The 59246-nt window shown below is 34.9% G+C and overlaps 3 protein-coding genes across 3 annotated transcripts; 2 read left to right on the top strand and 1 right to left on the bottom strand.

Annotated features, from left to right (window-relative positions):
- The first annotated feature begins 6862 nt into the window (after positions 1–6862).
- Positions 6863–9459, top strand: LOC129000483 (cAMP and cAMP-inhibited cGMP 3',5'-cyclic phosphodiesterase 10A-like). Its single transcript, XM_054427444.1, has one exon. It carries the CDS (start codon positions 6863–6865, stop codon positions 9197–9199), a length of 2337 nt encoding a protein of 778 aa, XP_054283419.1. The 3' UTR covers positions 9200–9459.
- A 449-nt stretch (positions 9460–9908) lies between these two features.
- Positions 9909–29549, bottom strand: LOC128999778 (ubiquitin-like-conjugating enzyme ATG3). The gene is made up of 7 exons (XM_054426451.1): positions 29302–29549; positions 27124–27312; positions 19856–19993; positions 17671–17787; positions 16377–16520; positions 14627–14754; positions 9909–14112 (listed from the first exon to the last, which is right to left on the bottom strand). Exons 1-7 carry the CDS (start codon positions 29371–29373, stop codon positions 13962–13964), a joined length of 939 nt encoding a protein of 312 aa, XP_054282426.1. The 5' UTR covers positions 29374–29549; the 3' UTR covers positions 9909–13961.
- A 4173-nt stretch (positions 29550–33722) lies between these two features.
- Positions 33723–52042, top strand: LOC128999753 (TATA box-binding protein-like 1). The gene is made up of 5 exons (XM_054426415.1): positions 33723–33898; positions 39302–39626; positions 44330–44580; positions 45909–46003; positions 47129–52042. Exons 2-5 carry the CDS (start codon positions 39309–39311, stop codon positions 47320–47322), a joined length of 858 nt encoding a protein of 285 aa, XP_054282390.1. The 5' UTR covers positions 33723–33898; positions 39302–39308; the 3' UTR covers positions 47323–52042.
- The last annotated feature ends 7204 nt before the right edge of the window (positions 52043–59246 follow it).

The raw sequence follows: 59246 nt of genomic DNA, 5'->3' as shown, positions 1-59246 counted from the left end.
ATAAGTTCAGTTTCGCTGAGTCAACAGTGCCGGAAGGTCAAAAGTATAATCTGTTAAAAACAGCGATAGTCCTCTCGACGCATGACTTCAATAATTTCGTGTTTTGGTGTACCTAAAGTTGTGCTAAAATTTTGAAAATTGGCACAGAGCTTCTTGGTTAGTCCTACTCGATGACTGTTTTGTTGGAACTTTAAACTATTTACCTATCTAATTAATACAAATTGATATGTATGGTGAAATAGTTTTAAATCGTGATTTCTAGCATGAAAAAGTTAGCATGCGAGATTTTTTTTTGTTTTTGGGTTAAGGAGGTTTTGTCTGCGGCAAAGTTGTAGCCAAAAGTGTGATGCGTAAAATATATTTTTTTGATTTTTTTACAATCAGTGGTTCAATAGATAACTTGGGTTGAAGAGGACGGCAAATGTAACATTTCGCAACGCATGGAAAGAACTACATCGTACGATGCGACTGCTGAGTGGACTTTTAATTAACAGTTCTAAGAACAAGAAAAAGATGAATATACAGATCACCAGTACATTCATATTATTTATAAAACATCTTTCTGTATTACCAGCTTACATTTTTCACTTATAAGAATACATCATAAACAGGGTGTTAAAAATAAGCGGGGAGATACTTTACCTAGTAATTCCTTGGGTCAAAATAAACAGAAAATGAAGGATAACATTTTTTCCAAAATCGTTTCGTTAACCAGATATCCGCCATTTTGTATTTTTTACAAACAAATATTTATCTTTACACTTTTCCAACCGATGTTTATGAAACTTGGTATGTATCCAACTTGGTATGTAGGTAGGAGAGACCCATGTTATAAAAAAAGATTCATCTCGATTCACCCTAAAATTTCAAAATTTAACACTTAACTACAATATAATATACTTTACTACACCACAATATTTACGTATCACCATAAATCTTTAATAAAATAAAACGTTCACATTTTTAAAATCCAAAGTAAATCAATATAATCATATAATCAATATAAAAAAGTGCACTAGTACTTACTAGTGTCCAATAACAATTTGATGGATTTAACCAAAACCTTTTCTATTTAACTTATTTTCAGCTGTTAAATTTCAAACGATACGTTTTAGCTACATCATTAACATTATTATCATCATCATCGTTTGAGTTTAGGTTTGCGGCAATGTATTTTTATAATTAAAACTTTTAATTTGATACCTACCAAACTTGACCTCTGCTGCTATTAATTGACTGTATGGACTATTAATTAACAGCTGTGTCTAAGGATTACGTCGGCCTTAGTCACTAACAGGACAACAAGATCGCTCCACTCATCACACACTCAACTCCATTCATACTTGGCTTAAAATGCATACATTTGTATGGTCGCCATTTCAAAAACAGGTAAAATAGTATTAAAATTATATATGAATTTTGTCTTAGTCTTTGTGGTCCATCCCCCTTAAGGGATTAAACAGTGATAATAGCTTAAGACAGTAGATATTTATGGCTATTATATTATTGATATACCAAGTCTCACTACTTTATCTATATTGTTAAAAAAATATAGCCAATCCAGGACTTTTCAACCATACTGTATAACGCCAACACGAAATTTGTCCGTTGAACTCCTCCGAATTTCTTAGGTGATTTTGACCATTCATGTCTCTAGAAAGAGCGTGTCACGTACATTTGCAAACCAACCTTACATTTTTAAATCCCTTGGGCTCAGCCCCAGCGGCTCATGTTATGAACCCATGTTATGCCTATGAAGAACATATTGATTTATTTATATTAGGATCAGCCCAGTTAATTGCTGTTATGCAATTCAAGGAAATAATGTAGGTTACATTATTAACATGTTACTGATTTGTTTCAAATACTATATTTACTATTTTTATTTGGGTTTGCAGGATAATTTAATCCATTTTACCAAACAATAAAATTAATGGACAAAGTACTATATTTCATGAGCTATCATTGAAAGGACCGATTGAAGTCCTCATCAACCAAAATAATGCCTACTAAAGCAATTAAAATTGAGACGAACATGTAATGCACGAAATCAGGTGGTTCTTAAGTATGTGAAAAAATGTATCGCTATTCAAAAACAGACGGAAAACTTGTAACCATATTCTTGACAACGGGTGTAACCATGTAACATGGCTACATTATCAATGACAAACGTGGACAACCTTATACGAGTGTGAGTACGTCCGAAAACGGAGTAAGTCCGAAAACAACTCTAAAAAACAATAAGCAATAAATTGCAAGAACCGTTGCTTATGTCATTGGGTACGGTATACACGTATCCACTGACGTGTATACTCAATGCTTATATCGAACTGTTATATGTACATCGTGAGTTGTTCCATTAGTTGTTTCATTTAGTTGTGTGTCCATTAGTATAGTAGTTTAGTTGACTCTTTTAAAGTCGGCGGAAATTGTGACTGTTATTACCCTTGAAATAATGTTTGTGAAGTACTTTGCAATCCTATCAATGCTTATAGGCCTAGAATCATACGATTACAATTTTCTGGTTAGAATATGTCGCATAGAGTGGTGACTAATGTATCTTTTTGGTTTGCTTGTAAAACAGGATCAACAGAGATTTTCCATCGACTTAAACAATACGATACTCCCAAATTGTTCATTGCAATAACAAAATATCACACAGTTTGATGAATATTTGTGTGTAAACCACATACAGTACACCTTTATTCTATCTATTTTACCTTTTATTTTTCCAAGACTTTATAGAAAATCACGCATTACGTGATCAGTGAAGAAAAGGCTGTATCCCATGTGTTTTATAGGTAAAGAAGACAAGGGCGCTCCTAGACATATATTTGGGGGGGGGTCACCAGGGGCCTGGGGGGTATGGAATACCCCCCAAAAAGGAGGGGGTCCTGGGGTTCCCCCCGGGAAAAACGTATAAATAAATAAATATAGGCTATACAGGGTGAAGGAGGCCACCATTGGAATATCGGAAACGGTAAGAATTAGAGAAAACCTAAAATGGAGGACATTCCTTCATTTTTTTTGGCAGTTTAAAATATGATTTTAGTCGTTTGAAATTCAGCCACCATTTTCCAAAATGGCGGCCAAATTTGAAATTTCTTACCGAGCACCCATATTTTATCATGTTTTCGGACATAATAGGCAATTTTAAAACTTTTTTATCCTTGACATTTTTTCGATAAACCCACTCGTTTAGGAGTTACAGCCTATGGAAAAATGACTTCCGGTGTACTTATTAAATCATGTAGCTCCTAAACAAGTAAGTTTAAAGCAAAAATACGAGGAGTAAAAAAGTCTTACAATTGCATCCACATTCCAAAAAGACCATAAAATTAATTAAAAATATAAATTATATTATTTAAAAAAATGGCGGCAAACTTGAAAAGTGGAAAACTTTTTATTTTATAGTCTTTAAGGAATGAAGATGCAATTCTAAGACTAATATACTTTTTGCAATTTTGCTCTAAACTTACTCGTTTAGGAGCTACATGATGTAAAATGTACACCGGAAGTCATTTTTGGCAAGACAAGAAACAGTTGGCAAGACGCATTAATAGATAAGCTATGTACCAAATATGATAATTTTAGCTCTATTCTAATTATGACAAAACACGAAGTAACTAAAAGCAAGTTTTGTTGGTGTAGTAAGCGTTGCAGGAGGTCTACTTTACACTGAATCGACGTTCACTTTTATTGCTTTTGATCTTCCGGCACTGTTGACTCAGCGAAACTGAACTTGTATTTTACCGTATTTCGTTATATTAAAACTGCTGTTGCATTAGGTCAAATTCCCAATAAGTCAATTGCTTTAACATAGACCACGTTTTTAGCTCGGACTGTACTATTTGACTTACTGGGACTTTTGATCTACAGACACTGCAAACATTGTAGTTTTTGACCTAGCGGCACAGGTATAACTTATTTGATCTTCCGGGACTGTTGATTTTCAGCAACATTCCCGCTCTGAGAAGTGTAGCTTAATTATTAATGATAGCATTGGTTATTTATTTTAATTAAACTCTTAAGTAAAGATAGCCACACACGTACAATATAAGGAATTTTGAATATAAAATTTAGAAATATCATTGAACCATGCATTGATAAAATTACCAACTAAGTAGTATTTGTATGTTCAGCTCAACAATTTCACCACATATTAAGATATTGCAGGTAATAATGTGGATCGAAATAATGTTAACCGATTTTGATACAATTTGTGTAAACGTTTATTCTAACGATGATTGGACCATGGGACCAGTGTTTTATGGAGGGTTCTATGGGCTAAAATTTAATTTTTCCTTATCTTTACCCCCAAAACATTAAGATTTGCAATTTCTTTCAAAACCATTTTAGAGAGCTTGAAAACCAAATAATTTATTATGTTGAAGCGTTGTTGTACGTCTAATGGTTACGGGAGAAATTCTAAGAAAATGTAAACATAAAATTTCCTTGTTATAATTATGGGGAAAAGGTAAAATAATGTAGTTTGTTTGTTTAAGGATATATTTTATAAAATATAACAAAGTCTTTAATTCACTGAGCTATTTACATTTTAATAAAAAAAACACACACTTCAGTACCTTCCCTGTAGCAGCTAATCACTATACTCATTAAAACTTAAGCCCACTCTACTACGAGCTATATAGCCAATTGTGTGTTGGTTTTGTAAATTACATGTTTAATTGATTGGCTGTTTTGATACCAATAAATATATTTTGAGCAAATTTATAGATATATGTTGAGCCAAATTATAATAACAAAAATATTTAAAGTAAATTTTGTATATTAAGGAAAACCAATTGGAAGAAAAATAATATGCCAAAAAACCAATAAAATAACAAAAGCTCAATTTCTTAAAAAGTAATAACTCAACATTGATCATTTATTGCTGTTAACCCTAAACATACCGGCGAGATGCGTAGACTTTTGGTTACATTATGTAAAAAAGTCATTTTGAAACTACAGTAGCCTAATATGGTTTTCTTTGTTTTAAAATTTTCATCGACTGTGTTCTGTGAGTGTAAAAAATGACAATAGGTGATGACTACAGGTGAGAAAGTTTATGCAAGTACCACTTTAACGTAATTTTATATATATTTATCTCAATTTCATTTTATTGATTTTTTTACAGCAGAGTCATAACGCTTTCCCCGTTAAATGTTCATGGTTTGTTGTAAAAAACGGTTGTGTTGTGTAAATTATAGCGGAACGAGCGGAGTTCTAAATACTACAATGAACGGCTGAAGCGATTGGCACGAAATTTAGCGCAGTCGAAGTACCTATAAATAGGAGGTATAAATCTGAATTGGTACGAAATCGGACTACAAGGCTTTTCTCTGAGTGAATTTAAAATTTTAAAAATTGTACACGGGCCTTATAGGTATGGGATTGTTGGTCGCCATGACATTATTATGCAAAATGCAAGATAACAAAAAAGTTGTAAACAAAAGATTTGTAACATATGTTATCGATAAATAATCTTAAATCACATTACCTACTTACAGATCAAAAGGGAATAACAACCGGATTGTAACCTTTGAGCATAGATTACTACAAAATGCTACCAATTAGGCTAATGCACCATTTACTTCAGATACTCCACATATTCCATTTATGTGGACCAAATAACTTGTACTTGCGATAGATACTGCAAGTAGATATCTCATTTATGAGAAACAGATCCAGCATTGACTGATTACTAAGGACCCGACCCATCAAAGTATTGTTGTAATATGCTTGCTCCGCTCAATAATGCAAGCAGACAACTGCATTGTACACCTAGTATTGTTTTAATCACCAAACACAAATTTTTACTGAGCAAGGCTTGGTAACGTGTTCTAGTTAAAAAAAATGTGTCAGCTGATTTGATTTTTCCTGCAGCTGTAGAATGAATCAGAATCTCATACAATAAGTGTTTGATGATTATGGTAATATTCCTTTTCTCCTATATTCTTTCAATTTTCCAAGCTTTCCAGTTCAGTATGTCATTCCTTTTAAAACAATTGTTGGAGTCCTTGTTGGAGTGACATAACATGTTTACGGTAGTTGTTAAACAAATTACAAAGTTTCAACCAACTGTACATTTTGATGATATTAATATCAATAATAATCATCACAATAATAATATCAATATCAATCTTAGAAACAGTTTTATGAGCTCTTTAAGAATTAAATCATGTCTTATCAGTTGTAAAACTTGGATCAGAACTGGAGAAAGCTTCCAACAAACTTGTCTGAACAAAAACTTGGTGGAAAATACTCGCTTCTTTTATAGAAACTCCAGTACAGTTATCATAAAAACTCTCGTTCAATGAAAACATTTCTTCTGTAAAGTAGGGATGACAAACTTTTTGAATTAAAAGTTCCAGCAATCTCGTGGAGGAGTGTTCCATGTTCGATATCAAGTAAGATCTGTCAAGGATCAATTTGTAAATGATCAAAAATCAAAATAGAATATTTCTACTCGTAATATTAATAAACACTGTTTATAGGATTCTGTTGTGATGTGTGTTTATTTATACTCTTATCAGATTGGTTTACAAACCTGTTGATCACTCACACTTCTGTCAGTTTTGCTGAGTACCCAGGTTTGCTGCAACAGGGCTGTAGAATGACAAATCCTCTAGCTAGATAATAACAACATGTGGTTTAAGTGTAAAAACAGCTGATTATAGTTGGAACCATCCTCATAACATAACTTCAAAAGTTGTTAAATAAACAAATGATTTTAATAATTTGTTGAATATCAATTTTTTAACTGAAAATCGATAGAATATTTTTAGAATACTTTTGATTTAGATTTAAATTTAGTTTAGAGACTTTTAAATAACTATTTAATTATCTATCAGCTAGAATTATGGAAAGTGCAAGAGAAAAGAGCAATAATAACATGTATGGTAATACAAATGAGGGGAGCATTGACTTTCGAGAGGAAGAAGATTTGCTGGAGCCTCAATGTTACCCGGATGCAACACTTTTCAAAACCAGCCTTGAAGGTCTTTCCCAAGATGAGGAAGATTTCAAGAAACACTTGACGAGTAACAAAGCAACTCTTAGAGCGCTTGCTCCGTACCTCCAAATACTTCACAAGGATCAAAAAAAAAAGATGGAATCAGTCAAGAAAACTCCAAAAAATGAAGGAATGGTGCCTATAAAGTCAAAAGAGCAGGTTATTACTGTCGTGCCAGATGTAACACAAAATCCAGAACTTGTCTCTTCCATTGTTGAAACAGGAGAAACATTGAGGAACCTCATAAATGCAAGGAATGTTTCTGTTTATTTAGCAGATCAAGCAAAAAATGAGATTTATTATTGTCCCAAGGAGCTTTGTGTGGAAAAGCACGACATTTTGAAGATTGAAGAAGGCACAACATTAGCTGCATATGCTGCTTTTAAAAGGGAACTTATAGTGTCAAAAAATTTGCTTTCAGATTCTAGATTTCCCCTAGGCTTAAGTGTTCCGTATCCCCTAGCCAAATTTGGCTTGGGAGTGCCTATAAAAACACCCAATGACGATTTAATCGCTGTTTACGAATTGAACCGTGATGGATTCTCAATTCCTTTTGAGAAGAAAGATGAACAAATGATCCTCGCTGTGACTGGGTGGATGGGAGCAGGCATTCTTCAGAAAGCCATCTACGATAATCTGGAAAGACAATATGAGACGACATATTGCTTGCAACAACTGAGTTTTCATTATCACTGTGATCGTGTTGACAAAGAGAGTGCGTTCTCAGATATTGTTGTCTTTGCTCGAGAAACCATTGATGCGGAACATTGCATTTTCTATTTGATAGTTAAAATGACTAAAGACTACTGTGTGGTAGAAGAATACGAACAGGGATCAGAAGAGATGAAAATTATGGTGAAAAAATATACCAATAAAGTTGTTAAAAACCAAGATTCGTATCTTTACAAAGTTTTAATGGAAAAGGAGATTTTCAATGTTGTTGGTAATAAAATTCACGAGATGGAGTCCTCTGTCAAATCAATGTTGTGTGTTCCAATCCTTTGTACCTGCAAAGAAGTACTTGGAGCAATACGGTTGATCAATAAGCGTTCTGCGGAAAACTTCAACAAAGATGATGAAAAAACTTTGATGACTTTTTCTAGTTTCTTTTCCATCCAATATCACCACAACAAAGCTCACAATAATGCTAAAAAAGCTGAAATACAAAACAATATAGTGAAAGATATGTTAAACTACCACATTAAACCGTGCACACACGATCAAGAGGCCTTTAAAAAGAAAAGAACTCCAGTACCTTTACCAGAAAACTTTTTCACTTTTGCCTGGTATCCAGCGCCAGATGATATGCCACGTTTGGCTGAAATTACGATTAGTATGTTTCATGAAGTTCTTGGTGACTCTTTCATGTTACAAAATAATGTGCCAAAATTTATTCTAACTGTTCAGAAGTGCTACAGGCCCAATCCATATCACAATTTCCTACACGCCTTTGTTGTTACTCACACTATGGCCAATATAATTTCTCGCTATCACTTCAACTTCAACGGTCTGGAACGGAAGGGCCTGATGGTGGCAGCTTTGTGCCACGACCTTGACCACCGAGGATATACAAACAACTTTGTACAGTTGACCAAACACTATCTGTCTAGCTTGTATGCTTCCTCGCCTCTTGAAAACCACCATTTCACAGTGGCCAAGATGATTATACAAAAATGTGCGATGTTCTCCTACCTCAAGCCTGAGATCTATGACACACTTCTGACTAGCATCTACAAATACATTATTGCGACTGATTTATCTCTTTACTTCCAGTGTAGGATGGAGCTGATGAGAATCGCTGATGAGAAATCATTCACTTTCAAAGATCCCAGCCATAGACAACTCGTGATGAGCTTGATCATGACCCTTTGTGATCTTTCAGGCCAAACCAAGCCGATGCCGATCAGTAGAAAAATTACAGAAGACGTTTATGAAGAATTCTTCCAGCAGGGAGATATGGAAAAGAAAATGGGATATGTGCCAATACCAACTATGGATCGTGACAAGAAAGATATGCTTTTTGAAAATCAAGTACAGTTCTTGAGTTTTGCGGTTATTCCTTGCATTGAGACGATATCAAGAATCTTCAACATGTTAAGTCCTATGCTCGAAGACACTAAGGGTCTATTGCACCAGTGGAAAAAATTGGTTCAGGCAAAGAAACAACATGATCTTCAGGAATAATACAGACAGTAAAAAAGTACAGATACAGTACTTTACTTCATTTCAGGCAATTTTTCAAAGAATAGACATTTTATTAAATTTCAGATTCAATAAAAATTGTTGCCTTTATTTTTTATACCACTTATGGTGCAATAGAGAACCTTTTTATACAGCTTTAATCAATGCAATAAGAGTAGGTCTACTGTGTTGTATCTATAAGACATTACCGGTAGGCCATTTATGAAAGCTAAGGTGTTGTTCAAAGTGCACATACGTAATGTCCCAGCTATTACAAATAAACATTCAGTTTACATTTATTCCGAATCTGAAACTTAGCTTGACTGATAAGTTTGCATAATATAAAAATATCCACTATTTTTTACATTCAGTATTGAACAATCATTTATTTATCTATTCTTCTCTACAATTGATTTTAGCTACTGAATAAAATATAACTGAAAATAGATGATAATGTGCTAGAAACTGCAGGTGACCTGACTATTTTTAAAATCCTGTTTCAATTAACCTTGCATATCACACTGACTAAATGTTCATTTCGGATTTTGATATGTTTCAAGGACCTATCTAAGTTGAAATAATACGATTGATGAAATGACTAACTTTTTGTATTAAAATATTAATGTACCACAACAAAACATCTTTTGGAAGTAACTAAATTTACATCAAGTGCTTAAGTATATAAGTCAGTTATTTGTAAGGTTATCTCATCAGAAAATTTAGGAAAAGTTTAGTGGGTTCGGAAGAAACATTTTTCAAGCGGCAGTTTAACTAAATATATTTCATTCAAACAGTGGCACCTCAAAGATCACAACTTTATCACAAACAAGCAAAAAAAACAACAAACTGTACAAGTGATGACTATTGTAAAACTGAATGAGGAAACAATTGTGCAACAAAATAGCTCACTATACCAAACACGTTTACATCGTAACATAAACTATTTAATACCGTAATCACACTGAGCTTTGATTCATGGATGGTTAATGACAAATTTATGTAGGTAATTTTATAAAATTTTTGCAGACATTTCCCATTACTATTGTTAAAACGTGTTTTGCAATCTGACCCTGGATGTCAGGAAAAGTTGTTTTTGTCATACTACAGAAAAAACGGCTATTTTTGAATATTTGCGTGGCGGGCTAAAGAATCTCTCTTTCCCCCAATGGAGATAAATAATCAGCTGGAGTCACATTTTTATATGTTTAACATTCTTCTGCTGATTTTGCCATTGAAATTAGTCCTTACAAATATGGTACTGTGTAATTATAAACATTTGATTGTGTTATTATTATTGTGTTGGCGGAATCATATATACAGGGTGTCCCGGAACGCTCTACCAATATTTTAGGGCATTGTTCCTGGGTAATAAACATATCAAAATATCATATTTAAATTGTCCGGAAGTCCTTAGTTACTCACATTTGTTGTTTTAACTTATTAATTTTTTTTCTGAAAAGTGCTTCAACATACAAAATTAAAACTTTGCACAGACATTTATAAAAACTAGAGAAAACTACAAAAAAATTATGACAATTTTCCAAATTCATAAAACAAAATGGCGGCCATTTATAATTTTGTTTTTTAAATAACTCGAAAACTGTTGATTTTACAACAATTTTACAAGAATAACTTTTTTAAGGCAATTGAATTACAAATCGATTGACACCTTAATCTTTAAGATTGGACAAATATTAACCGAGATATGGCAGCTTAAATGATACGTAACAGCTGGAAGTTAGTTGCAGTGCATGAAGAGGCATGCGGTCACGTAAGAGCTGTTTGTAATAGCAACACAAGAAGGTAATCATTTGTCAGCTGACTATTTAAGGTACCGGTAAAAAATTACAAAAATTACGTTCTATGAATTATTTGGCTTAAACAACAATGTAGTATGATGTATAATATAGTTCATCACATGGTCAAAAGCCTCTTTTCAACCCATGCTCATTTCACAACATTGGCTTCATCTTGGTTGTGAACTAGAGCTCAGCACAAAAAGAGTCACTTTGGGCCCTAGTGACGAAATTAACTATTTTGTCATACTGCAGAGGAAACAGTTGTTTTCAATACATGTATTGTGGGGATATAGTACATTTCATAACAAGAATAAAGGTGGGTCATTACATATTTGAGACCCATGTTTGAAGTGTGAGATTTATCGATAACTATAAATGGTTGAGAATATGTATAGACCCACTTTCACTCGTGTTTTGAAAGGTACTTTGCGCTACACCACAAAGACTACTTATATTCTTCATTAAAATATACAGGTTCAATCCAATTAGGAACATGACAAAGCTCATAGCATTTTTAGGTAATGTTTTCTTTACAGTTGACAAAACAACAACAAATCTTTATTTGCTTACGTCGACAAAATCCAAAAAAGATAGTAAACATTACTTTAGCATAGTAAACATTCTTTTGCTGTAGTAAACAATGTAATGATGCATTTTCGCAGATGTTAAACATGTAACAAAAACAGGTTATTTCACAGTAGTGTAGCGAAAAGTTAATTATTTAATCCTTAGGGGTATTTCTTCTATCCTAAATCATTTTACAGTCTCTACTTCAATTATAATATACTATTTTACTTATTTTGATTGAAAATGTCTGCAATAATTTGTTAAATGCCATTCACTATTAAAAACATTAAAATCAAACTGATAACACACAAGACTCAACATTTAAGACACCTCAATAATTGATACATTTGATTAATCTTTCAACATCCTTTCTGGAAACGTAGTTAAGTTTACCAACAATAAAATAACTCATTATAAGATTCCCAATTTCATCCAGATACAATATTTGAATGGGTTTTTTATTTCCACCAAATGTGGCTAAATCAATGTTAGTGTTGAATCTACAGCATGGTAAGTACTTTGTAAAACGATGTAATAGATCCAACTGCACACACTTTTTTAATTTACTAGAATTGTTGTCAAATTTCTGTGACAAATAAAAACTTCTTAGTTTGCGTTAGGCCTACAATCAATACCTAAGCAAAATGAGAAAATGAGAAAATTGTAAATATATATTCAGAAAAATCTTAAAAACAACACTAAAAGTCCCACAAATAATTAAACTACACTGTAAATATCAAGACCAACATTTCCCTTATTTCATTACGGAATTTTCAATCTCGCAATATGTAACAATTTGCAAAGGCATACACTGCTTTGTGTTGCAAGCAATTATATTATTGAGTATGTATTGTCAAGCAAATAATAAAAAATAGCATTGATTTTAACTATTATTGAAAGACTGTATGACTATTTTAATGTTGTATATACTAATAATAATGACGTAGATAATTATTATCATTAAAACACTAGTGCAATATTTGAAATAAAATAATAATTACTAATATTGTAAGATAAAAGATAGTAAAATAACATTTAAAAAAGTTACAAAATACTGAATATATTTGATAAAAATAAATAAACTAAACGTTGGCTATTTATCAAGCAGTCTAATTCTGGTGGGTAGATTATGTGGATATTAGAGCTCTAAGCAGGAAATGTCTCATTGTTTAATTAAATTCTGATATCTTAAGATCATGTAGTCCAGGCAAAAAGACCAAATAGAGGACAAAATTCATGTATAAGCCAAATTTGGTACATATGTAGGGGAAGGGCCCTTAAACAACATGAATTGTTTCCTCTATTCGGTCTTAATTGTGTGGACTAATAAGAAATCTCTTTAAGTGAATAATTTACTGAGGCAAATGATATTAGTAATAAAAAATTGACATTGACGAGCACTTGTCTATTAGCTTTGTTTCAAATAGTGTTATGGCCATCTGCACATCAGATTTGCATAGGAAGAATAAGTAAATAAATAAGATACAGCCAAATGTAATTTTAAAAATTACTAGGTTTAGTTGACAGTTGAATAATTTGCTGTTAAAATTCTCGAATTTATAACAAAAGTGTTACTTTCTGCAATGCATTATGACTAAACAACAAGAATTTGGTTACTGTAACAACAGACTTTGAAGGTTTTCGAGCAAAACTTGATCTGATTAGCGTAGTTAGCAGTATCATAAAACTTGTTCTTCCTCACATTAAATTGGCAGCGGCACACACAAGACACAATTAGTTCTTTTTACATTGGTTTATGTACACCGATTTCACAACTCTTAAAGAAGCCAATTGATTAGTTGAGCTAAAATAGATAGTGACAAAAATGCAAAAATATAATTAGTTCATACAATAGTAATAGAATATAGGGTGGGGCATAATTTATGTATGCTAGTGACTCCTTGGGTCAAAATAATACAAATGGTGTTCTCCTTTCTTTTAGCATCTATCTCAACGCTTTAGCTTAAACCCTTAAAAGGATGTATTTTTGTAAAAAAAAACATAGACAGACAGACCTTAAAAGAAACAATATAGGACATATGTTTACATAAACCTTTTTGCTTATTTTGACCCAAGGAATCGCCACAAAAACAATGTCCCGCCTTTATTGAACACCCTGTATACTGACAGCAATTACAAAGTCTTGTTCGATGTGTACCACTCTTTTAAGTACAATTACAACTCAAATAAATAAGCAGAATTCCCTACTACAGAATTACCTGCTGATGCAAACTGAAAATTCTTTAAAAAATGTTTACATACAGTTTACTTAAAAGCGTTTTTACGCAAGATAACAAAAGGTAAAGCTAGAATTAAAGAGTATTGGTTACTTTGATTCTTAGACTAATGGAATGCACACATAGTGCTTCAGCATATAAAAATACCAAAAGTTTGATAGATCACATGGTAAAATTCTTAGTGTGGTCATAATCAATGGTGGGTATGACTGATTGGACAAACTTGAGGAAAATAATGAGATACATGTGAACGCCCAGTTCACCTCCTCCTTCCAACACTGTCTGGATTATTTTCTTCATCACTTCAGCATGTCTGGAATAAAAAAAAATTGTTAAGAATATTGGAATGTGTAGATAGTTTACCAGATTTGATTCACAAAGCTGTGTTCACACGAGGCCTTTAGGCAGGTGTGTTACAAGGCAGTTACCTGCCTCTAGTGTATTTCAGGTTACCTAAGGCCCTGCCTACTGGCCTCATGTGAAAAACAAGAGAAAGTATATTTTCTTCAGACAATCTTGTATTTGGATAATTAATTAGGATCTTTATGTAAACTAATAACTAATGAATCATTCATGATAAGATACTTTATCAAAAATTTAAAAATTTTTAGTAAATGTTGTGTTTACAAATTATTGTTTGTTTCTGGTATACGTTTCTTCGAAACTAGAGAAAACCATAATCACTATGCCCAGACAACTGCACTTGATTTGACAAGCATAATCTTCTTTTGGTGATCGTAGCACTGGACCGGAACTGAAAGTGTTAGTGTTTGAATGTGTTTGATGTGTTTACATGTGTTGTTTGACTGAATTTGTTTGATGAGTACCTGCAGGGATGTACAGATGCCATGGGAGGTCCAGGCAGGTGGGGGTGAGACTCCATAGTTACTGTTTTCTTGGCATAGTCTTGACTGACGTCCTCGTACATCTGCTCTACCTTCAGTGGCTTGCGGTTCTGCAAACAACGTAATCATGCATTTCAACCCTTCAAAGCTCAGGCAGTCACTCTCTGCAGACGGGGCCACTAGTATAAACCATTGATGGCTGCCAATGTGGTTTCGTTTGATGGGTGTTTTCCAAACGGAGAAGGCCACTAGATTCATTAAAACATTGGTGACCACTAAAAGCAAACATATGCTTATGGCCACCTTACCTCTACTAAGCTAGTCAAGTGACCTAGAGCCGGCCGGGTCTGAGAGGGCACCTCCAGTCATGGCTGGCAGTGGTGAGAAAGGTTGGGTGCGCAATTAAAATGTTTGATGAAAATAAAGGTCCAAAAGTAAAAAAAAATTTAAATGGAAGGCAGATAAAATTTTGCGAAACACACACTTTTAGCTTTCAAGTTTTTCAATGAAACATCCAACAGCAATTTCATGTTCTGAATTAACAACTAGCATCGTCTATGACACCACAACACAAAGATGTGCTCACTCGACTTGAAAAGAAACGACTGTCAGTCATCAGTGACAGTTTAATGGCCGCCACTACTGGTACTGGCCCTGTCTCAAGGGGGCTTAACAACAAAACTTTCATACAGGGAGGAAAAGGTCCCGGGACGGTAAAATATTTCAGTAATAAAGGTAGAGCTTTTAAACTTGAAACACAGCTAATGGACATTAACACATTATTCAGTGATGCGCCACCTCCTCAGGGGGACAGTCACTCGGAGTCAGAAGAAAATCTTAAATGTAAGCATATATTATGCACTCCAAATTAAAGAAAGCCCAGCTTTTCACCTTGTCAACATCAAGTGTAACACCATAAGATCTAGTCCAATGGCAATAACTAATAGAATTATACAGAGATTTGTGATAGTTTCCTTTTGTCTACTGGCAAGACCCAAGCATGTCACAACCATGATTCTAGTTAACACGTTCAGTGCGGCATAACTTCAAACAGGCGCTCGATAATGGCGGCGAGGCCCGGGCGAAGCCCCGCAGCGCAACTGAATCGGTGAACGCAATTGGCATTCAAATATTTCAGTCTGACGAATAAAAAAAGAGCAGCGGTGATTGTGCTGTGTTAGCCCGAGAGTGGACGTAGTTCACTGAAACACCCAAAGGTAGCAGCACTGCCTGGATTCGTAGCCAGTGTCTTTGTAAAGTGGCTTGAAAAGAGAAAATTGCCGGAACCGGGACAAAAGTATTGCTAGACAGGATTTTACGGGAAATTTTAGTACCAACCTACACCAGACTAAAGCTTAAATAATCTAAGCTACAGGCTGGCAACGATTATAACGTTCCCCGGCAATGGCTGAGCTCACACTAAACTAATGTGGAGAGAGTGGCATGACGTCAGCTTTAGCTGATGTCCACCACCAGTGCTAGTGTCGGACATCATCTATTGATGATGCCTGCACTTAACGTGTTAAAACAATCAAAGTGGGTTGAGAAGAAATCTTTCTCTTAGAATTACAACAGATGGTTCTTTATTACTGTGAATTGCTTCTTCACAGTGGCTATAAGACATTTCAGTACAGTAGAAGCATTGACTATCCTTTGTCCTACCTTTGTGAGGTTTTACGAAGCTGCCCTCTACTACTTCTGACACAAAAAGAAAATTATTTTCTAAACATACCTCGTCGTAGCCGAAGAGCCACAACCGAGGCGTCTGGTAGTACTTGTCATAGGTTATGTGAAGGTCGTACGTTCTAGTTCTCACTATTTCTCCGTCTTCGCAATCTCTGTTTTTCAGTTTTTCCTTGCGAACATCGTATGTTGCCTGTAAATCAAAATTCATTTAGCAACTGGCAATAATGAATATTTTAACATGAAAGTTTATGATTCTATATCTTTAAATTGTAATTGTCATCAAATCAAAGTATTAATAATATATAATTTCAACAATGATCTTACTGAAGTAAAAATTACACTCAATGATTTACTAGATGTTACACCATTAATAGTTAGGCCTAAGTAGTAAATCTATAATGCAAGTGTTTGGTTTTAGACATATAGAAAACTGTTACAATACATTAAATTACTGTAAAACTTCACCTATAACTAGGGATGGACGGGATTGAATTTTTAGTTCGAGACGGGACGGGACGGGATTTTTATTTCCTTCCCGATTTTCGGGACGGGACGGGATTTTTTTCTATGCATAAAAAGAAAGTCTTGAATATTGCAGTTACCAAAAAAGACATACGAAATCAATTTTTACCGTTTGTGGCACAGATCTATAAAAACCAAAAAATGGGTAACAATTTACAGGTACCTATAGAAACTTGTGACTCGCGGTCACGGTGCGATCGTCAAAATGACCGCGGTCACGATGTGATCGTCGGTGGACTCCGCGGTCACATCTTGATCGTCGGTATGACTCCGCGGTCACAGGGCGATCGTCGGTATGACTCCGCAGTCACGGGGTGATCGTCGGTATTACTCGCGGTTACGGCATGATCGTCTGTATGATCCTTTTGACTCCAAACAAAATGTCACAACCCTAATTTCTGTACAACTATGGTTCAAAAGTAGTTGCAGCTAGCTTGTTGACAAGCTAATGGGAGTAAGTATGTGTCAGATTGCTGATACCGTTTATTCATTTATGGCTAATTAACTAGGCCTAATTACAATTATAACTAGCAGTATAAATATTAAGTTTAAATTATTACATTGTGGTTTGGACGTTTTTACTACTGGTAGGAAATGCAGAATAGTATGACCAGGGAGAAAAGACTAGGGGAGTGATAAAAGAAGAGATGATTCAAAAGTGCGAAAAGAGATATGGGTAGAGTGTATGGAAGTAAAAAAAATACTAAATGTATACAGGACACTTGTAAACAACTTTTGGGCAACTCCAGTAAAGTTAAAGCGACAGACATTCATTGACTTTCATACCCTTCTTGAGTAGGTAAGTTAAAGAAACTCACTTCGTCTTGCATTTCCAACATGCCACTTTCCTCAAAATTTTCCATATCTATTGCTTCTTCGTCGTCATCATCTTCATCGTCGTTCTCCACTGCATTGGGCCTCTTGAGTGGTGAATCCTACACAACAATAACATAGATAAGTTTGCATTAATGTTGTCTCGTTACTCATATACTCTAAGGGTGGATGAAGATCGTTGTGGGGACTATGTCGCCTTCTTCATATCCATGTCAAAAATATAATACCCCCGCCGCAGCAAACCTGCCGTCTAAGCGAATTTCCATTTGGCTGAATTAATTTTCAATCGATCTATTTAAATAACATTAGGTTTAACGAGTACCTAGGTTTGCTGCTACAAGGAAACTAATAAAGTGTGTGTTTTAAGTAAAATAATTATTGCTTAGTAGAAAATGAATATATTTGCCAAGTTTGATCAAAAGATATCCATAAACAAGCAAACTACAACATTTTACAATATTCTCCATAAGAATAACATGGGAATTTTAAATTTACAATTTTTTTAGTTTTCTCCGTAACTAATAACCGTACAAAAACACTTTGATATACTGAATTGTTTGTTTTTTTAAGCTCTTTAAGAAGGTTTAGAGAAAAATTGGGAAATTTCGTGTTTTGAGGGTCAAAAGTGAGAAAAACCAATTTTTACCCCATAAAACCCCCCATAAAAACCTGTTCCCATGGTCCGATCATGCTGGATCGCGAACTCATTCAAGTTTATCCTGCCTTACACCTTCAAACCAAATTTCATCAAAATCGGATAAAAATTACTCAAGTTATCGTGTTCACGGACACATATATATATAAATCTATATATATATATATATATATATATATATATATATATACATATATAAAAATTTTAACGAATGGTGTTTTTGTCCTCTGGGGACATCAAAATGAAAAAGTAAATCGGTCCCAGGCCTAAGTCTTACCATGAGACCTACGGTAATAGCTACTTCCCTATAGGGAAATTCGCTAAAATGTTACTATTATTGAGGTCGTAAAAAGATTAAGTAACACACACAAAAATTTACACATAATAATTGGTTATTCAACTACTACGTGGCCACAGACAGATACACACTGCATGGTTGACATGTCCGGACTGCAGTTTGGTTGGAAGGAGTGTTGCCAACCTATGTTATTACAGTTGTAGATTGAACATAGTGTAGAAATAATCCATTTGATTTCAAACTAATTTGGTTGTTTGGAACGTCTCTTGGGTCTTTCTTTGGGCTTTGTAGATTTCATATTCCTTCACGACATCCATGTAGCGGCCTTTGTTACAGTAATGCTGAGGTTTCATGTTGGTGTTGATATCGGAAAAATTACGATTGGTATTAATAAGATGTGCTGTGAAATATGATTTTTGTATTGTTATGGTTCTTGCTGCAGGGTTCCTGCATAGACAAAGTATACAAGTCACAAGACAAAATTAAGTTTAATTACCTCTTATTCATATGTGGTGACTTGAGACTACACCAAAATGAAAATAAAACAACAATAACAAACTGCATTGAGATAGATCAAATATTAACCTTAAAACCTTAAAAGTTAAACACAGAGGCACCAGTTTATTTAGGAGTGGATAACCTATTATTTTTAATACTTTACTTACTGGGAGAGCGAGCTGGTCTAGTGGTTAGAGCACGGGACTTCGGATAATGGGGTCCCGGGTTCAAACCCCGCCAAATCACCAATGGATTTTATCTAAGTGATATTGCCGTAACCCCTAGGTCTAGCCTGAAGTAATGTTAAAAACAATTCAGGGCTCGTGCCTAGCGTCTTAGGAAAAAAAAAATACTTTACTTAAATAAATTTATTTGAAAAGGATTACCTACCTAAAAAATATATATTTCAAAAGAAATAAAAATTAAAGATATAAGAATGTTCAAAAATCTCTGCACAGGCTTAACATGGCCATGGGTAAAACAGTTTAGGCCTACAACATAAGAGTAGAAGCATTGTCGCCCCCAAATATTTTGTCAGGTAGGAATACTTTAATTTTCATCACAATATAATTTTTAATTTGGATTACTGAGGAGTTTTTGACAGTAAAATATTTGTTTAAGGATTACCTACTTCATAAATAAAAAAAAACATTTTAACTACCAAGTAGATAACTTTGTTGCTTATGCAGTTGAAGATAAGACAGAGGCTATTACTTACGGTGACATCTTCAATGGTCATCTCGGAGACTTTGTCGTCGAGACCGGAGGACGTAGGGTCCATGCCGTGAGTATCCACCCAACCTCCATCCGCATCCTCCGTCTCAATGAGACGTTCCTGTTCATCACAGTACTCCATCTGTTGACCAGCAGTTAGATTAGGTTCAATCGTTGAAGTTTGCTTAGCCTTAGGCTACACAATACAGGAAAGGGAATGGACAGAAATGTTTCCGATGCCCTTTATGTTATCAAATAGAAGATGCTACACAATAAAGGACACAACATGTGGCGAAACAACACACCACGCCACAACAATTGTAGAATCTGGTTCTATTGAACTTTGTGTCGTGTCTCTTCCTCTAGCGCTAGGCTAAACTACGTAGGATAGGACACGGAAAAGAACTTTCTGGTTAGATGCAATGCATGCTCAGTCGGAAATTGTTACTGGCCGTTTCCTTTCACATGTCCCATCTCTTGTAGAACAAGCGCCACAATTAGTTAGTATTGTTCCCTTTCATTCCCTGTCTAGTGTAGCCAAACCTTAACAAGTAGACATCCCATGTACACAGATCAGCTGTGTAGATATTTTTTATTGAAAAAAAAATAGTTGAATCAAGGCAAGGCCACACTAAAAATAACAGGCCGTAATGCTCGTCAAGCATGACGTCAAGATAGAAGACGGGAATGACGTAGGTATTTATTTATTTATTTTCCAATGAAAGATTAAAACAAGCAGCTGATCACAAACGGCAAACATTACGTCATTGCCGTCATCTATCAAGGCCACACTGAAAAAACAGGCCGTAATGCTCCTCAGGCATGACATCACCATAGGCGACAGCAATGACGTACAATGCTATTTTTTTAGTTATATTTTTGTTTTCCAAGTAAAGATTAAAACAAGCAGCTGATCACAAATGGCAAGCATTACGTAATTGCCATCGCCTATGATGGTGTCATGCCAGAGGAGCATTAGGGCCTGTTTATTTAGCGTGGCCTTAGTTGAATGAACCACTGGCAGAGAGGGCCAATCTCAAAAATCCTATTGTTGTTTAGTATTTCTATTGTTGTTTAGTATTTATTTTATTTATTAGTTGTTGTGATATAAAATTTACTAGTTGACAATAAGTTAGGGCCCTTTCACATAAGGCCACTGGTGTCTGCCACTACAGTAGTTGCTACCACCGGTTACCGGCTGGGAAACTACAATTTATGGTACAGGCAACTGACAAGCCACTCCACCATTAGCCACAGAACAACTAGTTGAGAAAATGCTGATGAGCAATGGACATCCCCTTCTTCTCGTGTTATTAATCAAGAAAAGAAGGGGAAGACGGCGGCTTGCCATGTTCATAATATTCCTCCAGGAAGGACATTTGCCTTTATTACACATTGTTTGACAAACTGTGTGCAGACAAAATAAGTTTTTAAACTATTTTTGGATGTCAAAAAAGGCATTTGATGAACTTTTAAGTTATAAAAACCGTTATGATGATTGTTATAACAGTGTTTTAAGTTAAAAAAATGAACAGTTTAATACAAAACCACTCCACAACTAGCACAAGTGTGTTTTCTCTGCCCGTGAACTGACTGTTTACCCCAAAATAGTTGATGAGCGCGGTTCAGTAGTGGCGGCCACTAGCGGCTTCGTCTGGAGTCTCCCATTTAATTCAATGCCCAGGGACGAGTTACGCCACTGCGGTTGCCCCCTAGGAGTTGTGCCAGGAGACACTGTTTGGCCACTGTGGCGGGCAACTGCAGTGGCCGCATCTGAAGACCCCTATTTAAAACAATGTTAAGCTGCGGCCGGTAACCAGTGGCCTTGTGTGAAAGGGCCCTTAAGCTTGGTCAAAAAGTTGGCATGTTGGACGAAATAAAGAATTCACATCAGCGTACTATGCTGGATTTATTCAACTAGGTACAAGGCTGATAAAGACAAGCTTAACAAATTTTCTTGCGTGTTTAATACAAAATAATATATAATTAAAACACTCCACTTCATAGTAAAGGCAAAATGTCTGATAGTCATCTACAACTGATAACACTGAAAACCGCCACCATAGATTCTAATGATAGCAGCCGCAAAAACCTACGCATTAAGACTTAACAATATTGTTTCCATCTGCAAAGATTATTTTGATACATACCAGAAATGAATAATATAGGCTAATAAATAAGATAAGGGTAATGATATTAGAATATAAAATCTTAACGTAATGAATAGCCTACCGGTACATCTGCCCTTGTTTTTTAAGGTTTGACTAAATTACACCATAGACAAATAGAATAAATATAGACTGTCAGCTGTGCTGCGATTAGAATAAGTTCTGGCGCAAACCGCTAGGATTGTCATGTTGTTACGGAGTACACCGCTGCAGCGTCTGCTGATAGCATACGGTGAGGAGCCGACGACGGCAGCGAATCGAAAAACAAACGACACATCGCAGAACCTTCCTTTGACAGTCTATATTTTATTCTATTTGTCTATGATTACACATAGAAGAAACACTGATTACACCATTGGTCGATTACAAATCAGTCCCAAATTGTCAAAGAAATTATACAAAGGGGATCATACTCTGAGATTATATAACTTTCTCTAAACGTATGTCTAAGGAACTCATGTAAACTTATGAAGAAGAAACCAGAGATTTTAATCTACACACCGGTAAATAGTTATTAGCACAGACAATATAATACTTTAATGCAGACGGTCAGCTGGATCTGCGCTAGGCGCTGTTTCATGATGCGGCTGTATTGCCGCGCCACTGTAGCGGAAGACGCGAAGCGTTTCCTCCTCGAGTGGCGCCGTGGGATTCTATTTGAATTTGAATGAACTCAACTAGTGAATGAACTTTTAATGAGATATTTCTCGAAACCTATTTAAGATATCTTTATGAAACTTGGTATACAGTTTTAATACGTCATAATGTATTTAAGGAAAAATAATCATAAAAAAATATGATCCTGTTTCAAAATTGCTGTGTTTTAGCGAATTTCCCATACATAGAATAAGCTATTACCGTAGTACTTATCGTAAGACCTGGACCTGGGACCGATTTATTTTTCGTTTTGAGGTCCCTTAAGTCAAAAATCACCAACCGTTCAAATTCATATAAAGTGAGTAAATAAAGTCTTGAAATAGATCTGTATTTTTTAAACCGAGAGCCATTAAAATATGGCCTCACTACTTTGTAAATAAAATTACGGACGATCATATTTTAATCGCTAAAGACACTCTCGCCAATCCAGTGAACACATAAAAATGACTTGGATTTTGATAGGTACTCTCGTTTTCTTGGAGAATATTGCGTAAAATGCCATCGTGAGTGTTACAGACAGACAGTAGACAGACAGACAGACAGACATAAATAGAGATAAGACTTGTTTCAGCTTCTTTAATGTATAAAACGTAAAAATACCCTAAAAATATATAATTCTGAGCAATGTACAGACAAAACTCTAATTTTATGTATATAGAAGATTAATCATCTATGAAATAACGAACAGCTGTTCAGATCAAGATTATTTTTTCTAGCTGTCACTGATATGTTTACAAATATGATGTTTACAAATACCGCAACCATTTTCGATCACGTTTTGAAAGCAAATCCCAACCAAGTGAGATTAAAAACGTGTTACTTACATAACGGATTTAATTAATCGCAAGTGCAATGTAAATGAAATTAAATAACTAGGCATCATCCAGGTCAGGAATCAGAGATTCTTTGTGTATAAAACTGTTCTTGAGTTTTGGTAACCAGAAAGAAGACCTTGAATCAGTGTTGTATACGGCTGGGAAACTTAAATTTATTAATGATCGTCACCAATAGCTTAGAAACAAGATTTCCAGTCATTGACGGCGCTTCAATGGCGGTTGTGTAAAGTGTTAAGTAAAAAATCACCACTGCAGTGGTGAATGATGTTTACGGATGATGCTAAACTCGCTTTTCCAATGTGTCACTTTCTGTTCCTACCATTGACTATATGTACAGGGTTAGTAAAAAGTCTGGAGACTCCCTGTTAATTTTTAAACGGCCCATACTAGAAAAACCAAACTCGGCACACCTTTATGGCATGTTATGAAGTACTTTTTGGGCATAACCACTACTTGGTGTACATCCTAAAAATGGGGGATTTTGGGGGAAACTCAGGAATTTCAAAAGGTAAGACCCATCAATTGACCCATCATTTTGAAGGTCCTGGTAAGAGAAAACTAACAACGCAAATTAAAGGTCTCTATCTTAATCCAGTTCAAAATGGCAGCCATTTGAAATTCTCAGAAGTTAAATTTAACTTACAGTTTTTCAAGTCTGGAGACCCCCTGTAAATTTTGTAACGGCTCAAACTACGAAAGATAAACTCTACACACCTTTATGGCATGTTATGAAGTACTTTTTGAGCCTAATTGCTACTAGGTGTACATCCCCAAAATGGGGGATTTTGGGGGAAATCAAAAATTTCAAATGTTAAGCCCCATCGAGTGACCCCTCATTTTGAAGGTCGTGATAAAAGAAAACTAACAACGCAAACTAGAGGTCTCTATCTCAATTCAGTGAAAATGGAAGCTGGTTGAAATCTTGAAATCAGAATAACTTAGAATTTTATATTCAATTGGCTGCCATATTTTACTGTGTTAAGATATAGACCTCTAGTTTGCGTTATTAGTTTTATTTTATCACGACCTTCAAAATGAGGCGTCACTCGATGGGGCTTAGCATTTGAAATTTTTTTATTTTTCCCCAAAATCCCCCATTTTCGGGATGTACATCAAGTAGCAACTACGAATTTTATGGAGAATATTGTAAAATGTTGTAGTTTGCTTGTTTATGGATATATTTTGATCAAACTTGGTAAATTTATTTATTTTGTACTAAGTAATTGATATTTTACAAAAAAATACACTTTTTTACCCTCCCTGTAGCAGCAAGCCTATGTACTCATAAAACCTAATATTAATTCAATACATTTAATTGAAAATCAATTCAGGCAACTGGAAATTCACTTAGTCGGCAGGTTTGCTGCGGTGGGGGTATTATTTTTTTGGAAACTGTGATGAATAAAATGCTAGATCAAAGCTAATGCGGTTGTAACTAAATGTGATATTAGGAGTAGTGAAATACGTGCCTTGGATCTGCCCTTCCTATATGAAGCCATTCAATGATTAAGCTATGTGAGCTTAAACATATGCTGTTGACAAAAGGTAACTCTCTCGCCCCAGATTGGAGTTACAAAAATTCATAAAATGCACCTATTCCATCAGTGGTAGTTATCAAATGTCGACGTAAATGTAAACTTACGACTGTCCGTACCATATTGATCAGTGGTCATCACCTGTCAACCTATCATCAGAATGTTTATCCTTTGTACTGTGTTTAGGTCATATTTTAACTTGATTTTAAACATATGCTATGATTCTTTGTTTTGTTTACATATACGTCGTTATTTTATTTGCATGTAGTTATAGTATTTGCATGTACTGTATTCTTATTATTGTTACTTTTAATATTCGTTTTATTTATAGGCTATTTAGTCATATTGAGCAATTCACAACTTGTAATCCAACTGTAAAATTTGTGTGAATCCGTTGGCAAATATATAAATAAGTAAATAAATACAAAGGCCACAAAAAATTGATACGTTAACAACGTAAAGCTTTAAAAATTCATGATGGTTTGTTAAAAAAAATCTTTCACTTAATGTTTTATCTTTTTCATAGTAAAAACTAACATTTTGGAGTCCATACAGAATGACACAATGACAGACAAACAGACAGACATACAGAAATTGAGAAGACTCGTTTCGGCTTTCTTAGGCTATGAAATGTAAAATTAACCAAACACTGCATGATTCTACGCAATCTACAGACAAAACTGTAATTTTATTTATATAGATTATCAAAAATGTAAATTGTTTGGTCTTAAATCTTCCGAATTCCTATTTGTGGAAACAACGCATCTTGGAAAGTTTGGCTAAAATAAGTTAAGCCATTTTGAGTGATTTTTTTTGTTTGTTTTGTGTCTATGGAAGTTTGTATTGAAGCCGATCCCAACAAGCTTCGCTTCGCTCCTCTCTATTACAGTACTACAGACTGAATAAAATTTATTGCTAAAACTTTTATTGCTGAAATGGGGTAGAATAAGGTAGAAGATAGTCAGGTTTGCCCCTTTTACAACTAAAAATTATAATATTTCAGCTATTTTTTATTTGATCTTTTTGAACTTGGTATCGTTTGATAGATAGTTAAAAATGCTAAAGGATAATTAAAATAATAGAAAATTAAAATTGTACTTGAAATATTTTCAAAAAAAACCAGCCATTTTTGAGTAATTTAAGCTTAAATGTTTTAATGGCCATCATTTTGAAATTGTAGGTTGAATCTAGATGAACTTTTTTTCTAACACGGGTCTTTTCTACCTTAACATGCATACCAAGTTTCATAAAAATCAGTAAAAAACATTAAAATATAAAAAAGTGTATGTCAAAAATACAAAATGGCGGATATTTGGGTAACGAAGCGATTTTGGAAAAAAACTATTCTTGATTTTCTCTTTATTTTTACCCAAGGAATCACTAAGTAAAATATGTCCCCCACCTTTTTTGAACACCATGTTTAATTAATTGCTAAACTTCGTCGCAATTGTGATTAAAATAATCACATAATGAAAAATAAATGCTGTCTGCAGGCAGATGGTAGTCGTAGGGAGTACGGTATCGGTGGACCGCGCGAGTTGTGGATGAGGAATGATAGACGAGAATTTGGCGTTGAGTTGAACTGCTAGTGCTGCAATTAATTGCAAGCCAGCGACCGCCGACGCCGACCATGCCGGCGACTGGCGAGGCGAGCGCGAGACTGCATGTTTCCTCGATTCTCCGCTAGAGGCAGGATGTGACGGGGCCCTACGCATCGCGCAGTGAGACGTCTGGGTTAAAGTATTATATTGTCTGTGGTTATTAGTGTAGAATGAGTAGTGCAGGTTTGTTACTTACAAACATTCTGCAAATTATGAATATAAAATAATTTGTTGCTTGCAAGAAGAAGAGGTGGAAGTAAGTCTATGTAACTACGCCCCCTCGTTTTGCAAAGCGACAAATTAATTAAAATCCTAACGAGTGGCATCTAGATGTAGCTTTCATGCTCGTAGCAGTAGGCAAACCTAAGGATATAACTGTGTTATAATAAGGTAATAAATTAAAATTAATTTGAAATTTTGCTATATAGGATGCAGCTATTATTAATACTAGACCTACAACAAATGTTTTACAAACCTGTTTGCATCGTCGGGTGCACGGCACATTCCTAGTGATTAGGAATTGTTTGTTCTTGGGCAGATATGGCTTTGTCTTAGCCTCGTCTCCGCTCGCCCACTGCCACGTGGGACAGTGATGTACCAAGTGATCTCCTGCTGCTACAAACTCCTCGGGTGTGATCACTCCTGTCTCTCGGAACTTTGATTCCTGCAGAATACAAGATGTTTACAATTAGAGCCATTTTATGGACATGGAAGGTGTTAGTAACCAAAAACATTCAAACCAGAAGGTGCAGTATGGTATTGTAAAAAACTGAATGAAAGCTATAGGCCTACTTATAACCTAGGCTGTAAAATATTCCGAGCTAAGGCTTTTGCCTACAATAATTTTGTAAGTATAAACATAACATGAAACGTCAGAATCAATTAGGAGCTCAGCTTATTGCTAAAATAAAACCATAGACAAATTTCCAATATTGCAGAATAATGGTTTTGAAATCAACACCAATCCTTGCCTTGAATAAACTGTTTCTTTTTTATACAGGTTCACTTTTTAACTGTGTATATTTTCATGAACTTTAATTATGTATTGTGTATTATGATGTGTCGGCACAACTTTCTCATAGTTAACAGAAACCTTTCATAGATAAAATTGATTTTCGGTTCTTGATACCAGTACCATTGTTACCTAACTAAGAAGTACTTTGATTTACTCATTCTTTGAAAAATACTGTTAAGCTGTGTCTACATAAAGCCAGTTGGCAGGCAGGTTACATGCCTCCAAGGTAACTTGAAATACACTAGAGGCAGGTAATCCTAATGGCTTCCTATCAGCAGTCTTCCCTAAAGCCGCGTTCATACGAGGCCAGTAGAGCAGGCAGGTTACTTGGCTTTAATGTATTTACAGAAAGTAAATAAAAGATACGTCTTAACACTTAAAACAAATGGTTACGCTTTTGTCCTTAGATAAAATCCATTGGTGATTTGGCAGGATTTGAACCTGGGACCCCAGGAACCAAAGTCCCACGCTCTAACCACTAGACCAACTCGCTTCCTGCAGTTTGAATATTAAATTGCTAAAAGTTTACAGCGAACGTCACTGAAATAAGACTTTTACGTCTGTGCTGCTCATTTCTATTTATAAAGCTATTAAGTTAACCTCATTTGTTTAGTGGTCAACTGGTCGATCAAAACCATCATTGACAAAAAAAAAATTATGATAGCTCTGGGGGAAGAATTTTTATTTGTATCACCCTATGCACTTCACCAGCTTGTGTGGCGTCTTCAGAGGTTTTCTTAAATTATCTTCTTATCACTAAAACACTTTAGTCCATACGGTTAAGACTAGGCAATGTATTCGAGGACTAAACTTTAACTTATACATGGTCCCCTAAGCGATATTCTCAGGCAAATGCTACAGACACACAACTCACCTACGGTAGGACCTAAGTTAGTATAACCTACTTCAAAAGAGAATTGGGGTACACTTCCATATCTGTTGGCACAAACAACCGCATGAAAGTATTGATCAATATATCGTCTGGTTAACTTAGTTGGGTAAGGTAAACCTAACCAAACGATACATCAAATTAAACAATCGAATAATCAATATTATTCATTCGGCTGTTTGTGCAACAGATATGAAAGTGTAGGCTACCTGAGAATTGTTCTAAGGTGATTTAAGTTATTCATATGCCTACTAGAAGAACAGGGAGAGAATCGCAAGACCATGGGTGCAAAACTAGGCCTAGTTGGCAACATTCTTAGTGTCTACGCTACCAGTCTGTTTCCTCATCACTGCTCTTGTATAAATATGCATGTCGTTATTTACAACTCTGGTGGCTAAACTGCAGACCTCATTAGATTCATAAGTTGCACCTAGGGCATAGCCTAGAGGCATCTTATGAGGCATATCATAGGCCTACAGATAACCTAATTCCAAAAAGACCAGCGTACGCTGTAGGTCAGCCTAGCATACATACAATAAGTAAGAAAACATAGGGATAGGGCCTAGGCTAGGCCCATCTTTTGATATTTATCAGTAAGGCAATTTACAAAGAGGCCTATCTTTATCAAAAAGGCAATTTACAAATAAGCCTATCTTTATCAAAAATGCCTATATTTGAGACTTGTTATTCTTATGCAACCATGCTTGGGTATGTTGTCCTAAGACCTAAATTAGGCCTAGGCTAATCACCTTCAAAACAGGTGTCAAATATTCTGCAACTCCCAGAGCAGTCCCTTTCACAGTGTTGATTACGCTCTGCATGATTTACGCGTTTCTGAAATCAACATAACAATAAATAATACAAACTTATAACTAGCTGTGTTGTTGATCTTCTGCTGGAACTAAATAAAATATAAAGTACTCTACTATTTGATAAACGTCAGGCTGAGACTAGACAAACGAAAACTTAACACTGGGAAGAACAAGAAAATCGTCTGTTCCTGTTTCTGCTGTTTCTCTCTCTTCTGTCTCTGTCAAGTCTGTCTTCTTCTTCTGGTTCTCGGTCTCTTGTTGTTAGCGTTTCGTTTCAACTCACTCCACTCCGCTTGATTTTCTTGATGTATTTTTTTTCTCTAGTTTGCTTAGCTTAGCAGGCCACAGTCTAACAATATAAATATTTATTTATATTAGACTGTGAGCAGGCTTCAGTTTAAAAGAACAGGCAGCATCGATGTACACTGAGTTGTGGTTGCTTCCAATTCATCCTGCAATTAAGGTTATTTGTTAGTTTACAAAAATTTGTTATTGAACATAAATGTGCACAATCAATGTTTAGGCCCGTTCACACGGGGCGAGTTTACAAGCTACACGCCAGCGTGTAAGAAGCCGGCGAGTTGGCGAGTGTGCTTGTATTCGTTCACACGGAGCTTGTCCACTCGCCTACTCGCAGACGTGTAGAAAGACGCCGGCGAGTCGGCGAGTGCGCTTGTAGTCGTTCACACGATGCTTTTTCCACTCGCTCAGTAGCTGGCTTGAACCAAATCCTCCAACATCTTTGAGTAACACAAGCGCACAAGCACAAGCAACTGTGTTCACACTGGGCTACTTTACACGCCTACTCGCTCAAAAGCTGGCGAGTTGGCGTGTAAAGTAGCAGCAGCGTCAACTTTTTCCAGAGCTTTTTTACAAGCAGCTTTTGAGCGAGTACGTCGTTCACACTGAGCTATTTTACTAGCTGCATGTAAAAAAGCCGGCGTGTAGCTTGTAAACTCGCCCCGTGTGAACGGGGCTTTTCATGTTGATATTGTTCTACTCTCCATGTATTTATTTTAACATTCAATTCACAGCAAACAGTCCCAGTAGATCCGATCCCATCCACGTACACTTTAGTGATTGATTTTAAGTCAATGGACTGACCTTTACACGACAATATAGTTGGTGAACATTAACTACTTATATCACAGGCAATAGACCATTACATCTATAATTATTAATAATTGGTTATATTAAAGTCTGGGCTTATATTAATTCTTGAATATACCAGGGCCGCGTTTATAAAATTAGCCCAGTGGGCCCGGACCCGGGGACGAAAAAGGTTTTTGGTTTATTGGAGGAGCAAGGAAGCAAAAGATTCCCCCACATTGAAGGTGGAGATGAGCGCAATTAGCTCTCGGGTCCATAGCACATGCACATGCAAAAGCCGTGGCCCTGGAGACTGGAGCTTTGTTTTAATGTTTGTTTCATGCTGGGGCTACGTTTGAGTGTGCTTTGCAGAGTTGTCACACTCCTTCCCGAAGAAATGAAATGTCAATAAAATTCATCCTAGGAAAATATTCAATAAAATTGTATACAGCATTTTAGACATTCCATTCCCATATTAAACTTGTAGCCCGTTTTCTAACCAAAATCATCATAGTTGATGTGAGCCACTAACAGATTGGGCTGATCTAAATTATTGATTTTTCTCGAATAAACAAGCTTTTTTATGAACTCAAACTATTAATGGAATGACTTATTGTGAGCTATGGCTATAGCAACTGTTATGACACATCAGCTTGGCCAGCAACAAAAAATAATGTAGACAATAGAGTTTTAGCATTGACTATACCATAAAAGTTGAAAACCTTTCTCAAAGGAAGGAAACAGATCGTTGAGATACCAGCTGATGATGGTGGTGGATGTGTGAGGCACTTCATGTCCTCCGTGGCTCCAGTCATAATGGGGTGCCTCAAGGGTCTGGCCTCGGTCCGATTCTGTTCCTCCGGTTTATCAACGACCTCCCCTCAAGCACAAACGCCAAGGTCTGCTTGTTTTCAGACGACACCTCTTTGACACTATCTAGTCATACTTCAGCTAAACTTGAACAAAGAACCTTCATCGAAGCCACCAAACTCATTTAGTGGTTTAACGGCAACAGGTTAAATAAATACACCGAAAGCCCAGTTTCTAAATTTACGTATCTCAAACCGATCCATCAAAGATGTTCTTCTGTGTACTGATGTTCTTCTTTCAGCCTACTAAGGGTTGTTATATCCTTTTCTTTCATATGTTCTGCTGATCAGGGGTGCTGAAAATCCAAGAACACTTCTTGTTTGGGCTTCAGAAGAACGCAGTGAGAACCATTTTCTCTCTCCCACGTCACCATTCTTGCAAGGACGTCATCAGCTCATCTGGAATTTTTACCTTTCCCTCCGCCTTTACATCCTTAAGACGCTGTAATTTGTCAGGCAAAACTTTTCCAAGTTTCATGTCGACTCTCATTCCTGCATTTATCTCTTGCACTCTACAATCAACTGTAAAATTCCCGAACACTCCACTTATTTTTTTAAACATCACCTCTACAACGGAATTAAACTTTTCAACAATCTACCCATCGATCTTAAGTTAGAGAAAGACCACCTTACATAGATTCAAGAGGAAACTTAAGTCCATGTTGCTTTTGAGATGTTACTACAGCGTCCGTGAGTTTCTGGCTGGTGATTAACGATTGTTTTCCTTTTAATTTTATTATTGTATAATAAGGGTATACATTTTAAGTTGCTGAGTTGTATTCAGTGTATTTACGTAGCTAATGCAAATTGTATTTGTTAATTTGGCCAATAAATGACTTTTTGACTTATGGTGGAATAAACTTGAATTAGTTTGCGAACCCAGTATGATCGGACCATGGGAACGGGGTTTTACGAGGGGCTTTATGGGGTAAAAATAGGGTATTCCCATTTTTACCCTCAAAACAAAAAATCACAATTTCTCTCTACCTATTAAAAGAGATTCAAAAAAATAATTTAGTATTTGATTGTTTTTGTGCGGTTATTGGTTACGGAGCAAATTAAAAAAAATGTATGTTATTCTTTGTAAAATGTTGTAGTTTGCTTGTTTTATGGATATATTTTGATAACACTTGGCAAATTTATTTATCTTATACTAAACTATTAATATTTTATTAAAAAACACACTTTGTGTGAGGAAATAATTAATTAGTTTCCTTGTAGCAGCAAACTTAGTTACTCGTTAAACCTAATGTTATTTAAATTTAATTGAAAATCAATTCAGACTAATAAAAATTCGCTGAGTCAGCAGGTTTGCTGTGGTGGGGGTATTCTTATCCCTTCCAGAGAAAATGTGTTGTTAAGTTTTAATTAACGCCCATCAATTCCCCAAAAAAGAAAAAAACTAGTGAGGCCTTGCTCCCATACCACACATAGAAGAAGTTTATTCGTTGTTCGGCCGCTTAGAAAGCGACCTCCTCCAGCATTGGTTTAGCATTAGCGCGCAGGTCGTTTTCTAAGCGGCCGAACTTATTTCTTGACAAGATAAAAGCAAATTGTTTTTCGTTAATTAATTAACAATAAGTTATTTATAATTTTGTATGTACATTGTTAGGTTATAAATAATTTGTTTCTTAGATTATATTAAAAATTTACTGAATTACTTGTGGAGAAATAAATATTGAGTGATGTATTAATTATTTATTTCTGAGGCATAATCAGGAGTACAGTTTATTAAAAACTTATTTATTTACATTGCAGTAGACCGAGTGTAGTATCGTTTAGTGCAATCATAGACTAACCAACACAAGTAGACTTCTCATCCCATTGTGAATTTTGAAGCACGTTTTTCGTGTCTAGTTCATGTACGTGACACATGGGCGCTAGTGTCGACGAAACTTTGTTTCTATTATTTTAGGGTTAATTTCTTGATTTGTGCTTTACTGTTTGGTTATATAACTAGGGGACAAGTTATTGCCTATGATTAGATCGTATTATTTGGTAAACGAGGTTTTAAATGGCTGTAATAACAGGAAACAAATTGTAAACAAAACACGACCGTACATAAACCGTACAGAACTAACAATATAATTGTCTTCAGCTGTTCCATAAGGATGAGAAATCTACTAAGGGAGTATGTTTTATCTATGGTGCAATGTAAAAAAAAAAAAAAAAATGTTAATGGGTTTTTACCTTACCATAATATCCCAAATCATTATTATGGTCGATTTCAATCAACATGTTTACTAGTAATTCAATAAACACTCTTAAAATAAATGTGTTGTTTTTATAACCAATGCTAATCAAACGTCACTGAAAATTTGCTCCTAAAAACTTCGTGGGGTTCATGTGCAGTGCGTGCAGGTGCAGTCGTTCAGGGATGCTACACAGGTTGAGGTTGCAGATTGGTGGACAGGGACAGATCAGAAATCAGAAATCAGATGCAGAATTTGGGACTTCACTTGCAGACTTGACAACATTATGGGTTTCTCATCCATTGTCGAAATTAGTATTTAGTAATGTTTTATAGTTTTACAATTTAACTACAACTTAGATTCTTTGCTCGGAATAATTTTGCAGTAAGTATCCCTAAATAAATGTATAAATTGTTTAGTCATTTTTGTTCAGCATTCTGTAAAACAGTTCTGCCCTTCGGATCGTTGTTGTGTAGGATTTTGTCAAACCCTCGTCTTTGTTCACATTCATTTGGGAATAAAAGTAATTTATATTATTTTCAATTGTGTCACTGGCACTTTCTTTGCGTGTGTCCGAAACCGTGTATTAGAATATAAAGATTAAACTAAAAGTGGGTGTTTTGACAAAATCAGTAGGCCTAGTGCATTATTAAAATGTGCTAAGGTGGTATGTCGTTCAGATAAAGTTATGGGTTTTGGTGCCGTGATTCCAAAACAAATGGTGATAATTTTTACAACTGTAATACATTTTGTTTTATAAATTCATCTTGTGAGTTCACTTGTATTTCCAAAAAATTTAAACGCTCTTTTGAGTTGAAGTAGCCCTAGGGGAGACCTGTTAGTTTGGCCTAGACCCAATTTCATACAACTTCAAATCCATCCCATCATGGAACATATCGTTTGGAAAGTAAAACATTGGTATGTTTAACACTCCACTTATTTATTATCAGTCAATGCACCTAAGTTATCGTTTTTAAGAAAATGTAAATCAAAAGGCCTACTACAGATGGGTGTAGTGACAAATAATTTCACTTGGTAAATAACTTAAGCCTAGTCCTAACTTTTTGTCTTAGGCTAAGCATGATCTAACTTACAGTAAGTTAAATAGGCCTAAGTTAGGTTTTTCTCATATCTCATGAGAAATCCAAAAATGTTATCCTCTTCAAATGTCTAAGTTATCATTTTTAACCAAAGGAATGGGTCTAGGACTTAACTTAAATCCTACTGTTTTTATTTTGATGGATACAATTATTATAAGTTATAACTTAAGCTTAGTATGGACAAAAATTAAGTTAGCCTCAGGCCTAAGTAACTTAAGTTATATGGTAGGCTATTAAAAACACTCTTTAAAAATACCAATAACTTAAGTAAAATGTCCTAACCTCTCATGTTTAACACAGTTTGAAGAGGTGTGGCTATTTAAAACTGCACTTAGGCGCTTAAGTTAGTATTAACTTAAGATGCATCATAACTTCAATGAGTTCAGCCAATTTGATCTATTCCTATGGAATATGGCCCTTAATCCCTCCGTCAGTCGCACCCAAATAATTACCGTACAATAATGGTCACGCTGTTTATCTAATTGATACAGTTAAATATCAGGTAAGTTGAGCATCATTTCATGTCTTTGTAATGATTTTAACTTACCGGTACTGTAATATTTAAACATAAGTTATACTTACTATGATTAAATAATCCAGTAAGTTAACTTAACTTATTTGGAATTAGGCCTACAGTATACTACTTAATTAAGGATCTAACTTTTAATCCCAATTCCTTACCATTAAAAATGTTCTTGTAGGACAATGTTTTTTTTTTTTTTTTTAGAAATCTAGGCCTATTCAAAATAACAAATTTTAGCTGAGTTATATAAATAATAAGTTATAACAATAGGACAACTTAAATGTTTAGGAATAATGACAATCCATTTGTATTTATTTTTCACTATCATGATCAGTGTAAATCATATATCTTTGATTAGACATGTTAAAAAATAACATTCATGGTCACACTGAATCAAAATGATACAAACTTGTGACATAATTTTAGATATAGAGTCAAAATTAATTATTTATGATCGTCCTACAATGTATGTCCCTGTTCAGCCCGACATAAAATGTGACGTAAATTCCAGTGCCGGGACAAAATTGATTAACTTATAACCTAATATCGTGGTTTCGTGAAATGCGTAGTCGTGTTTGTCTCACCCAAAATTAGTCACACATCTTAAATTTGTCCAGATAGCCTAGCCATCAATGAGGTAGTCCAGGATTCTAACTATTTTGTAAATTTAATTATCTTTTTGAGTTTTTTGGCTCAGATTATAATTACAACAATGCATTAACTATATTAGCTGGCCTTTAAGAAGTGATCATCACAGCCAAGTTACTCAAAATATGAGTTGAGATCAAATTTTGAACAAAATAATGCGCAAATAAATTTATAACAAAATAATTGAAATAAACGAGAGTTGTTCCTTGTACATGGTTAAAACCAAAGTGAACGTGTGCTAATAATAACTCGTTCAATCACCAGAGTCGTTCTCGTAACTAACTTCATGTTTGAATTTGTAATTTGCTCACGTAACTAAGTCCATTGAGCAATACAATTTGGTGATCTATTTCACCAAATTATCATTTAGGCTACCAACCTTAAGTTATGTAGTCACACATTACTAAGGAAGGCATTTAAGAACTTTGTTCGTCCTGTTAGTCATCAGGGAATACTGATTCTTTTTTTGCTGTTAATCGTCCCTAACAAACTGAAACAAACTTGTCTGCTATGACTGAGCTCTCATGTTGAGGGACGATTCTTTTTTTATGTTACGTCCGTTATATAGAGGTACAATGGAAGGAATTTTGTTGTAGAGATGTGAAATTTGATATAGAGGATTGGTAATTAATTACCAACCACAAGAAATTCGCTATAAACTGAGGTTGATTTTTAAAATCATACTGTAGTCTTAAAATTTGTCGTACAAAGGTTTACAGTTTATTTGTTTTGAGGTAAAATTAGCATTGATTCATGTGACAATGTTCCAGAGAATTTGAAGAAAATTGTTATATACACTGTTTTAAAAAAATTGCTATACCAAGGGTTATTATCTTGAGGTTGCTCTGGTATACCTGGATTATAATCAAACATAACTTATGAGTTCAGTTCGGCTATTGATTCTTGTAAGCTCCTGTGGCAAGTAGTCATTTGAGTGTTTATTTCAACAGGTTCATTGTAACTTAAACGTGATTTTATAATAGGGAAGAATAAATTAACAATTAACTAAGTTACCGGTACTTGTTTCTAACATTATTATCATACAACAAGTGTTAGATTCAACGAGTAGGTTACAAAAGTTGAACAAATAAATGCATTGAACGTTTAACTGTATTCCTAATGTCACATTTTTAGCATTTGGTGATTTAAAAAAAAAGTATTTTGCTGATTCTATAGACGTGTGAGATAGATGTTTGTACATTAAAAAGTTCACACTATCTTCCTGCACTCTCCAGACATGCTTTTGATAGGTGGAATTTTATGTTTCCCCTTGAGCTAAACAACTAATTTTAAAAGATGTGAAAATATTTTTAGAGCACAAACTGTGTTCAAATTTATCATATTTAAATGCTTATAAATAAAATCTTGTCCAATAAATAACTTATTCTTGATTCTTATAACCTATTGTTACATTTTGTAATAGGTTGGGTTTCATAAGTGTGCTCAATTTTGTATATAAAATATATGCTCCTAGAAGTAATTTGTTACCGTATGTTATTTCAAAATAAAAATCAATAAAAAACACCAGAAATTAAAATTAACTGCTTCATTTTATAATGTTAGCTTGTCTTAAATCACTTGCCTGTCCAAGAATTAATAAGTGGTTACCAATTTACTTATTACATAAATGATGGTGGCTCAACATAGTAGCATCTATAAAAATAATGTTGACTCTCAAACTTGATTTGTATGCTCTATCTGTATACTTGTAACTTAGGCAATGTAATTTATCTACGGTATACAAGAACTTGAACAAAGCTAAATCTAATATAGGCTAATCCAAGTTCTCGAAACTGGGATAGCAAAAAATACTAAAGTAACTTTGTTTTAAAATAGGCCTATAGTTTGAATCAAATGTTTAAAAGTACCTACCCTCGAAACATAATATTACCATTAGGCCTACTATATTGTATTGCCGATGTGAACACAACCTAGGTGTGTATTTTAATCCAAATTTGAGTGAAGGATGGTTAAAGTGAGATGTCTTAAGTGTTTTTTACTGAAGTTTTTTTTTTTTAATTTTATGGTATTCGTGCGATTATTGCAGACAATTTCCATCTTAACTAGTGACAAAAAGTTATTACATCATTACGTGATCTGGAATCTTATCCTGTCCCCAGGTGAAGAAGTACCTAAAATATAACAAGATTAATAAACAAACCCAGCTAAAGGTGAAAAATCTCATAGAATAACCACAAGAAAACCTGTACCGGTAGTCAGAACCAACATGCAAAAAAAAAAAAACAGTAAACAGTATTGTTCTGACCACTACAGTAGACTCCCTCTTATCCAGACACCTTTTGACCGGACTACACTCGGCGAAAATTACATCTCTTTAACCGGACAACTTTTATCAACACATTAATTTAACCAGACTAGATCGGCAGGAAGTGGGAGGTACTGAAACGACTGATCTCATGGGAAAGACTTGAGACCAATGATCACGTGTCTAAATACAATGCTCTCCTAAATTTAAGTTGAATATCACAGTAAACGGTCCGTTTTAACGAGTTTTTTGGGGACGTTGGTTTAGCTGGAAAAACCGTTATCCGGACTGGCCTTAGTCACGAGGAGTCCGGATAAGAGGGAGTCTACTGTATTTGGTTTACTCACTGTATAGTCTGGTCTTCTATGTGATTTTCCAGCTTAAAGTTTAGCTAGATTTGTTTTATACTCTCTTATCACAGACAATAGAACACCAGCGCTGCAACACATAGGTCTTGAACTATCCAAGCGCAACTGCAGTGAGAGATCTGTAATGGTCTATTCTCTGTGGTTTTATATACTTTCTTACCTGAAGGCAGGTCCAGATTCTACATTCCAAAATGTTGTGAACACTAAATCTTGATGTAGCCCGCAATAAAACTGCAGCTGACACTTTCACATTACTCACGCTGCTTTTGACTTGTATTCAACTCTATTTAGTAAAGCCTTTTGTTATATTTGTGTAAATTGCCGTATTACTTGGATACAACCTTAAGAATATTTAATTCTTCAAAGATAATTTAATACTAAGCAGAATTGTTACAAAATATTGTTATTAAGTTAGCAGTTCCTTGCTTAAAAGGAAAAGCTATAGTTACCATGGCCCAGGACTTTTCTTTCGTCTCCAGTCAGTGAAAAAGTCATTCTAAATAGAGATGTCATTAGTTAAGATTTTTATGTTCAATTTAATAGGCTACTCTCTGGTCTTACTTGTATTAAGTAGTTGTATCGATTAGATTGTAAAACAAGTTGGATTGGAAATATTGAAATATAATTGTATATCATCATTAGTGTAAGGAATATACAATTGAATTCCTCTCGAACCTAAAAATGAGGATACGATTGTTGCTTGTCAGTCTACTTAGCAATTACCATGTATGTTTTAAATCGTTCAACAACTAGCCTATTTATTCATTCGGGATGATTGGGCTCATGGTTCATTCAAACTTTGTAGGCCTATATAGGGTATAACTTAATAGGCTACATGTGATTTGCATTTTATTATTCTGAAGGTGTTCTTTTTCTTGACAGATATTCTATGATGGCCACTGCTATTCAGAAGAATGGGATGAAGTCACTGCCAAACGGAGCTGTCAACCATCTTGTAATGGAACATCAATATCTCATAAAAGAATCACAAGTTCAGCCACAGACAAAAACAGAAGACCAACAAATGCAGAACGAAGCGTTGCAAACTCATAATGAAAGTGAAGTGAATTGTGAGGAACAAGAACCTGAACCGGAAATAGACATTGTTATAAACAACGTGGTGTGTAGCTTTAGTGTTCGGTGTCATTTGAACCTTCGACAAATAGCTCTTTCTGGTGTCAATGTGGAGTATAGGCGGGAGCACGGGGTAAGTTGTAACTTAGGTTATACCCGGGGCTATAGAATACAGGGTCTGGCTCACATCGACTAGCAAAGTGGTCCCAGTGCCGTGTGGCTGTGACGTCACCGAGCTGACTCCACGGGTGTAGCTAGCGCGCGGCACATATACAAACCTCTAATTCAAAGGCTTGCCTAAATTAACACAATTTAATGTTCCGTATGAAACTTATATCGTTGGAATCTGCATTAACTACCGAATCTGATGGTCCAAAAACATTTTAGTTATGATCAATAATATGTTTTTTTAAGGAGAAAATTATAAGGATTACAAACTTGTGAATTACAAAAAGTCACTAAGCGGGGAGTTTTTTTTTATTTTTGGGATAGGGACAAAGTTTGAGCGAGAAAAATATTCATTAATAGTTCTACTTCAATAATTAGCCTGAAAATTCTTGATAAAACCAACGGGTCGTTTTGTGCTTATCAGGAACTTGGGGATCAAATTACATCGTTCCGCACATGTCCGCATCGTGCTGTTTATAACATGATAGTAAAAAAATTTTATGATCGTGATAAAACAATTGCACTGTTTCTATTAGTGAAACAATTAATTAGTTCTAAAACTGAATTTTAAGAATTGTGTAGACTTAAGGCTTAAATTGTTATTTAAATCTTGTTTGATATTCCGGTACCCCTTGTCATATATTCTAATACACTTGGTTGGGTATATTTTAGGAATGTGTAATGGTTTAGGTAATTTTATATTGTCTGTAGAACAAAGTGTTTATTCGTAGAAAAAAGTAAAAAAGCGTTTTAATGCGATAGTATTTTTATTATAATAGTTGTAACCTATTTCGCTGATTTTAGCCAGTTACTCATCTTCTGATCATTTTTCTTCTATCTTCTTCAGAAACAAAAAGAAGACGCGAATAACAATGAAAGAGCAAAGTTGATTTCACGCGTATTAGATGCAGTGTTGCCATAACAATAACCTAAAAATTTTGAAGCAAACGGCAAAATTACCTTGAAACAATTGTCTTTTGAGACGATCTAATGAACTGTTAGGGGTACCTATTTAAAAATCGTTAAGTAATTACTATGGTAGAACTGATTGACTACAGTTTTCATTCAGTTATAATTCTTTGCGCTGAAAGTTTGTGCCTAACCCGAAAATAAAAATATTCCTCGCTTCTTTTTTCATAATTGTAGTGTCTCAACATTTGTTGCTATAAAACCAATTTACTTGTGGTAAACTAAAAACTGTTTGGATATTTGGATTCTACTGTTAATGCAGAATACAACGATATAAGTTTCATATGAGAAATATGTTCGTACAACGGCAGAGGAGCGTGTAAAAGAGTGAGATTTTCGCTGGCCGCGTAATGGAAACAGGCCCGACTGTCAGCCCGGTGACGTCACAGGAGGTGGGGAAGCGGGGCCGTGTCGGCAAGTGCTACATCAAAGACGTGAGCCAGCCCCTGTATTCTATAGCCACGGGTTATACCGCTTTAAAATTAAACTGTTGATGCTTGAGCAAGCATGTTGGATTATTTTTGGTAGGTAAATCTTAAATCGTACTGGTAGCTTTCTGATTTGTTATTTTGGTATTTGTAACAAATAAGCTCCCTTCCAGCTTGCCTGGGCTGTAGATGGATAGCCTATATCTTATTCTGTGTTAGGCCTATCTACCCCCGGAGCCAAGGATGATCGAGAATATAAAGTACAAAACATTTAAAAATAAAATTGGTAGCCTACGCCTGTTTTTAATACAGGTGAATTTATGTTTGTAGACCAGAGTGTAGGCCAGCTGATTTGTAATTCCTAGAATATCCAAATTTTGAGTAGGTATGTACCTAATCTACCACAACGCCTACCTTTACAACGCATGCAAAAGCAGGGTGTCCACCAACCAGGAAAACCGGGAAATATGTAAGATTTGTTGAACCAGGAAAAAAGTGGGAGCTATGTGTGAATTAAGTATTTTTATCTGTAGTTTAATCTACCGTGAATGCCCATGACGTTTCCGTGTCCGTGGAAGATGCTGATTATGTCCACACGGCCATGGGATATGCTAGTGATTTTGCCTTGATCGCGCATGATGATGTTGTTTCCGTTACCACGGGAGATGATGATGATGTCCACACGGCCTTGGGATATGTTCATGGTTTTTCCGCGGTCGCGGGAGAAAATGACAATGTTACACGACCGCGGAAGATGGTGATAACATTTCTGTGACGGTAGACAATTATGATGTTTACGTTACCGGCTAAACAATATCAGGACCAGGGAAGACAGTGGTGATCTTTCCGTTACTGAGGAAGATATTCAGGATTTTGCATTGATCGTGGAAGACATTGATGGTGTCTCTAAGACAGTGGTAGGCCTAGATGATCATGATATTACCTCGAGTTCGTCTTGACCATAATTTCCGGATGGTACATCAATAAATTTGTACTATTTTGAAATTCTATGTACCTAATATCTTCATTATGCATATGTTTAATACGGTTTTTATTTAATCTGTTTAGAAAGGTGAAAAACTTAAATTGGATTTTTTTTTATTTTTAATTGCTGCATTAATTTTTGTAAAATTAAAATGATCAGTAGGCCTACCTATTGAGAATCTATTTTTCAGGTAACGCTATGGAGAATCAATAAATTTTGGTATCGACATATTTTTAAAAAAGTTACCTAGAATGAAAAATAATGCAGTTTTAAGAAAGTATAATTAGTTTTAAATTTGCTGGTTATTTTATCAGAGTAATATAAAAAAAATTTATACCTACTTGTGTCAGGCCTAATCACAGCCTACTTACTTTACAGTTGGCCTAGGCCTAATCATAAATTTTGTTCCTTTAACTGAGAGTGCTTTTTTCGATAACTAAAATAGCGAACTGTGTAAAGTTAGCGCTTAAATAGCATTGTGGGAGCTGGCGTAAAAACGGGTTGGAAAGTTTGGTATGAAAAGTTTGACCTGAACTGCCTGGAATTACTCATGAATTTTTGCTGGTTGGCCTGGTAGTCACCCTTAAAAGTGAAAAATTTTGTAGGCCATCCGATTTTTTGGAAAAACTATAGGGGAGAGGGGGGAGGGATGGGAAACTTTTTGATTATTTATTTTTTAATTTTTTTGTAGTTGAGTTAGGTTAACAAACAAAAGTTACATGAAAGTATTATTGATTCAGTAATCAAATAAAGTAGTTTAGATGGTTGAAATTCAATTAATTTTGTAGTTATGCATTTAATACTATTACTGTACAAAGTGTCCCAAACCTCCCTCTATGAGGGAGGCTTGGGACACCAGTTGGGGAGGGTTGATACATATTGAATGAATGTTTTTTCAAAGTAAACAACTGCATTTATTCATTCTTTAGGTAACAGAACTTGTAGTATACGATAAAGGAACGCCTACTAAGTTTGATTACTTTTCAAAAACATTGTTTTTTTATGAAAACAAATCTGACCTTATCGACTTGCATTGTTATTTTGGGAAACGGTAAAATACCATGTAGGCCTACATTCCCAACATAATGCATGACACATCTTCTTCTCTTGCAATAAACACTTTTTTAGTGGTGTCTACAGCATTTAAGACCATCACACTCAGCTCAGCGTCTTCCACTGGTTTAGTACACTTCAAGACACTGCCCCAACCCTCCCTCATATTACTGTCCCATGCCTCCCTCAAGCACATGGTTTAACAAATAAGATTACTGAAACATAACTTCAAAAGTTAGCTTCATTTATAAGCAATCAAAATCTTCCTTAATCATTGGAGTATCCAACAAAAATATTGCACTTGCCTTAACAGTTTTATTTTGGTAGATTTCCATCCAATAAGTTGCGTCAAAATACTAGAGATTTCGTCAAAAAATCAGTTAAACTTTTATAAAAACTGAACAGTGTCAGGTAGCTCTGCCAAACTTCACAAGGAGAAAGAAAAAAGAGGGAAATATATGCTGTAGAAAAAAGAGAGCAGAGATACCAACTTAAATAGGTTAAAAATGAATGTCCCATCCCTCCCTCTGTCCCAACCCTACCCACTCTCCCCTATAGAATCCTAGGCTATATAAGAACTTTAAGGAAGCCACCTATCAAATATTATTTTTTCTAAGATGGAGCAGCTAGTTACTTAAACAAAAATACCCATTAAAACTAGTGATAATTCTGTTATACAGACAACATTTTACAACCAGCCAATTTTTTAAAAACCATCCAACTAGGGCCTAGCCTAATTTGTTTAGCACATCAGAAAGTGTCTTCCTCCCTATCAGTTTAATTGTTTGCAACAGAGCTAAGGAAAACCTTTTTATAATAACAGGGAGTTCGCAGCAACAGGTTAGCATGACAACAGTTGCCACAAGGTTACCCTGGATATTCATCTCTTATGTTAAATAACTTCCATGCCTAACTTACACCTCCTAGTGTCACTATTCCCAAACTATGTAACTTACAGAGGTTCTTGTACCCTCATAAAGAAGTGACAGCTCAAAATATGTTTGTGTCTGATTGTAGTGTTTTCCCTCTATCATGCAGCCTAAGCATATACTACACATTATTATTTTACTTACTAAAACTCCTCTTCTTTATTTCCCCTGATATTCTCCAAATCCATCAAACTACTCCACTACCATACTTCTTTACCCTTTTCTTTTATCCGTTTAAGCTCTTACTAATACCCATATACTTGTACTTACTGTATGAATGGTAATATTCACAAATTTGTTCTAGATGGTGACAATGAAGCTACGCAAACCATATACTACAGCCTCTATCTGGTCGTCCGGCAAGATAACTTGTACAGGAGCGACCAGTGAGGACCAGTCTCACGTAGCGGCACGACGGTTCGCGCGGAGATTGCAGAAGCTAGGCTTCAACACCAGATTCGCCAACTTCCGCATCGTCAATGTCCTCGGCACGTGTTCTATGCCGTTCGCTATCAAGATAAATGCATTTTCCGAGTACCACAAACCTCAAGCCGAGTGAGTTTTTTGTAGCCTACTGTTAGACCTGGAAGTAGGAATTTACAGGTTTTGATTTTCAAAACTATTAGCTAAAATATGGCAGCTGTTTGTATTCGTCTTTTACCTATAGTAACTACCTATGGTTTCCCATTGTATTCTTAGCCTACATTATGTTTTTTTAAGTCTTGCTAGTCGCTTTAGTTTAATGCTCCGATCAATTTTCTAATCAGTCCGTTTATCCTTAGCAAGCACTAAATGCCAAAAAGGAATTCTCAGATTCAAGTTCAACAGATTTTTTTAGCATGCTGGATTTGATAGCCTATAGTTAGTAGACATTTTTAACTGAATTTTGGAATGGTACACAACCATTTTTGTCTCAAAAATATTGCAACAATCAGATTTTACTGTGAAATTTGAGTTATATTTACATTTCATTTATGTAGGTAAAATGTTTTATTGCATAAGGTTCCTTTAATATAGGTACAAAAAGCCAGCGGTTTTTGTCACCTTGCTAAAAACAAGTGGCTGCAAATTCACAAGCAATTCGTAACCACAGAACACTAGTTTTTAAAATTTTTGTATCAACCGTGTTAGAGGAATTAAGTGCTGCCAACGTTAATCAGTTACTGACATTTGGTTGATGTGGACTCTAGTGTGACTTTGATTTCCCCATAAACCCCCGTTCCGATAGTCTGATCATGCTGGTTCGCTAACTTGTTTGAATAAACGTAGGTTTACATGTTTGATGTTTAAACCAAATTTCTTCGAAATCGGGTAACTTTTGCTTGAGTCATTAATGGACACACACACACACACACACACACACACATATATATATATATATGAATTTGAACGGAGATTGTGTAAGTAAATTGGTCACAGGTCTAGGTGAGACCTATGGTAATCGCTTATGGGAAATAACCTAAAAGGAGCCTGAGGCGCACAAAGTAGGCCTACACAGGCTACCCATAGTGTTTTCACATTACTTGAGAATGCATAAACTAGTTCATTGTTATTTAAGTATTGTATATTGTACAATTTTCTCATAGACAAATAGAATAAATATAGACTGTCAAAGGAAGATTCCACGATGTGCCGCTAGGAGTGTAGTTACGGCGTACACCGCTGCAGGCAAGGAGCTGTATGCTACCAGCAGACGCTACAGTGGTGTGCGCCATAACTACACGACACTCCTTGCGATGGACGCTGAAATTATGCTAACATCTGCACTGCTGTCAGGCTATATTTATTCTATTTGTCTATGGTTTTATATTCTGTAACTGTCTTTTGCTCTGTTTTCTCTTGGTCTTGTAGAGAATCATTTTGCAAAACTATTTTACTCACAGATACGAGCCTGAACTTCACCCAGGAGTTACGTTCAAGCTGAAACAGCCAAAAGCAACACTTAAAATATTTTCTACAGGGAGCATAACTGTGACAGGTAATGAATAATTATTTTGTAGAAGCTGATAAAAATTGCACAAACCTTATCATAATTAGCTTTTAACACATGAGAAAAATAGTAGATCAAGTAGGTAGGATAAGGATGGGTTTCAAACTAAGTTTAAGACATTAGTGGTCAAAAACTTAAACCTTAAACGTGATCTAAAATTCTCATTATTATTGTACACTAAATAGTAACGTTTCTATTGTTTCATGTGCATTTAAGACACTTGCTTTATCCTAAAATGTATCTAAGCATAAATTTAACGTACATTTGTGCTAGAGCTCAAGTGGGGATAAATCATTTGGAACTCCACAACCTTTAATGGTAAGGTATTATTTTTGATTAAGGTATCTAGTCCAGGATTTGTTAGTAAGAACAGGCTTTCCTTTGTCTAGGATTAGATTCACACAAGATAAAGAGTAACTCTAGAATAAATATTTCATGTTCACTGACCACTGTCATTCTTTGAGCGAGAGAAAGTAGTAGACTTGTAGTAGAGGATACATTAAGGGTCCTGTAACAATCTGTCGGCCAGGCAGACTTAAACAGCGGAGACAAAATCATCATGGGCGTTGCTTGATCGCAGAAGATGATTACGATGATGCCTGATTCTGGTTTAATCAGTTTTTGTTAATCATAAGTTTGAAATTGATTCTAAATTCTAAATAATTGATTCTAAATGATTCTGAAATAAAATTGAAAATTACTCAGTAATCATGAGTAATCTCACTACGATCATGATAATATGCTAATGTAAATCTGCTCGGCCTAATTTTCTGACTTGGTGCTGGATTATTCAAGCTTATACGCTCAGTTCCAAAATTTAAACACTTGCGCACGTCTGTTAAAAATGCAATAATCAATCTAATTAAATACTTAAAACATTTTTTTTTTCTTGAATTGGAGCTATTTTTGGTTTTTGATCACTTTTTAATGTACCAGATACCATTAAATTAGTTTTATTTTTTGAACTAAGTTTTGACCTGGAAATACTACATTCCCAAACCAGAAAACCTAGTTTTGTTTTTAAAACTTTATATTCATCCTTCCTTTAATGTTGAAATCAGATAACTCCAACACTTGGACAAGTAAATGCTATAAACAGTATTTTGTGTGCAGCACCTTCAGTGAGCGACGTACAGCAAGCTATCGAGTACATCTATCCTCTAGTCTACCAGTTCCGCAAGGAGCGGACAAAAGAAGACGAGCTGCTGTTGCAGCAGAAACGTATGCAGGGGCTGAAACGGAAAGCCGCAGCAGTTGCCGAGAGTGAAGACGATACCGAGGGCAATGATGACAGCGACTGTGAATAAACTGACTGACTTGATTAGTTTAATCGTTCGGTGCGTAAACCTATATTACAAAGTTACTATATTTATTAGTTTTCCTACAAACAGACTAGTGTCTTATCAAGTTTTGTTGTACCAAAGACTAAAGTGTGACAGGCAGGTTTGTTGGAACAAAGCAATAATTGGATTATTGAATCGTCTCTATTGGTTAAGTTGAGACTGTGGATCCCTGTGTATTTTTTTTATTGTCACTTGTGTAATTTAAATTACTGGTTACATTCGATACATGGATAGCGTATTTGGTTATTAATTCTATGAAACAGCAATAAACAAGGTGTTTTCATAAGTAATCAATGTATTTTACATTTCAAGTTTATTTGAATAGAATGATATCTTCAGTTTAAGTTGCCTTAGTGATAGTAATCCGTGAATTATAGTGATTGACTCGGTGGCTTTGAGCCCACTTTAATTTGTTGGTCTCTCTGTGTTGGAGATCTAGTTTACTTCAAATCTATATAATAATTCAACTCCATTCTTTTTTTTTCTATTTTCCATCTTTTATGCATTTGGCTTTAAACTAAGAATGACAAAAAAAAATCTTTTTGAAATAATAGCACTGATGCATTACTAGAAAAATAATGATGAGTAAATCTATTTTCTTCAAAAATAAAACTTTGATCTTCAAAAGAAGCCAATTATTGTAGTACCTAATATCTAAATTTACATTAAGTTTTACATCAATTTTTTGTCCCACCTTTACATCCTAGGGCGCTAGGCTCAAGCCCGGTATCAATTTTCACATTACTTCAGGCTAGGCCTTGATGTTGCGGCATTATCATTTAGAAAAAATCCGCTGGTGATTAGTGAGATTTGAACCTGGGACCTCAGGGACTGAAGTCGCAAACTTATATCTAAACCAGCTCGCTACCCAAGTTTTGCCACAATGAGATCCACAGTTCTCACCATGAACAAACAAGTGTGATTCAGATCACTTTGTTACATTCTCCAACTGTCAAATATGAAATTACAATATTGACTGTTATAAGTCTTCAACATTCTTTAACCCTGTTTTAGTTTATGTTTGTATTTTCCTATTATGTGTTTTAGCAACTTTTTTTATTACTTTAGCGTTATCTCACCGAAAATAGGAGACTAGGTTAAGTTCTTTTATTTATTTAATTACTGTCCTGTTTGTACATTGTATGGTTGACTGTTTCCGCTGTGATGATTGTGTTTTCATGTCCATAATTATGTGTAAACAGTTTTTCATTGTTATTTTATGTGTTAGTCCGATCAACATATTGATAACAGTGCAACTTATCATTCTCATTGACATCAATTTAAGATCATTAAACATCTGAATTTGAGGGAATCTGTAAAGGAAAACTGCCCATAGTTTTAGCTGTTTATTTAATTTTCATTAATATTGATTTGTCCAAGCACAACTAATTGGTTCAGCTCAAAAGCTTAAATTGTTTTTGTTACAGGAAATAGTGTCTTTAACTTCTGTTTTTCATATTGTCAATCTATGTTTAGAAGTAGATTGAAAATAATTAGAACCCTTTAAGGAAGTGGTAGGTAATATTTTGTATGGTCCAAAATGCATAATTTTTTGTTAGGAAATTTAAAAAAAGGAATAGAGTTCAGATAGCTGACCTGAAAAAGTTCCAGGAGGTAATGGATATAGGTACAAGAAATGGTTACATAACCTAACACTAATATTTTGTCCTAGAATAGGTTGAAGGGGACTTTTTCCCCTGACCCAAACATTTTGTGTTTAACTCAACTTCTATTCATTACTCTTTGTAACAAAATGCCTTTCTTCTTTCTTTCCCTCTCAACATGATCAGAGTTATTTGCTTGTTTTGGAGTCGACTAAGTTCACGATTTACACTGGCAAAGTCATAATGTAATACAATGTAAAAGCTATTGTTTAAAAAAAATGTTACTGGTGTTTTAAATACAAATATATTTATATTTTTAACAATGAACTGATGTACATTATAACTGTTTAGTATATTTTTAGTGTTTAATTTTCACTCGTTATATCACATGAAATTATTGTATTAAATTGTTCGCTTAAATACTTACTATTGTTTTTCTCATTTCTAGAAGGGTGTTTATCAGTTGTATGTTTTGTGGTTAGTGTTGAATATAATTATGATAAAGACGTCATTAAAAGATTATTGTTGTCTTCAGTAATGTTCTGTAATTTTTTGTGCAGAATCGGTCTGTTTTACTCACATAGTGCTGTATTCTAACCAATAATTTTAACTATGTGGATAAGATCCAATAAGGAAAGTCTTATACAACTTTGAATATCAAAATAAATGTTATTAGCTGCACAAATAATTATTTGTTGGATATAATAGTCCAATTTTTGGAGATACATTTTTCATAGTTTTAATGTAACCTCTATGATAATTAATATTTTAATCTTAAAGTTTATTTTCCAAAAAGTGTTATCGGCATTTAACCAAAAAGTTTTCTAACAGGTTTGAACGGTGAGAGTTTTAAAAGTGTACTTTCAGTTTTAATGAATGAACAATGCTTTCTTTAAAGTGGTTTTAGCTTTTAAAACCTAACACCGTGGTGTAGTTAGAGTTGTAAATATATTTGAATTAACGAACGAAGTGCTGTAATTTCTGAAAAAGACTTACTGGTTAGAAAAATATCTCTATTTTCTGTTTTCACAACGATCCGAGAAAACTGATGGTTACATGCATATTACAAAATCTAGGCTGACTTTGTCTTTGTGGAGAAATGGTCAGTATTATTCAAGTAATTGTCAAAATAAAATAATATAAATAGCATGGAAGCTATTATTTTGCCTCTTCAGTCACTAAACTGAAACCATTAAAACTATTTTTTCTTCAGAGAATCATGTTAATTGTTGTGTAGTCTGCCTTTTCAACAACAATGTAATACAATATGAGCAGATATCTCCTGGTAGAATCAAGATGTAAACAAGCAGGTCAGAAATAACCAATACTTACTTACTGCCGTGGCTCTATAAATCACAGTTAATTCTTCGCCGTGTGTACACACACTCTTCCACCCTTATCTGTATTCTACCAACTTGACATTTGCACCTATCGTCCTGATGTCCAATACTTGGTCAGTCCATCTCAATTTCGGCCTTCCTAATGGACACTTACCAATAATAATGAATAATTGATCTTACACAGGGTGGCCACCGGACTCCTTGAAAAAATGCACACTTTTTCCCGGCAGCAAAACCTGGTTTTCCTGAGCAAGATTTTTGGTCGACAAGTGTAGCTTATACTAAAGGTCTGTGTGGGAACTTCATACTTTCAGTTCGTTCTGGGCCATCTATTTGTCTAAGGAATCGGTACAGCCACAAATAATTATCAGGCCAAGTGTTTTTGAAGATAACAAATTTACGATTTTGCCGCAATCGTGGGAGATGATGTTGACAACAGAACATGTTCACGATATCACCACGACCGCAGACAATGATCACGGTTTCGCCTTGACCACAAAAAATGTTCTATGTTTTATTGTAACTGTGGGAAGACGTTCTCAATTTTGCCATAACCGTGGAAGACAAAATTGACGATTTTGTAGCAATTGTGGGAGATGATTATTGTGTTGCTATTACTGCAGACGATGTTCTCGATTTTGCCGTGGCTGTGGAAGGTGTTCACAATTTTGCTGTGATCGCAGAACGAGTTCTCGATTTTGCCATAACTGTAGATGTTGTTAAGTTTTGACGTGACCTCGACGATTTCACCATGACTGCAGACTGATATCAGGTTGTGCATAGTGAGTCGGTGGCTCAGTCGGTAGCGTCGCGGACTTCGGGCCCAAGGCAGCGATGTCGTGGGTTCGGATTCTGGTCACTGCCGATAACATTTTATCAGTACAGTTCACCTTTGTACTGTACCGGCTCACTCCTTGCTTTGCTGTTAACGATCCACGCACGGGCGCTTAGTCTATGTGGACAGGCAAATGCAAGGTTAAAAGAGGCCGCCAACCTCTTTTTTTAAAACTAAAACCTAAATAGTTTTCAGGATTTCTGATCTGTGGCCCCCTGTTACACAGTAAGGGTGGTTAGTATACATCAGCCATTTCAAAGTGTAGTATATCGATTTGATTGAAGTTCTAAATAATGTTTTGCTTTCATCCCGTTTTGATTTATCAGTTTTGAAATTGAACCCCCTTAAAAAAACTCCCTTTGACATTAGCAGCTAATTGTGAAAAGCCCAGCTTTCTAGATTGCCTATAATATGATAAGTGACGTTCTCATACTTACTGACATCTGGGGAACATAGGGGTAGATTTTAATTGAGTGTTGCACTTTTCTCAAGGTTCTAAAATGAACCTTGCAAAATTATTGTCCTAAGTATCTGCTTCTTGGTGAATTAAAGTTTTGGATCTTGTTTTTATCTAACTTTCCCTAAATTTCTTGTTTAAAGTAAATTTATGAAAAGACCTCAGTTGCACAGATACTCTCTTGTTCCTCTAAAGGCTTACAGTTGAAATAACTTTGTGTATTGTATTGTGTCAAAAATGTCTATAGCCTAACTAGTTCGTTAATTCTAATATGTGAATATGGAAGGTACTGTCAATAGTTAACATACACGATTTAACCCGTTATAAAAACAACACATATTATAATATTTTATGATCAAGTAAAAACGCTATTGGAGACGAGTGTTTCGTCTCGTTTTGTTGAAGCAGTTTTATTACTTGCATGGTGACTGTAAAAGAGTACTTTTTGTTGCAGTACGGTATATATTTTTACAATGGAAATCTAACTGTAGTTAGATAGGAAATTCAATGATCATAGGTAATGATGTATATTTTGAAATGGTATTTAAAAAAGAAATAATTAAAGTAAAACTCTTTGTACAAGTACAAGATTTACTGTCAGGCTTCTTCCATTAAATGTTTTAGTGTTATTATTTGTTTTATATTTAGTCTAATCATAATTTTTTCTTTGAAATTAAACATTTGACTAAAAGATGTGTGTAATGTAAACTGAAGCGTTGTTCAGTAGTTGAAAAAGACAACAGGTAGAACGGTGACCAGGTACAATATTTGTGGTTTGGTCTAAGAGGTCTGTAGATGTTTGTACAGGAAATCATAATCAAACAGCTTTTAGTGTGGGAAACGGACTATCTCACCGTTATTTCCAAGAAAAAATCTAGTTGTTTCTAGTGATATAATAATCATTATCAATTGAAATTGTGACCTAGGTGCGAATTTTAACCCAAATATGAATGAATAATGGTGTGAGATGCCTATGTAGCTTTGTTACTAACTAAGACCATCAGTTTCATAAGACAGGACCATTTTATTCAATCAAGAATTATAGAGCCCCCATGGTAATGTTTTTGTAAATAATGACTGCTACCTTAATGATCATGGAAACTAAAACACATTCCTCTTTGACCTCAACAGAAAAAAAAATTGATCCTCCTAAATAAGAACTTAAAATATTTATATATATAAGCTACCTTGTTTTTGCAGAAGACTTCTTACAACATTTTCTGAAAGAACAAAGGCTTAAACAAAAAAACAAGTAACTTAAAAATAGACAAAATCACTTGTCACTGTGCTTGTTACTTTTATGTGGCTATGTAGTAAATTACATTAATAAATATTATTTCAGAAATATAAAAAATTACATATGTATACTACAAATACTCTAAAATTAGGTACCGTAATCGCTTGAGCGCTATGAAGCATATTAATTTTTGTGCTGCAAAGGAAAATTACATTCATACTAAAATAAGTAAATTAAAGTGTGAACTGTATTAATAACTTTTATCTAACATGTATTTAGTTTGTACTTCTTTTTAGAAATTTGCTGTATTCAACATTTTCACCACAAGTGTAACATCAAACTGTTAATATCCATTCTTCCATTCACCCCAATGAGCTAGAAATGCTACTGGGGGTAGCACTGACATAGCAACTCTGCTAGAAAATCGAGACGCATAATTTTATTGTGTTTATAGAGTTTTACTAACTAGGGGATTCAGCACATTATCTTATGGCTTTAGATACAATCCCCTGGTTCAAATATAATAAGTAGAATGTACTTTATCCCCTAGTATGGTGGCAATGTCTTGTGGTTCTTTCATTCAGTACTACCTGCAGTTAGTTGTATCATAGATAAGATAAAACATACTCCCTTAGTAGATTTGTCAACCTTATGGAACAGTTGAAGCAAATTTTATTGTTAGTTCTGTACGTCCAACTGTAGAGGTCGTGTTTTGTTTAAAAAATTTTTCTTGTTATTTCAGTCATTTAAAACCTCATTTTACCAAATAAAAGGATTTAATCATAAATTATAACTGGTCTCCTAGTTGTATAACCATATTTTTTCCCTAGGACGCTAGGCGCAAGCCTGGGATTGTTTTTCACATTACTTCAGGCTAGACCTAAGAGTTGCGGCATTATCACTTGGATAAAATCCATTGGTGACTTGGCGGGGATCGAACCCAGGACCAAAGGGACTGAAATCCCGCGCTCTAACCACTACGCCAGCTCGCTCCCCTATATGTATAACAATATAGTAAAGCACAAATCATGAAAATAACCCTAAAATAATAGAAACAAAATTTCGTCTACCCCAGCGGTCAGTGTGGACGTACATGAACTAGACACGAAAAACAAGCTTCAAAATTACAATGGGATGAGGAGTCTACTTTTGTTGCTTAATCTATGGTTGTATCTCTAGCTCAGTAATTCAACCTCTTGAATCCAACACTGACTTGACTGGTGCGACTAATTTACTCTAGGTCTTGGATGGCAGTGTAATTATTTTTTTGGTGCTTTCATTGATCTTTTAGGACTTCCACATTTATAGGACATCCTCCAACATTCAGAATTTAGTTAATTAGAATTAAACTGTACATAATAAACTATTGTAAATAATAAAGGCTGCACACGTCTTGACAATGTCCAAATGAGCAATGAATTTCTGGAGATTAATTCTCTTAAATACCAGATTGTAGAAAATGAGAGATATATTCCGTGCTAAATGGAACAATAACAGATTCTATTTTCTTATTGCACAATATTTTACTCCAAGTCATAGCAACAACGTGGTCGTGAATAACAACCACAAAATATTTACTCTAGAATGTAAGACAAATTACAGGTCATCGGTTGCAATAAGGGACTGTTTTATGACGAAAATAAGATCTGCCTTAATTAGGACTAGTAACTCAGCCCCAATGTGTGTCAGTGTTGTTTATAGTTTGTGATACTGTTTGTAATGATTTTTAAAAAATACTGTAAAAACATTGTAGCAATATTGCAAATAATGTGGAAATTCAAATTGTGTTTACCAAATACAATCATTGTGAAAAAGATTAGCTTGGCTTTTTTATTGTAAACCTTGTAAAAACATTAAGTCAGAAAAATTATCATAACTTAAGTTACTGGAATCAATCCCAGAAAAATCTACGATTATAATGGATACCATTTCGCAGCAAATCGGCCTTGTAGGATTTTCTATTTTTTATGGATTTCAAAAGTGAAATGTTGCTCAATGGTGGTAATTTTGGAGATGAACCATTTTTTAGTATGATAACATTTTTAATGTTACAAATAGGTCAAAACTACTGAAATTGCAACCTACAAAATATTTTATCTTTAGTTGGTGTGGTACTTTGTACCGAATAGAAAAGGTTTTTAAAAGTAAAGTGTGCAAGACTTTATAACCTGATTTCAAATCGGTACAGGATTATTACAATGCCAATTGTATTGTTATGAGTGAATACCCAACCCAAGCAATTTGCTTGACAAAAGGTAGCAAAATAATATGTTAGTCTTACTAGTAGCTTGAATTAGTTTTGGTTGATTTCAGTGAATGGAATTATTGGAGAGTAATGATTGTACAATTAAAACCTTTTGTTGATAAAGTAATAATGATTTTAGTCTGGATTAAATATGTACATTGTCATTTAATTTAGGTGGCCAGAATAATTGATGGCCCATTTTGATTTTAAAATTGATTGCTTTTAGTGTTGTCACTTGCTGAGTTATTGTTGAAGCAGTTTTATTACTTGCATGGTGACTGTAAAAGAGTACTTTTTGTTGCAGTACGGTATATATTTTTACAATGGAAGAATACTTTTTCCAGAAAATTTACTTTCTACAATTTATTTCCAAAGTAGCTGCTATCTGTCCTTTTAGTAATAAAACGCAAAAGCTGTCACCATTTTGGAGTGTTTACTCCTTATTACTAACAGCCTTAATGATCTCGATTTCTGTCTACCAACTGAACGTGGAAATCACTAATCAAAACAACTCTAAACTTTTCAAATTTGTAGCATTTGTCTACATTGCTTCTCCGACAATATCAAGAACGCTAACCTGTTTAATTTTCATCACTAGATACAAGCTGTTATTGCGTTTTCTCAAAAATGTATCGCAAATAGAATCAGTCATTAATAAGATACTGAATGTCCCTTTACCAAAGAATTTGTATGTGAAGTTTCAAATATTAATTATACTCATCATTATCGTTGTGGAAGGAATTCAAGTGTTTTTGGTGTACGTTACTAACGGCTTGATTCCAGCTGTTGTCAGAGGTTTTACGATCATCTCTCACCTTTGTCAAGCTCAGTTTGTATGCTGTGTTTTATTACTCAACCAATATCTTGCCATTGTATTTGATACTCTTTCAAAGCTGGAGGAGGAGAATAGTTCATACAGTAATCAAATTTCTTGGCTAGAAATTGTAGGAAAAGGAAACTACGAAGAGAAAACCGTCAATACTTGCAGAGAACTTGTACGATGGATTAGTATAATCAAAGATGATATCAATTCTTTCTTTTCATTCCCCATTTTGTTTATTATCGCTGATAGTCTGGTTTTAATCACATTCAATTTGTATCTGCTTATAAAAAACACATCTTTTGCACTGGATTTAACTGAGATGATGCAGCAAATAACTTATTTGTACACAGTTTGTGTGAATGTCATTCAAGTATTTCTCATCGCTTTTCCACCAGCTGCACCAGGAGAGGCGGTAAATATTTACTACCAGAAGCTTTCGTTAACATAACTAGTATGAGATTGTGAATGAGGGAATTTCCCTACACGCTGTAGGTTCTGAAAAAATTAAATTATGAATATACAAAATCTATATCTATAAAAGAGAAACCATGTATGTATGTATGTATGTATGTGTGTATATGAATTATGAAATTATTGTTCATAATCGCTCACTCTATCACTATTCATTTGAGTTGGAGAAGCTGGAAAGCTCATATTTACCCAAATATGAATGAAAACAATTTTTTTATGGTGTAACCTGTGTTCACAGTAAAACTTGTTTTAGACTAAAAGCAAAAAGATAATACCAATGGCAATAATGTGAATACCCTGTTTCACTTTGTTTTCTGACAGACTGAAAGTTGTCCGGACATTATATTATCGTGGCAATAATTCAAATCAAGAATTTTTGTTTTAATATGCCATACAAAAATTTGACCGGGAAAATAACAGCTGCAAGCCCAACAGAAGATTGACTAAATCCTAATTTGCACAGTCAACAGAATACTTTAATACTTTTCGATGAAATGGCGACCATACAAAGTAGGTATTTTAAGCCAAGTATGAATGGAGATGAGTGTAGGATGAGTGGCGCGATCTTGTAGTATGAAATCGGCGACAACAGTAATAGCGATAGCAAAACTCAAAAACAAAATTAGTGCAAAATATGAAAGATTTACTTATTTGAATACATCTTTTAGTCAATCCAAAATTTTTCTCTTCAAAGTGTTCCACTTGAGTTCCTCAGATAGAGCTTGTGGTAGAGATGCAGATTCCGTGTGCTCTATGAATGCAGATTTTGCCATGAATGTGAGGAAAAGTGAGATATTTAGGTTTTCCTGGTGCTGTCTGGAAATTTGTAAGTTGCCTACAACTAGAAATAGTAATATCTACAATTGTGCCTGCTGATATATAAAATTTATATTTGGTTCACATTCAGTTCTGTATCTGACTGTTCTAAGTGTGCTAGCATCTGATGTATGAACCTCATTTTAGAGTTGTATTAGATAATGAAGAACAAGTTTAATTAAATCACTTAAACATTAACATTCCAGAAAAACTTGAATTTGGTTGTACAAAGCACTGCATGGATGTTTCAGATTCAGCGCATAGCAGGACTCGTTCACAAACTAATCAATGTAAAGACATATCATGAGGAGTCTGATGTAAGAGTTTTATTTTGTATCGCTTAGGCTTTCTAAACATCAGTGCCAGATTTAGGGTACTTGCGGCCCTTGGCCAAATTACTTTAGCACCTCCCCCCCCCACCCTCTGGTGGAAATTCTCTGCGATCACGGATGAAATCGTGGATATTCCCTTTGTATCAAGGGGACATCACAATCGTCACCTGCGATCTTGGGTGAAATCGTGGGCCACCAAATCAAGACAAAGTCATCATAGACATTTGGGATCGCGGTGAAATCATGATCATACTCCGTATGCTGCGATCATGAGGATATCATCACCGTTACCTGCAACCACAGCGAAATCGTGAAAATCACCCGCAGGCCACTATTACGGGGACATAATCATCGACTCTCACTACCGCAATGAAATCGTGAACATCTCCTGAGAGCCGCAATCACAGGGACATAATCATCGATAATCTAGATCCCGGCAAAATCTTGAACATCTCCCGTGGGCTGCGATCATGAGGATATCATCACCGTCACCTGTGGCCACAGCAAAATCGTGCACATCACCTGCGGGTCACAATTACGGGGACATTATCATCAACACTCACGACCACAATGAAATCGTAAACATCTCCTGCGAGTCGCAATCACAGGGACATAATCATCGATACTCATGATCCCGGCAAAATCGTGAACATCTCCCATGGGCTGTGATCATGAGGACAACATGACTGTCACTCGCGGTTGCGGTTAAATCGTGAACATCTCCCTCAGACTGCAATCACGGGGACATCATAATCATCACCTTTGATAACGACAAACTGATTGCTTAAAATAATAAAAAAAGTTTCTGAAAAAATGTCTTTTGTCAATACTCTGCAGCCCCCTATTAATTGCGTAGTGGTAAATCCGGCACTGATGTTCGTACAAGTTTTAATTGTTTCCCTCCGCACCTATTTCCAACCTCCACTAGAAGATTAGTTGGACTTGGTGGAGGTTGGACTAATTATCGATAAACATCTATCTTGGGAGGGCCATGTAAATTACATGGTTAAAAAGGTATCTTCCGGTATCCATGCTCTGCGACAGATGTTCAGAATATGCAGTTTAGACACGCTTTTTATTTCTCATTAATACATTCACATATTTCATATGGAATTGTTCTATACGGGGCAAAAACAAAAACTAATTTAGATAAGGTACTATTTAAGCAGAAAAAAGCTATCAGGGTGATGAAAAATCTAAAAAAAAAGAGCCAGTCAAGAGCATCTTTCGTAAATTACAAATATTAACAGTTTATAGTCTTTATATTTATGAAACAATAATTTATGCAAAACAGATCCAACTATCATCCATCTCAACAGAACAATTAGTATATAACACCAGATTACAAATTAACCTACCTCGGCATAATCTCACTATTTTTACTCATAATTTTACACTAAAAAGACATCTTACATAGGGCTAAAATTTCTCCAGTCTATACCAAATCACATCCGAAAAGAAACAAAATTTAATAAATTCAAGCAGCTCTTAACAGAATATTTTTTTAAGAACTCCCTGCTACTCAGTAACAGAATTCTTTAGTATTAGTAAAAAACAGTAGTTAGGCCTAACTTAATTTGAATTCCAAATACTGTAATCCTTTAAGTCATGGTTTTGTTCAAAGTAAAAAGTAAAGTAATTTTAGTACTCTTTTTATGTAGGTATTTAATTATAGCAGTAAGCAATTTTGAATTTAGCTTATGACTCTATTCAAGTTCATGTAATGTG

This window comes from Macrosteles quadrilineatus, unplaced genomic scaffold, assembly GCF_028750875.1.
Source record: "Macrosteles quadrilineatus isolate MER2022 unplaced genomic scaffold, UCM_ALF_1.0 Scaffold_8__2_contigs__length_117827958, whole genome shotgun sequence".
Lineage (NCBI taxonomy): Eukaryota > Metazoa > Arthropoda > Insecta > Hemiptera > Cicadellidae > Macrosteles > Macrosteles quadrilineatus.
This window is presented reverse-complemented; position numbering and strand designations above follow the sequence as displayed.

What these genes read in the sequence shown, in the direction of transcription:
- LOC129000483 (XM_054427444.1), top strand. Translation starts at nt 6,863, where the DNA reads ATGGAAAGTGCAAGAGAAAAGAGCAATAATAACATGTATGGTAATACA.
- LOC128999778 (XM_054426451.1), bottom strand. Translation starts at nt 29,373, where the DNA reads ATGCAGAGCGTAATCAACACTGTGAAAGGGACTGCTCTGGGAGTTGCA. An exon ending in GCACCCGACGATGCAAACAG is followed by an intron (nt 19,994 to 27,123) that starts GTTTGTAAAACA and finishes GCTGGTCAACAG; the next exon opens with ATGGAGTACTGTGATGAACA. An exon ending in GGCTCTTCGGCTACGACGAG is followed by an intron (nt 14,755 to 16,376) that starts GTATGTTTAGAA and finishes CGTTGTTTGCAG; the next exon opens with AACCGCAAGCCACTGAAGGT.
- LOC128999753 (XM_054426415.1), top strand. Translation starts at nt 39,309, where the DNA reads ATGATGGCCACTGCTATTCAGAAGAATGGGATGAAGTCACTGCCAAAC. An exon ending in AGTATAGGCGGGAGCACGGG is followed by an intron (nt 39,627 to 44,329) that starts GTAAGTTGTAAC and finishes AATTTGTTCTAG; the next exon opens with ATGGTGACAATGAAGCTACG. An exon ending in TACCACAAACCTCAAGCCGA is followed by an intron (nt 44,581 to 45,908) that starts GTGAGTTTTTTG and finishes TTTTACTCACAG; the next exon opens with ATACGAGCCTGAACTTCACC.